This window comes from Equus przewalskii, chromosome 14 (genome assembly GCF_037783145.1).
Source record: "Equus przewalskii isolate Varuska chromosome 14, EquPr2, whole genome shotgun sequence".
NCBI lineage: Eukaryota > Metazoa > Chordata > Mammalia > Perissodactyla > Equidae > Equus > Equus przewalskii.
The window spans coordinates 86,441,267-86,513,355 of NC_091844.1; the positions used below are offsets into that span (position 1 = coordinate 86,441,267).

At 42.6% G+C, this 72,089-nt stretch overlaps 1 long non-coding RNA gene across 1 annotated transcript; it reads right to left on the reverse strand.

The window, feature by feature from the left end:
• Positions 1-7,497: 7,497 nt before the first annotated feature.
• On the reverse strand, positions 7,498-50,168 carry LOC139075654 (uncharacterized). Its single transcript, XR_011526266.1, has 6 exons — positions 49,944-50,168; positions 47,953-48,080; positions 28,213-28,343; positions 23,616-23,677; positions 10,914-11,040; positions 7,498-7,922 (listed from the first exon to the last, which is right to left on the reverse strand). It is a non-coding gene; the product is annotated as an uncharacterized lncRNA (long non-coding RNA).
• Positions 50,169-72,089: the final 21,921 nt, after the last annotated feature.

Here is a 72,089-nt window from a genome sequence, read left to right on the forward strand (position 1 = left end):
GGGCCCACCTTCATGACTTCATTTGAACCTGATTACCTCTCAAAGGCCCACAGCCAGATACCAGCACGTTGAGGGTTAGGGCTCCAATATATGAATGGGCGGGGAGGGCCACAAACATTCAGTGCATAACAATAGCCAATTTGACCATAGATCTCCTCTAAAAAAACAATTCCATAGACATATTTTCTACAATCGTCGGGTCACACAAACCAAAGTTCTGAATTGTCCATGAATAGCTCTACCAATGATCTTATTCTGTATAGGAAGTCAACAAGTCTCCTCTGTACCTTTAATAACCTTCACCGGCATATAGATCCCTTCGACGTTCAAGGTAGAAGGAAAGAGCATGGCGTGGGGCTGTTTTTGCCTGGCTGTCTGCGTAGAAGCTGTACTCCTCACAGCATAAACTTTTATTGTTGATCTTTAGAAAAGCATAACCAAAAGTCTATTTGAAATCCTTTACATTGAAAGTCTTTTTGGAAACTCTGCCTGTGTTATTTGATGTAATAGGTTCCTGGGGCTTGAAATTCCATAAATGGGCTTTGCATTATGTGTCAGAGTATCAAACTTTAACACTTTGGGATTTACTGTTTATTAATATCACGAAACATCAACAGGCAAGAGGTGGAGATGTAATCCTTGTCTCTCTCATCTCAGATTCAGTGTAACTCTCTCACAGACAATGACTCTTGGTCATTAAATGCAGCTCAGAGGTGCCAACCTGTGGGTCACCTGGGGCATGGGGCGGGCTCACGCAGATCTCAGGTGAGGCCTTTAAGAAGTCAAAGACCTTTGTCTTTGCCTACTCCTGTCTCTCTGAATCCACTTCTTTTCTTTCTTCAGACTCCACCTACCTGCTGATTATGCTTAAGCTGCTAGAATGCTTAGTATCTAAGAAAGGCATGACGAAGGAGAGGAGGCATCTGCTCTCTCTCATGGTCCCAATCGCTCTCCAATCCCAGCGTCCCTGAATGACCCACTCTGGGCATTCACCGTCTTCTGCCCAGGGAGATGATTTGGAGGCCCAATTAAATGAATTGTTTGAAGAAAATGGAAGAGAAATGCAAAAACCACATTCAAAAATCTCAATGATTTGGATAAAAACAACAGCAACAAAAAGAAAATTCTAGAGGCTATTTTGGGCTCGCTATATCCTGGGCTATGATTTCTACCATCTATATATCCCTAGGCAAAGTTCTAGGCAGTCATTACTGAGGTCAAGGAAAGTGACTCTGAGGCCCGGAATAGTCCCCAATAACTCACAGACTGTCTGGTTGAAATGTCAATGTTAGCCCCAGACCCATCCATTTGGCTTCCTCTCTACACTCTTGCCCATTTCTGTAGGATCTGCCAAACCCCCCTCTTGACTACCAGGGCTCCACTGAGCGTGAGTTTTAACAGTGCACTAAATTATGCATTCTAACGCAAGAAAGTGGGTACATGAGTTTGAAAAGTATTTTCAAAATCAAATGGCTAAGACTACAAGTGAATAATGGAAATGATGGGCAAATTTACCAGAAATTCAGTTATTCATAACCCATTCTAACTTGACTATTCTGGGCAATAGAGCCTTTGCTGTATTTTCCAGATAGAAATGCAACCATGTGTGGTTCCTATCCAAATGCTCTGCCCCAGCCTTCGGGACAAGCAGAGGGTGATGCTTATTGGAACATTTGATCCTTTCCTGGTTGCACTTTGGATTTTAATTCCACTCTTTGGGCTTAGGGGAGCTGAAACTTCTTATTTTTTTTAATTTAAAAAAAAATTTCCAGCTTTATTGAGGTGTAACTGACAAATGAAATTGTAATATATACAACAAGGTGTAAAGTATACACTTTGGTGATATACACCTACACTGTGAAATGATTTCCACAAGCAAGTTAATTAACACATCCACCTCTTCACATAGTCACCTTTTTTTTTGATGAGAATGCTTAAGATCTATTCTTTCAGCAAATTTCAAGTATATAATAGTCACCAAGCTGTACATTAGATCCTCAGAACTTATTCATCTTGTAACTGAAGATTTGGACCCTTTGACTAACACCTCCCCCATTTCTCCTGGCCTTTGGCAGCCATCGCTCTACCCTCTGTTTCTAAGAGTTTGACTTTTTTTTTGGATTCCACATATAAAATGATACCATGCAGTATTTGTCTTTGTTTAGATGATTTCACATAGCATAATGCTCTCCAGGTTCATTAACATTATTGCAAATAGCAGGATTTCCTTCTTTTTTAGAATACTTCATTACACATACCTATATATATATATACATATATATATGTATATATATAACCTTTTCTTTATGCATTCATCTGTCAATGGACACTTAGCTTGTTTCCATATTTTGGCTATTGTCAATATTGCTGCAATCAACACGGGAGTGCAGACATCTCCTTGAGATAGTGATGTTATGTCCTTTGGATACATACCCAGAAATGGGATTTCAGGATTATATAGTAGTTCTAGTTTTAATTTTCTGTTTTGTTTTGTTTTGTTTTTGTGAGGAAGATTGGCCCTAAGCTAACATCTGTTGCCTATCTTCCTCTTTTTGCTTAAGGAAGATTCTTGCTGACACATTTGTGCCAATCTTACTCTATTTTATGTGGGATGCTGCCACAGCATGGCTTGAGAAATGGTGCTAGGTCTGTGCCTGGGATCTGAACCCGCAAACCCCAGGCCCCTAAAGCAGGTGCATGAACCCAACCACTATGCCACCGGACCAGCCCCCTATTTTTAATTTTTTGAGGATCCTCTATACTGTTTTCCATAATGACTGTACCCATTTACACTCTCACCAACAGTGCACAAGTGTTCTCTTTTGTTCTCATCCTCACTAACACTTATTATCTCTTGTTGTTTTGGTGTTAGTCATTCTAACAGGTGTGAGGTGATCTCTCATTGTGGTTTTGATTTGCATTTCCTGATGATTAGTGATGTTGAACATCTTTTTGTATACCTCTTGGCCATCTGTATGTCTTCTTTGGAAAAATGCCAATTGAGATCCTTTGCCCATTTTTTAATCATGTTATTTGTTTTATTGCTATTGGGCTGTAAGAGTTCCTTACATATTTTGGATATCAATCCCTTATCGGATATATAGTTGGCAAATATTTTCTCCCATTCCATATATTGCCTTTTCATTTTGTTGATTGTTTCCTTTGCTGTGCAGAAGCTTTTTAGTTTGATGTGGTCCCACTTGTTTATTTTTGCTTTTGTAGCCTGTGATTTGATGTCATATCCAAAACAATTATTGCCAAGACCAACATCAAGGGACTTTTTGCCTATGTTTTCGTATAGTAGTTTTATGTTTTCAGGTGTTACATTTTGTCTTTAATCCATTTTGAGTTTATTTCTGTGTATGTTACAAGATAATGATCAAATTTTACACTTTTGCATGTATATACCCAGTTTCTCCAACACCATTTACTGAAGAAACCATCCTCTCCCCATTGTGTATTCTTGTCACCTTTGCCAAAAATTAGTTGACAATATAGGTGTCAATTTTTCTAGGCTGTCTATTCTGTTCCATTGCATGGACTACTCTCACAGAATTTTCTGCTGTAAGAGAAATTACTGAGCAACTACCGTATGTCAGGTCATACTGAGTATTGTAGACAAAAATGAGCCATCCACAGCCCTCCAGGGCATAAGCAATCTCAGTAAGGGAACTACACACAGATCACTCATGGGCAACACATCAAGGGCTTTACAGAGGTGCAGTGTCTGAACTAAAAAGAAAAAACCACTGTAACTGTCATTTGAGGGGGACTGTTGGGTAATTTGTAGTAATAATAACAGTTATTATAATTAAAACTTTCATTTGGAAAATACCCAATGGTAATGGTTTTACAAAGATTTACTTTATTTATTCAGCCAAAACTACAAAGCCTGTTTGTATCAGATAAGGAGTCCAAGCCTCAAAGAGAATGACTCACCCAACATCACCCAGTAAGAGGACCAGATTCTAAACCGAGACTTGTTTAGCTTCACCATCAATCCTTGTCCTACTGAACAATTCTGTATTTCCCAGAACTTCATTTACAGTAAATTAATTTATTTCTTTAGTTAACAAATATGAAACATGTAAAACATACCAGGCTCTGAAACCTACCTCAAAAGGAAAAATATGCACAAGAGGAAAAGTATGTAGGAGGTTCCTCTACTTAAAGAGAACACAGAAGAAACCTAGAAGTCAGTGCAACCCCCAGAGGAGTCATTTGATGATATCTAATAAAGCTGAGAATGAGCCTCTCCTGCGACCCAGAGATCTTGCACCCAGGCGCACTTTAGATCACTTGTATGAACCAGGAGGTAAACGAAAGAATGTCCGATGAAGCATCATTTGGAACAGAAAAAAATTAAAAATTACCTGAAATGCCATCAATAGAGGAATAGGTACATAATTTTTTAGTAATTCATATGATATAACAGTCAAAATAAAACAACTAGATGTATATTTATCAACATACAAGAATCTCACCAAAGTCAAGTGAAGTGAAAATCAAGTTGCAGAATATGTTCATTATGGTACCATTAATGCAAATTTGAAAGTACATAAGGCTATATATTATTATAGACACAGATATGTGTAGAAAAATGTTTACAAAGGCTTGACTACCTGCCATAGTAATCTGAGAGAGCTGACGAATCTTCGAAGATAGGGAAGGAGGGAGGAGGATGAGACTGAGAAGAGAAGCAACTGCCTCAGTTTTAACGTATGAGGGCTTAAATAATCAGAAAGGGAGCACACGGGCTTTGTTTAAACACTGCAAGTGGAGCACGTGCACCCATGCCCACTCATTCCGGAAGCTTTGTTAAAATGACACCAAAGGGAATAAAAGGATGGAAGACATGATCTGTCAAGGACAAGGAGAATTAGAGAAGAGACAATGGCAATACATTTTAGGGAGAAAAGGAAGCTGGGAAACTGATGGACGAGAGGTAATGGATATAGATGACTTGGGTCAGCAGAAATCAAGTTTAGAAGGAGGATGATTCACATGGCGGATCCCCAGGAAAATCTGATTTGGGCATGCACCAGTCCCTGGCCGTGGGAGGGCTGCTGGCACTAAAACAAGGCAGACTGCAAGGCGACCAGAAGTGGCTCCATGCAGTGGTCTCCTCCCAGCAGGCCTGGTCCTCTCCAAACAGAAGAGAGCAAAGATTAAACCATGCAAAGTCTAGACACAGGGATGTAAGGGCAGGGTCAGTATTGAAAAGAGGATGACAAGTAAAAATCAAAATGCTAACCAAAGAGATCTATCCCCGTCTCCTTACAAGCATGAGAAGACTACTTAGATATAATGTGGGCCGCATTATTGCCTCAGTCAGGGTATAATAGTCCTCGTGCAGAAATTGACCCACCTTAAGAAAAAATAACAGAGACCTCATTGTTGATGGTCTCTCAGTGAAATGGCCCCCCTAGAGCAAAGCACAGTCTGAAGTCCATCACCGAACAATCTCAGCTATGCAAAGAGCTTCCAGTTATCATCTTAGTACCTTATACTTAATCATAAATTTTCAGCTAAAGTTCCACCCAACATTTGAAGATAACAAGTCCTTTGCAAAGCATCATAAATTGCCAGGATGCTGGGATCTCTTAAAAACAAGGGAAGCGCGAAGACAGTTGAGGGATGCCTTTAAAGTGTGGGGCAAATAATTTCCAACGCAGAATTGCATACTAACCAAATTATCAAATCAAGTGTGAATCTTAAGCTTACTCCCATGTACCCTTTCTTAAGAAGTTGTCAGAGGATGTGCTTTAGCAAACTAAGAGAGTGAACCAATGAAAAGGACAACACAGGATCAAACAGGTGACCTGGGAGTGTAGAGAGACGAAGGACACGGTGCAGTATGAAGCTCACAGAGATGAGCTGAAGAGCCACCCTAGGGTGCGATTGTGTCCAGGGAGCATCAGGAGGCTGAAAGTATCCCAAAATTAGAAGGGTGATCGAACACCTGATGCAGTTGAATGGATTCAGAGATTGATATTCTGGAAAAGAGTTTGGAGCTGAATTAGTACATAAACAACCAAGCAAAAGAAAGAAAAAAGGAAAATTATTAATTAGGAGGGGGGAATAACATAAAAATATGATCAATACATAACTCAGCTATAAATAAAGTAAACATAATAATATAGACACTAAATATGGATTTAAGTAAAAATTGACATTTGCCATTTTAAGTGCATTGGAGGAGCGAGAAGAAAGGAAGCTAATGAGTGAGAAGGTGGGGAGGAAGAGCTTTGCCTTCCTGTTCCATAGCAGCGGGACACTAGGTAATCCTTAAAATAGAGCGAAAGGGCAACGTCAGCGTGCTGTTTTAGAAATATTGACTGTAACTCCTGAAATAATAAAATTCAAAACATCACTCTTTGGGAGACTAAAATCAGAAGTAGGTGGGCCTGACCACGTTATTTGACTTATTTTGAGTATATATGCATAATCTTGAGAAAGTAAAAATTAACCACTCACCTTGAAAACTAATTTTCTACTTGATTTTAATTAATTAATTACAAATAAATAAAACGAGAGGGCTAGAGTAAGAAAAAGAGTGGAAAAGAATATAGCAAAATATCTATGGGGTTTAATTGTGATCCTAAATATGTAATAAAGCTAAGAGGACACAGGCAGATCAAGAGATGAAAATATTAATTTACACCTACTTCTGCTTTAAATTTCCCCTTTTGATGTTTTCCTGAAATGAGCTTCATCGTATTAGATGCCATAATCACAATCTGGTCGGACCGCTCCATAGTCCACTCTCAAAGATGGAAGGCCTCACCATCCCACAGAAGCACAGGAAGCCGGCTCTTCAGGATAAAGCTGAACAGGAGGTTCTCGAAGGCTAGAAAAAGGAGTTACTCAAAGGAACATTTGTTGGAATTTTGTTTAAAGAAGCAAAATGCTAGGTAATCAAGTGATGGAGATAACCTAGCAGGCATGTTAAGAGCCCTCATAAAAGACTATTTATAGAATCGTAATTCTGAGGGGCTGCCTCCTCTTCTGAGTAGGAAAACTCGCCCCAGCCGGCGTCGGTCACTTACCAAGGACACGGCACCAATTAGCAGCACAGGCTAAAGGAGAGAACCCAGACATTCTGAGTCCTGGTCTGGCTGCTATGAAAAGTTTTAAACTTCTCCTTAGCAGAAACTGTTAAGTGTACGGGCTAAGAAGTGAAATTTAGGTATTAAAAGACAATGGAAAATGAGCAAAATGGTCAGCTGTGAGGCAGAGGAACATGGAGACACATTGTAGCCTTGTTTAAAGGCATTCTAATTAAACAAAGATCTACTCTCTTAGAAATACTGGTGACTGTGTTCTGGAAACCTCATGGCCACACCCATCTCTGCAACCACGTCATTCCCGCTCACGTAGGAGGAAATGTTGGAGAATGTTCTATATCGAATGAATGATCTATAAATACAGCTTGACATTTTTAGGGAATATTTTCTGTAGCTTAGGCTATATTCTTCTTATAAAGAAATACATTAATTTTTTTTTAATTTGGGATAAAAACGTTTTTAATATCATTGATAAATGCCATTCAAATTTATTTAAAAACAAAACTTTTGGCAGGAAAGTTGATCAGAATTTTTTTTCTCCACAGGAGCAAGAGTCAGGGATCTCTCTAACCAAGGCGGCTGCTTACCCTTCCAACCTACCTGTTCATTCCAGACCTGTTTGGCAAAGAAAGGACTTTACGTCCCTAACACTGTATCTGGACACAGACTCCAGCGTTTGTGTCTGTGGCCACCTGCAGGGACCACAAGGTCCTTACTTAGTGGGTTGAGAGGCCTGCTCTGGACTGTGGTTTCAGCTCCCCGCTTGGGTCCTTGTCGCTCCCCATTTTCTGGACCTGGTTCTCCTGGCTTCTTTGGCCTCTCTCTGAGCTCCCAGGTGCACATCCACTGCATCTCCTGTCGGGTTAAATCATGCGTTAGCAGCTTCTTTCAGAGGCCAGCGATTACTTTGCCAGATATAGAGACTGGTACCAAGAGTGCTTACAGATAACAGACCCATGGAAATAAAAGTACTAGGAATTGGTATTTGGGCCTGTTGTGGTTAGGTAACAAATATTCAGCTGGTATTTATAGAAGACTCCGGTAGCACGTCATAAAGCACCTAATGAAATGATTAATTGTAGTCATCTAGAACAAAATGCACATGACGGTCGAGGCTTTGAGAGAAATAGTGATCATTGACACAAGCATATTAGAAATTATGAGGAGTTCAAGTCCTTTCAAGCCAACTGACTACACACCTACAATGGTGCTAGTTAGTCTCGCTTACAAAAAGTAAATGAAAAATCCAAATGCGTAAATATTTTGGGCAAGACATGGACTGAGCACCAGGGACTTTTAACGACTATGCTGAAAGAATCATTGATCCAGTTCAGCTGCAGGGAGGTGTCAGCTGAAAACCCGACACACTTTAATCCTTCAGGTGGCTAGTTCGCTGTACAATGAATTTATGTTGAAGTCTCTTACGGGAAAGTTAAGGCATTAACCAGGAAAGTGAGGGCATTAACTGGGAAAATAGGAGACTCCAAGAGTCAGAAAGGGCATACCTGAGAATATGGAAAACTCAGAATACCTTCACCTTTTCCCCTCTCCTAAGCCTCCCTTGGCAGCCGAAGCATGTCCTCCTACAAACTGGGGGCACTATTTCCTGCCTGGATCGAAGACCCTAGAAACCCCTCACCTGAGAGAGAGTCTTTCTGAGGGAAAGACACTTTATCTTGTGTCCCAACATTACTGGTACTATTCACTTACAAATCTGTACCAAGAGTCAGATCCCTACATACTCTAGATCCACGGTTGCTAGCAACATAAATTGTAGAAGAGAATCTTCCAGATTCTTCCAGAACTAACATAATTGCAAGTTCTTGCTAATTTCTTTTGGTAACAATCGAAGTAGAACTTGCCAGAATATCATCTGAGGAGTTCAGACTATAACCTGGCAAATATCGTCCATTGGCAGAGACTGACTTGCAGCCGGGTTATGTGAATAAAGTTTTATTGGAACACAGCCATGACCATTTGTTTGCATATTGTCCGGGGCTACTTTCATACTACAATGGCAGAGTTGAGTGGTTGTGACAGAGATTACATAGGCTGCAGAGCCCAAAATATTTCCCGTCTAGACATTTACAGAAAGAGTCTGCCAGCCCTGGCTTAGTCTAAGGAGACAAAAGTATAATTGCATACTAGGCTGTGTTTATCACATGGGTGAAATCAGAAAAGTTTTAGTTTCACTGTGCTATCTGGAGCAACTAGAGGTAGCTTTAACTGGTTGACCAGTTGTTTTATAAGTCTGGGCTATAATTCCAGCCCATCTAAAAGAAAGCTGAGAAGTCAGAAATTTTTTGGGAAAAGTACAAGAAGAAAACAAAGATTCAGTGTTGTTGACAAGGATGTGTCATGTGCAACCTGCCCATCCACCGCAGACCTATGCCTTTTTGGAAGGCCTAAATCTGTTTCCTCCACCAGGAAACGTTAACATCCTTCACTAAAGCTGACTTGAAGGCTGCTACTTTTGAGTGCATAACCTGCCAGCAGCAAAGATAAGCCATGAGCTTCTAACACAGCACATTCTGGGGGACCAGCCTGTGATGGGCTAATCACACTGAACTCTCTCTTACTGAAAGGGTAGTGACTTGTCTTCAGTTGAATAGGTACTTCACCTGGAGAGGCATGTGCCTGTCTTTTGATCACTATCCATAGATGCCTGGACCTTCTGTATATCATCAGGGTGCATTGAAATTCCTTTCTCGAGCAGTTCTAACCATTTGCCTTGTAGAAGACTCCAGTTAAATACTGCTTAATCAGTGCATTTGCATTGGAGCTTAGGAACCTTAAGCTTTGGGAGACCAAATCTTTTATAATGGACTATAAGCAAACCCACATTTGTCCCCAAAGAGAAACATTACCTTTATCATCCTGGACAGTAAAGAAACCTTCCCTTCTCTTTGGAGAGAGAACTCTTTCTGTCTTTCAAGGTTGTTCACTATAAAAGCATCCTTGAAAAGACAGACCAACAGGAAGGCAGCCAGTGTCTTTGCTCACAAGCCTTAAAGAAATCTGATAGAGCCATGAAAAATTTCTTCCATCAATGGCAAAGAAAAAGAAAATGGCAGGGGAAGGCATTTCACAATTTTTAAACAAAGCAGAAAATGCATGCAAAACACAGGTGGGAGCTCTCCTCACCGCTGCCGTCCGATAACATTTCTGCCATGAGGGAAACGTTCCTGTACCTGCACCGCCCAGAAAGTAGCCGTTAGCCACGTGGCGCTGGTGGGCACTTCCCATTTAGCTAGTGTGACTGAGGAACTGGATTTTTATATTTAGTTTCAAATAATTTAAATTTTGATAGCCATCTATAATTAGTAACACAGCTTTAGATTCACGTTGATGGTGAAATGGGTTATGTAAGTGGCATCTCAAACTATGGGACTTCAGTTGGAAATATGATATCGTTATTGAGTTTTTCATGAACAGAAAGGACTTCATCACCCTACAGTTTGTGCCAGGAGACTGGACCACCTCACTCTGTTAAAAGGACATGTGAGAGTATTACTTCATCTTTTATGATATTTCTGTGCCAAAATTCACTTGAAACCAAAAGGTAGGCTATATTTAAATTTTCATCAAAATTTCTAGTAAAATTTTTTTTCCCATCCCTTTATTCTTACTTCTATAAATTCTTCCTTCCGACTTAAAGATACATGTTATCTAAAAAGTTCCACTGGGCTCAGATGCCAAATGGTAATGACTGTTTTCCTGGTGTATAGAGAGTTTTAAACCATCCTGGTAGGCCACGTAACATTTCTTCACCCCAAGAATTTACTCCCTGGAGAGAAGTAAAGCAATGAGTCAATGCCCATGAGATCCACTAGCATTACCACATACCCCATTTCCAGCAGGAGTTGCTTTGTTAAACCGGAATGAACTATTGAGGTTGAAAACCTTTTGAGTTTGGAGAGGGTGTCCTCCACAAACGGCATAGCTGTTTCTCCCATAGCCGGGATGCGTGGTTCTAGGAATCAACGCAGAATGGAAATAAAACCTTCATTAACACACTCAATGACACACTCGAAAAAAATTTGATTCCTTACTCTGTGATGCTAGTTTCTGCTTAGTTCTTAGTTCTGCTTAGTTCAAGGTTGTGGTACTCAAGGGAGGAATGCTTCCACAAGGAAAAACAATAATATTTTGAATTAAGTTAGCTGGGCCATTTAGGGCTCCTTATAACACCGGAGGAAACAGGCAAACAGTGAGAGGACCGTGTTGTCTGAATATTTGATTTAAATTATCAGTCCGGTGTCCTTTCAATAGATTTCCTTTCTGCTTATTGAAGTTAGAGTTGTTCTCTGCTGCTTTTAATTAGGGATCGTGACTGATGTAATCTTCTAAAATAAAACTCTGAGCCCTCTCCACTGCCCAATGTTTCTTGTCAAGATGCAAGCAACTAGAAATGACAATAAAAATATCTATGTTTTTACAGCATATTATATCATACATGTCTATTAAAAGCATGTTTTTAAAAATCTGAACTCTACTCTTACTTTTCCATTTTCCATATTTTTTATGCCACATATCCCAGTCCACATTTATCTCTTTCTTCACTAAAATATATGAACTGCTTTTTTCCTGCTTTGCTTCTAAGTCCTTTCCTCTTGCCTGTATCTTTCAAATCAATCCCCTAATCAATTGATTATATAAACAGAGTTTTAAATTCTCCCTGTGTATATTGATTTCTTTTTTTCAGTCTTCAACCTATTGATCAAACCATTTGATCAATTGAATAAAGTAACAGCGTCATCTGGCATATTCCACACTTGGGCACTTTTGCTTGAAGGAGAAGAATGCAGATGTTTGTTTTTATTCTCTAAACGATTACAACCTTAAATGCCGCATTGGATATGCACATCGATAAACCTTATGAAATCGTTCCTATCTCTTTTTTGTGGACTGTCTCCAGGGCTCTGAGGCCCAACGAGCCTGAAAGCTAAATGAAAATAATTTGCTATTTACACAGAGCCTTTCATTTTCTAGGTAGTGGGCCCATCTTTAACCTTTTACCTGCCCCATTATAGCATTTACCATGTTGTACTATATACTTGCCCTTCTATCTCTTTATCCTGGGAGCTCTTTAAGTTGTAGAGCAAATGATTATAAAAGAGAAATGGAGGGAAGGAGCAATGGAAAGAAGAAGGAAGAATTTATCCTAAGAAATGTATGACATCTATCCTGATCAGTTACATTCAAGAGCATGCTCATAAATGCTTTTTAAATATGAGTTTTTAAACTATTTTATTCTAATACATTCATTAATACTATCGTGCCCTTCTTTCAAACAGCACTCCCCTAAAAACATCATTGGATGATTATTAAGAGAATATTGGGTGAAGGGGATTCATATTATTAGCACATGACTCACTCTAGTCCCTCCCTGCTTTATCTAAAGAACGTGGGTCAAAAATTCTCTAGAGAGGCCACTGCTAAAGCCTAAGGAATTCTGTCACCACTTGGGAGGTGAGTTGGTTGGGACCCACAGAGGACCCTTCACTGTGCACCCAAGTGTGGATTCTTCTAGCAGAGGACTAGCCTTGGACCCTAATCTTCCTCCATCCTGTCTGGAGAGTGTTGGGTTGACTCTCAATGCTCAGCATGAAGTGAATGCCTAAGACTCAACAGCCACTATTTCAGATAAACATTGATTTCTTCCTTCCTACATTTACCCAACAAATATTAACTGAGTACCCAGAATATTCCAGGCACTACTGAGTAGTGAATAAAAAACATAAAAGCCCCATAAGATATGGAAGAAGCAGTCAATAAACAAAATAGTAAGTAATATGTACATAATATTAGATGTCAGTCACTTCTATAGAGAAAAATAAAGCGGGGAAGGGAGTCAGGAGATGCGTGGGTTAGTGCGTGTGGTTAGGGGTGTGGGTGAAGTGGAGTGTGAGACAGGTGCCCCTTTCACATTGTGTGCTCTGTGAAAGACCCCCACTCCTTACACATACACAATATGGCACCAGGAGTGGGACCTCACATTTATTCATTCAGCAAAGATGTGTTAAACCCCTGTTACATCCCACAACTGGCCAGGTATGAGGTATAGTAAAAAGAATAAGATCCAAGGTCTGTTCTCAAGGAACTCACAGTTCAATAGGGGAAAAAGAGATGTACACAGATGAGAATGTCATAATATGCACACTGCAGAGTCTGCACAGCCTGCGAGGGAACTACGAGGAGGGGTCCCATCAAAGGCTGCAAGCTCTGCTCCCCTTCAGAGTGAACAGAGATCTATGTGGACTGCATGTAGGGATTCAGGGATTCTGAGTTATTCTAAAGCAGTGTTTTCCAAATGTCAGGCCTTGATGCAGTGGGCCACAACATCTATTGACTGAGTTGTAACCAGAATTCTTTAAAAATGAAATAAAATAGAGTACTTTATTTCAAGCCACAGTGCATCACGTAATTGTGTGTATATGTGTAAAGCTTTTAGTTGCATTTGTCTGCATTGGGTTAAAATGTAAAATTTTTCTTACTCTGGGTTTCTTCAAAATAAGATTATAATCCAATGTTCTAGAGAACATGGTGGCTGACTGGGAACCTAAAACATTGCAATGCGGCCATCAGAACCTCAGAGACCAACTCCCTGTTCTGTGAAACCTGTTGCTGGAGCTTCAGAGCTGATGGAAAGAACAACAGATGTAGCTGGAACAGCCTTGAAAGGCTCCCCCTTCACCCTGTCTTCTCTCTCCTCCTCTATCGTCTTCTCCAGGCTTCCATTACGTCACCAATGTGAGAGTGGACACACAGCACATGGCTTCATTCCCCAGGAGCTTGTCAAGACTGCCCTGGTTGGTGGCCACACCCCAGGGGAGGAGCTCTTTGCCACTAGGGACAATACATTTGGGACAAAGCTTGTCTATCAGAATAACCTTAGGGTTTTTCAGCTAGAAATGGCTTAAAAAGCAAAAAGTGATCTGACACGCAGGGCAATAGCATCAATTAATTTGTTAAATCTATCGTGCTTCCTGAAGTTTGGAGCCCCTATGTACAGTGGAGAAGACACTGGGTATTAGCTAGGACTTCAACCTCTGTGCCCCTTCAACCTCTGTGCCCCTCTTTAGAGATCTTATGGCTTTAAGCAAAGTACTCCAGCTCATTGGGTCACAAGTGTTTCATCTTGCAATGCTGTTAATAATAACTACCTCATAAAATATGAAGACAACATGGTTTTCAAATGGTTGTGATGTTAAGAGAGTAGTGGAGGCTCTGGAGTGAACAAACCCTACGTAATCTCACTGGGGATGTTCTGCGCTGTGTAATTGCCTTTCTTGTGACTAGAGTTTAAGCAGCATGATGTATTTAAGTCACATTCAGGCAATGCATTTCTCCTGCTGTGGTCATTGTCACCAGAAGTCAGCATATGCACGTTTCAGCAAGGACTGGCCCTGTCATCCCAACATGCTATTAGAATACTCCTCCCAGCCTGGGTACTGGCCAAAATACTCTGGGTCTGTTATCCCATTGCAACTTCACGACTCATCCTCCTCCGGCCAGATCCTGTGCTGGGTGCTGAGAAGGACCCATACATTTCCCATGAGGAAATGACCTTCAGTGAATTTCAAGGGACTTGCCCAAGGACACACAGCATGTAGGTGGCAGAACAAGATGCGAATTGTCTCCTGATTGCTAGCCAAGGGCTCCCAGCTGTGGTTCTTAGGTACTCGGACAAAAATAAAGGTCAGAAATCTTTCTGGGGTTCTCTCTTTTGTTGTCATCATTTGGCAAATGTAATAGGTTCTCTTGAAAACGCAGAATACTTGATATTTCCTTGACTTGTGATGCTGTGTTCTTGCCTCATTTCCTTTTCTTAATCGAGTCTCTTTTCTGAAACTCTCTTTCACCTGCTTCTCCCAGAGGACTGCTCCTCCTCTTTGCTTCCTGCAAGGCCTTGGGCATCACTTTCCTCTCCAGGAAGTTTTCCTTTATGCTCCCAAGTTGGACCAGGTGCTCATCCTTTGTGCTCACAGACACTTCTCTCTCCCGTATCATTTACCAAATGGGTTGTTGTATTGCTATTGTACGGTCTCCCCTCCCAACTGCACAGTGATCTTCTCGACGATTGAGGCCAAATCTTATTTCTCTTGGTCTCCTTATTGTCTAACTGCTACTATGAGCACATAGTACACATTGGGTAAAAAAGGTGATCTGAATTTATTGTAAAATTTTGGGGCATGTGTGTCTTAGTCAGGCTGTTATAACATACACCATAGAGTAGCTCCATCCTCATGCACCTAATTATATCTCAAAGTCCACTACTCCAAGTACCACCACTGGGAATTAGGGCTTCAACACTTGAATTTTGGGGGTCGCAAATATTCAGTCCGTAGCAGTGTGTACATGTGTGAATGAGGTTCATTTTTCTGCGGATGGATTTGAATCCCTCCTCTACCAACTCAATCATGAAGGCCTTATGAGACTTGCAAAGAGCCCTGGGCCCAGATCCATGTCTTTGCCTCTCACCGTCTCTTCAACCTTGGAAAGTCAAGTGACCTCCTTTCTTACTGATCCTCAGCTGCTTCTCCACAAGATGTCAGTGGGGGATCTGCTCCACCTGTGTCTGGAGGTTGTAACGGGGTGGAGGGTGCTGATATATGAATGTGAAGTCCCTTTGAAAACTACAATGTCCTATATTCAGGCACTTGGGTGCTGATTGTTGGGGTCTTGGATTAACACCATCGTGGGTATCCAGCTCTGAGTGGTGGCACTGAACACTGAGGAGTATTTCCATCATGGCCTATATTATTATTAATACAATTCTTAGCTTGAAATATTCTCCTTTACTGTCTAAAGTCATTACATGATCTTTGCATTTTACCTAGATTCTCCAATTAAACAAACTCATAAATGAAACAGCGTATGTCTTGGTTTTATTGCTTTTGTGATTTTAGAATAACACTGAATAATTTGGAACTGGAGACAAGTATCTATCTCATGCTATAATATTACACAGAAACAAACTTGACATTTCTAAACTCATATTTAATTTTATATTTAGAAGGAACCTGAAAAAAATTGTGTGCAAATCCCATAATTTCACACAAGAAGAGCCAAGGCCATGACATGTTTATTAAGTGAAGTTACGTAGAAAATGAATGACAGAGTCAGGATCGAAAAACATTTGTTCTCAGTCCCAGGCCAATGCCTTTTTCTCTACCATTCTGTTTTCCTTCAAGTTTTGGTCATGTATGCATATAGAAAATAAGAAGATTTGATTAAAACACATAAACATTAGTAGTTTAAGTCTCTTCATTTTAAAAACGTCTACTATATTACAAGAATAAGCTAGTGCTTAAGAAGCAACATAGGACAGGCTGCATTCACAGTAAGAACTTTCTGGAGCTATCTGAAATTTTAGCATAATTTTGCCATATGTTTTCACTATTTTTCAGGCTACCATGAAGATCACTTAAACTACAACCATCACCTTTCAAAGGGTCTCCTCGTCTTTCAGTAGAGGGCTCTCCTAAAACACAAGACACAGCCTGAAACGTCTCTACTTCAAAATCACCCATAGGTTTGCATCTCTCGCGCTAAAGCCCAGCATCTTTGTACCTGCCCAAGAGGCTCTGTATGATCTGGCCTCAGCTGCCACCCAGCCTCAGTGAACAGTATGCTCCCTTGTCACTAATCAAACTGTTTTCCATTCCTTTACCATGTCTACTTTACTGGCTGCTTTCTAGAAGGTTCCACCACACTTGACTTCTCCCTGCTCATTCTGAGAAATGCTTTTACTAGATCAAGTACTGCTCTTCTACATTCTTCTAGAATCCTCCCGTTTCTTTTTGCTACTTTAGACAGTTGTAAATACATGCTATACCATCTGCCGTGGTTTGCTTAGCGTTTAATTCACTGCTAGCTTCTAAGTGCCAAGAGGTGGGGATCAAGAGTGTTTTCAGATTCCCAGGGCCTAGGAAGGCACGTGACTCACAGCTGGGATTCAAGAATACTTCCTGACTGACTTTCCGCCTAACTCCTTGTCAGCCTCTGCTGACTCTGAGTGATGATTTTCATGGAGTCAGATTCTCAAGCTACCCTCTGCACAGATTTGCTGTCTCTGCTGTGTTGGCTCAGGATCTGACCCCCGTCCACCTCTGCTTTCACCTTAGTTTAACTTCCTGGGTTTATTCATGCATCTATACTCTCCATGCTTCTTCGCCTTACCCTGCCCTGTACTCATCTTTATTTCTCTTATGTCAGGGTCTACTGCGTTTGGGGACCTTGCCTGTGTCTGAGCTAGACCAGGGCACCACTCCTCCTCCTGGGTTACTAGATTTACCTTCTCTCCATTTATCTCTGGTCTGTATCTTGAGATCTAGGTGAGAGACTGACAGCAGCTCAAGGTTTCCTTGACCAAAGAGGGCTAAGTTATAAAAATTCCTAGCTTGAGGATGAGCTGCTGAAGCTTTTAATGGTGAAATCTCCAGCATCGGTGGGTGCATGTTAAAACATTTCAGACATGTATCCTGCATACATCCAACCACTGTCCATCAGATAAGACTGGTCCTGAGTTAGGAGAATGGGGCAAAAGGTGAGGGATATATATCCATCAGCATCTCATTTCCTCTCGAAACAATCTCACAAGGTGGGGATTATTATTTTCATTTGAGAGTTTCTCATGCTTAGGGAGGATATGGGACTTTGCCAAGATTATATTTCTAGTGACAGGCAGAGCTGGGTGCAAACTCATGTCTGCCTCATTCAGATGCATATTTTTCCACCCAGGGGAGGGAGTATGATGAGGACATAGAAACCTCAGGCCCACAGCCGCTATCATGACTGGGTCATGTTCCTGTTCTATAGCAAGGAGGTGTGCCAGCCTCGTCAGCTGGTGATGACATGCAGATCAAACCACAGTGAAACCACGAGAATAGAAAACTAAAAATTCCAACAAAACCAAGTATTGAGGAGGTTGTGGGGCAGTGGCACACCTCTTACTAGCTGGTGAGGGTGCACATTGGCACAGTCACTCTGGAAGTTTTTCTGGAACTCTCTAGAAAGCTGAATGAAGCAACTCTTCATCTAAGAAACTGCCTTAGAAATTCTTGCACATGAGCCATGGAAATATGAACAAAGATGTTCACAGAAGCATTGATAGATTGTTGCATAAATACGTTGTGAGGTCATCACAAAATAGAAATATCGTATACACCAGGATAATTGCATGGACCTCAGCTGTGCACATCCACATGGATGAAACTCAAAAATATGATATTGAGGGAAAATAATGCTGAATCTTAAGTTTCATGATAATATAAATAGTATAATCAATTTAATAAAATACAAAATTAAACAATATATCCTTAGGGAGATAGATAGATGATAGACAATAAGATTATGAAGGAAAGCAAAGAATTTAAAATACAACCGATGATGTATCACCCTCCTCTGAGGGGAAGATGGAGTTTGTGATTGGGGAGTGGGCAAATTTCTTAAGCTCAGGAGTTTATTTTTACTGTTATTCTTAAATACTATGTATTATAAGTAGTTTTTGTACTTGTGATATTCTATATTAAAATTCACAAAACTGCAAACATATTTTGCAATTTCAGAAATGTATACTATCAACAATATTGTATTTTTTTTTATACTGCAGGGGAATATGCTGTCTGGCTTTGCTTTTCACTAATTTATAATGTTCTGACCAGCTCAATAAGCTAATAAACAAGGCAGAGTCTTCAGTTCTATTGAAAATGATGAGAAATCCAATTCCATCACATTAAAGAACTGAGAAGGAAAACCTCCCTGTGCTGAAAATAACAGAACCGTAGATTCAGAGCAAATCTTAGAGCTCATCTATGCCAAGCTGACAAGCAATATTGGGCCAACACACTCTATTTCTTTTCTTTTTGCTTTTAATGTAACTCCAATGATTCGATCTTATTTTATTTCTATATTAAATATGTTCATAGATAGATAAACATATGTTACCTTTATCTTTTTAATCAGTAATCATTTACCCAATGTGTACTATGTGCTCATAGTAGCAGTTAGACAATAAGGAGACCAAGAGAAAGCTTGGAAAGGCAAAGTGCATGAGTAGCTCCAAGGGATGAGCCCCTGTTGAGAAGAATCTTCTGGATCTCAACCTGAACTGACAATATTCTCCTATTGTCTCTGTCACTGGCATGAGCTCCTAAGGCATTTGTGGCACCTCTGCATTCAGAAGACTCCCCATAAAACATCAACCATTCCAGATTCCAGACATCTGATCTTTCTTGACAGCTAGTAATGACGTTCCACATGATAGCAAGCGCGGGCAGGGAAGGCCTAAGGAGGCGGTGTTTACCTGCAGAGGGCAAGGCAGGGTGAGGAAGACAGAGTAAGGTTCCTTGGGACCAACTGGAGCACGGGTGCACATGGAGTTAGGATGCAGGAGGGAAATATGAGAACAGCGAGGGGCAACTTCTGCAGCGGTAGAATGGGACTAAATAAGGAGGCCTTGATTGGAAAGAGTGATAGGTGAGCCGTGACAGAAAATGAGAAGAATGCGAACTGCCAGTAGGCAAAGATGGGTTCTTGTAGAAATTAAAGAAACACTAGTCTACGTGAATGATGAGCAATAAAGACAGAAAAACATAGAATTGGAAGGAATCATACTAACTGAAAATGACCAACTCTAAGGAAAACATCTGTATATCCGGTTCTCCCCTCTAAAGTTGCTCTGAGGATAAAATATAATTTATATAAATAGATGGTACATGCTATAAAACATTACAGCTGTAAAGTATTGTTCTTGAAGTCCCCTTAAATAAACTACTGTGTTTTTTCCCTGTGCATTAAATTAAACCTTTACCTAAGGTGTCGTGGACGTTTGTATTTGCATTGAAACTGTATCTTTTAATCCAACCACTCCTGGCTAAATAGTAAAGGCTCTATTTGCATAAAGTACCACTACTTGGGAAAGAACTCATTTCAACTGAAGGGTGAGTTGGGTTGCATAAATTGGTGTCAGGAAAGTGCCCGGGCATGGAAGAGAGGAGCAATTCTGAGTAAAACTCAGTGTCTACCACTCACTGGTCTCAGCTCCATATTCCATAAACTCACATCTGAATCCTTGGCAAAGGACCTGTGTGTTGAAAACTGAAAGAATTGCATAAAATCTCTATGATTTAAGATTGAGACCTTAAGAAGACAAGGCAGGCCTGCTTGGTAGGTTGTGTGACAGGCAAGGAAAATCAACTCTGGGATGGGGTTCCTGGGGGAGCCAATAGGAGCACAGAGGGTCATGACTGCTTGAGTGCTGGGCCAGGCAAAATCTGGAAGGTGGAGGAAAGGGGAACACAAGCTGTCAGAGAGCATAAGTGTGGAGGCAGTATCAGCTGTTTCATTAGTCACTTGTGGTGCCTTTGGCCAGCATGTATGGTGGTCCCAAACCACAAGAGGCAGAACCGGGGAGGATGGAGGGATGGATGCCCCGTGTAGGCTAAACTGCCCAGGTCTGTGTGCTCAGAGGATCCGTGCTGAGCCTCTCAGGAGGTGTTGAGGGCAATGCTGATGGTGAAGTGGAGTTCCAACCATTCTCAGAAGGTGCAAGAGAAATCTGCTTTCCGACTCCTGTTTTGACTGTCCGGGCTGAAACAGGTATTAAATCCTTAGGCTTATTCAGCACTAAGTTTTTCTGTCTTGATTTTATAAAGATGAGGCCAGTTCTTCATACTGCCCCTTCATCTTTTATCCATTCAGACTAATCACATTAGCACAAGGACAATTCCTCTGGTCATCTCAGTGCTGGTGTGGGCTCCTCTCTAAGCTCAGTTTAAACTCTGTTTTGATCAAGCACCCAGGAGCTCATGGAAGTCAAACAAGTGAGATCCACGCTTCACACACAAAGGAAGTCACTGTTGCTTGGTTTCTTCCTGACTCATCCTTGCTGCTGTCACATCTTCTCATGGGGTATTATTTCTAATTTCTTCCGGGCCCTCTTTGGAGCAGACTAGTAGACACCTCCTTTTCTCACATCTTACTCCCTAACCAGGCTGAAACACTGAGGATTTCCCCACAGCCCAGGCCTCCTCTTCTCTTTGTTCATGCCACTCCATTCACCAGGCCAATGGCGCGTGCTCCTGGGCAGCTGGGTTAGCCTCACCCCTGGCAGGGCCTCCTGCCCACCCTCCCCTCTGCTCTCACCAGGTTCAATGCTTCCCCAGGTATCCCCACCTTACCTGCAGCATAGCATTTTGTTCTTTCATTGAATCTTTCACTCATTCGTCCATTTAAGCACATATTTACTGGGCACCTAACTCTGCTGAGTTGTCTATAAAATAAAGGAAGCAAGCTCAGTCCTTCCTCTCACTACATCACAGTCACCATTCAGCCCGTAAATATTTCCTGAGCACTTCCTCTGTGTTAGGCACTGTCCTCACCTTGAGGGATATAGCAGTGAATAGAACATTCTGCCTTCATTGACTGGTGAAGAGACGTCAATCAAATAATCTCTCATAGAGACACATGCTCTGAAGAAAAATAAATTGTCTGTTTGAGATCTTATTACAAGCAAACTAGGAAGTCAAGAAAGTGTTCTCTCAGAAAATGACACTTGAGGGGCTGGCCCAGTGGTGCAGCGGTTAAGCTTGCATGCTCTGCTTCAGTGGCCCAGGCTGCACCGGTTTAGATCCCCGGTGTGGGCCAATGCACCGCTTGTCGAGCCATGCTGTGGGAGGCATGCCACATATAAAGTAAAGGAAGATGGGCACAGATGTTAGCTCAGGGCTAACCTTCCTCAAAAATAAATAAATTAAATAATTTCAAAAAATTAAAAAAAGAAAATGACACTCAAGCTGCTGTCTGAAGTTGAGGTAGAGTTAATTAGACAAAGCAGTTGGGCAAGAGCTTCCCAAAAAGTAGGAAGAGCACATTCAAAGACCCTGTGGTGAGAAGGATCCAGCACAGTTGCGTAACTGAAAGAGGCCAAGAGCCGCTGGGCAAAGAGGGGAGAAAGTGAAGAATGAGACCCCAAAGTGTGGGCAGGCAACAGAGTCAGCAGGGCCGTATTGGCTGTTAAGGAATTTGCTTTTCATCTTAAGAGCAGTAAAAAGACATTGAAGAGTTTTCTTGCTGTGATACAGAAAATGAATATGAGATACCATGATAACATGCTAGTAACTAGTTATAATAGAAATATAGGTAAGAAATGACAGGAGCTATATTAAGGTGTTGGCAATAGACAAGAACAATTCATGAACACATCTGTGTAAGATTTGTAGTTAAATTTGGAACATTTGTTTATGGTTAGATGTAGGAGAGTAACAAATAGGAATATTTCAAGGATCATTCCTGGATTCCTAGTTTATGAAACTGGGAGATAGTGTCTCTATAGTGAAGATGGGAAAAGCACAAGAGGACCAGGTTCAGAAGTGGTTATAAGTACAGTATTGGATGTACTGAGTTTGAGATGTCCTTGAGATATCCAAGTGTGAACAAGAAGTTGGATATATGGATCTGGAGCTAAAAGGAAGGATCTGGGCTGAGTATATAAATGTGGGAGTCGGTGGTGTGTGGATAGCATTGTAAGTTGTGAGCAGTGGTAAGTTTTACAGAGACAATTACAATGAGCTATTTCTATCTTATCTCTCCCACTAGTCTCTCACCCACTTGAAATAAAGGAATCAAGTCTTATTCATCTTTGAGTACTCAGTTTCTATTGCATTGCCCATCATATACTGAATAATAAATTACTAAAAGAATGAACATAAATAACAATATCAATAAAGCCAAGTATTGTATCAAGCACTTTACAAATGCCTTAATCTTCAAAACAAGCCCGTGTGTAAAATAATGCTCACTTTCCCGTTTTTTCCTGATGAACAAATAGGTTAAGAGAAGGTAGGCAACTTGCCCAAGAATAATATCTAGGAAATGGCCAAATTGGAACCCAAAATAAGGTCTGTCCAGTGGTGGACTCCATGCTACAACTCTACACACTATCTTTTCTGTCTTAAACGATGAGTTAGGAAACCAAAGAAAAAACTAGGGACATGTTTTCCAAGGACTGAACCACCCTTGTTAACACTCAGTAAAGAAAGTCAAAGTTGAATTCTTCTCATAATTGAATCAGACCACGAGGTGCTCATGTTGGCCGCAGTCTATTAAACAGATAGTTCATTTGCTCTCAATGGAGTAATCAGCAAGTGCTGATTTCATCCTCAAGAGCTTCAGGGAAAATCAACCAGTTTCATGGATATTAAAAAAAAAAACAACTAGTTTTATGGGTTTTTCCTTTAAAGTTCATCTGTCACTGAAGAACTTTAATGCAGCTTTGGCTTGGAGATAGTTGGAATGTAACAGAAATGGGGGTGGCGGCACTGATGGAAGAAGCCATCACCTTTTTTCCTCATCCTGATCATAATTTTGTTCCACGTAGATCGTCAATAAATTGCTGATTTGATTTCGTCTCTCTCTCATCACTTCTACTAATGCACACTTTTATTTAGTTATCTATAAGGTACATTCATTAACAAATGGAAAAGTCAGAGAGAACACAAGGAAAAGTCTTTGAATCAAGTTCTGGATTTCAACCCAACTCACTTCTCACCAACTGAGTGTCCTGGATGAATTTCTTTAAACTTCCTTCTTCCCTAATCCTTTATCTGCAATAAGAAAATAAATAAAATAAAACAAAAAACCTGAGCTTACAGAGGAATAGATAAAACATATGTAAATCAGTCAAGACAGCACTTGAAATATTATGGTAATGCAATAACTGATAGCTGTTTTTATTATGATGTTCAAGGATTAGGCTTCTTGGAAAATTGCTGTAGTGCAGTATATTATTTTTCTCCCCTAAAACCTTCAGAGTGAAGATATTTCAAGCAGATGTTATTATTGCTCCTCTAATAAGAATCTGGATAAAAGACAAATGTAAAAAATGATTGTTCCTTATAAGTAAAAACGGTAGATTGAACACACCCATATCTATTTTTGCCTCTTCTCTTTCCTTCTTTAAAACTACACTGAAAAGTTTTTCTTTTAAAGAGAAAGCCTTTTTATTTAATTTTTTTCCTTTTTATTTTTTGAGGAAGATTAGCCCTGAGCTAACATCTGAGCCCATCTTCCTCTACTTTACGTGTGGGACGCCTGTCACAGCATGGCTTGATAAGTGCTGCATAGGTCCACACCCAGGATCCGAACCAGCAAAGCCCAGGCTGCCAAAGCAGAGTACGGAAACTTAACTGCTACGCCACTGGGCCAACCTGAAAAGATTTTTTAAAAGACATAAATTCACAAAAATGGGGAGAATAGGAAAGGAAACAACTCCACATTTTGGTAACCAGAGAGCAAATTGATGAGGAATAACTGACTGAACAGATCCAAGAAAGCCAAACCCTCACAAGTCAGTGGAAAAAGACAACAACCAACTTCACGTCCACCAGGAATCCTCAGAAGGCACAATAACCCACAGCACCGTGCACTTCCCTCCCCACACCGCTGAGCAACTGCCCTTCGTCCCCATGGAGGACGGGGAATTTTACTCTCTGAAGATGGTAAAAGACAGAATCATCTACATGAAGAATATTCTGTGGAGATCAGCCTCCTGCACCTGCGGTCTTGAGGCTCCCAGCTCGCTCTCACGACCGTGATGCCATGACAGCTAGACTTCCCTCTCCGTGCACAAGATTCTAAGTCTTATAAAAAAAAATCTGGTCGGTCTAAGAAGAGAAACCTAGAAACACTGACATCGGGGGCTCTCCAAGAAATGCTTGGGCAGTTGACAAACTCTGGCCAAGCACCCAGTGTTTGCACCCAGGTTCTTAATACTCTTTTAAAATACATGCAGATAACCAAGGATTTTTGAAGAAATAGTCTAAGATGAAAGAGATGAAAACTCATAGAAAACACAATTTAGACAAAACAGAGATTTTGCAGAAAGAAAAATAAAAACAAACTACATTATATCTTCCAAAAAAGTAAGAGAAGCGTTCAGAGAACAAAAATAGAGTTCTTCAAAAATAAAAATATGATCTCAGAAATGAAAAACTTGATAGAAGAGTTGGAAGATAAAGGTGAACAGAAAAGTAGAAAAAAAGATTAATGAGTTGAACAATAGGCAAGAAGAGAAAATCGGAACATAAATCCAAGAGGTACAGCACTGTGAAAATAACAGTTCCAGAAAGCAAGAACAAAGAATATGGCGGGGAGATTTCCTCCTCATTAACAAAATTATTCAAAATTCAAAAGAATTTCTCAGAAGTGAAAGACATGAGCTTCCAAAGTGAAACGGCCCATCATTACCCAGTTCAGGCGGTGAAACCAGGTCCACCTGGCCGGAAACGTATGATTGGCCCATGATTCTCCCGTCCCTCCCCACCCGTGCCTTATTGGCTGTGGGCAGAGAATCATCCTTTCCCTCTGACTTTGGGCTTGGCTGTGTGACTTGATTGAACACTGGAATATAACTGAATTTAACATATTCCACATCCGGCCAGAGGTTTTGGGTGTGCTAGTGTCATTTGGATTGACCCCTTTCACTCCCACCTTTTTCCCTGCACAAGACCACTGCTTCAGCCAGCTCCTGTTCCTTCAACCTGGGTCTCAAAATGAGAAACACAGCACCTGACTTTGACCCATAAATATACACAGAGCCACAAGTGTTTGACCTACAGACCCAGGAGTGAGAAAAGCCACTGGTATTTGGATGCCATTTGTTATGCAATGTTGTTGCAACAGAAACGGTCTAAAATACCTACTAAGAAGCATCATCATGAAACTTCAGAACACTAGGAGCAAAGAGAAGATTCTAAAGGAGTTCATAGAGAAAAAGGGGTTTGTGTACAAAGAATAAAAAATCAGAATGAGTTCAGATTCCTCAAAAGGAATCCGAAACCTGAAAAAATAATGAATAATGCCTTCAAATTTCTGATGGGAAATTGCTTCCAACTTAGATTTTATACAATCAAATGCATTTTCAAACATGCTAAGTCTCAAAAAGTTTACCTCTCATACTTACTTCCTCAGGAAATTGCTGACGAAAGCAAAAGAAGAAAAAAGAAGACAGAAAAGAGGAAATCCAACATGAGACCAAAAATGGTTCTCTAGGATGACAGTGAAGGGGCATCCCAAGATAACAACTGTTGACATGTACGGAGGACAGCCTGGCCAGGTGCCAGCTGTGACACTCAGGACAGACTCACCAAGGTGTTGTCCCTACACCTTTTGTAGTCCCTACACCATTAAACCATGCCCTTAACCTGAGGACACAGCTAGAAAATATGCTTCAATATAAGATGCAGAATGCAGGAATCCTACTCAAGAGGGGGAAATTCCAAGGATGGCTGTGACAGGGAGTCCAGGACGAGAGCTGTTCAGCTGTCCCAGAAAGCAGCCAACCCTGAAAGGAAGAGAATGGAGGTCTCCGGAGAGTCTCCAAGAAGGAAATATGAACTGAAAAATCACTTGATGGGACTGACCTTGCAGGAAATGGGATAAAGAGGAAGATGTGGAAAGAATGATCAAAGAGGATGAAAATCTAAAGAAATGATAAAACTATTATTAACTTGAGGAAAAACATAAAGGAAATTTAATCATAATGCACTACAATACTCACCTATGAATAATAGCTAATGATAATACTAGGCTATTTGCATAGCCTAATAAGAAGAACACTGAACACTGATTTAACAAAAATTTTCAAAATTATGATTTGGGAGGATTGGAGAGAGAAAAGCAGGGAGTGATAGTATAAGAGAATTAAATTCTCATATGCCATAATAGGACTCAGAGAGATAATATCTAAAATTGACTAATCAGATAGTAGGCACATAAATGTTTTTTAAAGGTCCAGAAAAAGCTAAAAAATTTGGAAAAGGTTGCCTCTGAGGATGAGATGAGGTGAAAAGAAGAGCAGTGAAACAAGAAATAGTAATTTTAACAAAAAACTTTTAATAATAATCTGTAAAATGTTACTTAATCATGAAACTTTTCTTTAAAGTCTAAAAGATCCTAGTTCTATAATTCAAAGGCACATATGTCGTGGTACGAGGAATCCATATTAAGTCTAGAAATTGTATTTAGGTTGTGGATGCTGAGTTAGGTTTGTTTGTTTTGTTTTTTAATTCGTCAGCTATCTCACAGCTAAGTCAACAGTGACATTGGTACTGGAATTTATTCCTCATTCCCCACGGCACAGGTTGGGTCCTGTCATGTTGTTACAGCGAAGACTTGGCTGAAATGAATGGCTAATACAGGTCCCCAGCCTGAGAGCAGGCATATTCAGGGTTGGTTTTGGAACAGTTAGCAAGGACACAAGGTCATATTTTTCACCTGTAGATTGAGCCCTGCAGTTTCATGGGGCCTCAGAAATTCCCACTAATCCAAAGCAGTTGCCTTGCTAACGTATCTTGGGTTCTTTATTAATTCTCTCATGCAACAAGCATTTACTTAGCACCTGCTACTTTTCAGGCGCTCTATTATACATTGGGAATTTCAAAAGGAGAAATGATTTGATTGCACAGAAAGGGGCATTTTTTAGGGAATAGTTCTCTATGAGAGTAGGAGGAAATATCTTCAAATTGACATCATACATTCAATTAACAAAATGCTTTTACATTTACTATTCCATCTGATTCTCACCAAAAGAGACAGTACAGTATATATTTGCTACCCGCCTTTGACAGACGACAGAACTAAATCTTGGGAAGATAAAGTAACTGTTAAGTTCACAGAACTCACATAGGATAGACCTGAGGCTCTGAATTCATCTTTTCTGAGGCCAAGTGCAGGAGTCTTTAAATGACACCACACTGCCTTTGAAAATGACTCACCCACTCTCCTCACTCTGCTTGGCCGCACAATTGACGTGGAAATGTGAGTCCAGCTGTTGAGTGACTACAACACCAGCTTCCATGATTCCCATTAGCTATGCCTATTGGTACTGTCAATGACCTCCCAAGATTAACCATGAGTGGTGGGACTGGCTCTTAAATGCTGTTATGGTCTACTGTGATCAGCTCCCTAGCCATCTTTCCCTAAGTTAGGGTTATGATGACAGTACTGAGTTTCACTGGAAGCTACCCCATTCTTCCCCAAGGAACTTAGCATGACTGAAAGGGCAAATCTATGACCCAAACTGATCAATTGATGGTGTGATTAGATGTGTGCCACTCTATGGATGGTTGGGGGTACTCACTTCAATATTTCCTTAAAGTTTTAAATTTAGATCCATTGAATTGGGCAGCTCTCCATGCCAGGCCTGTAAGACTTGCTGAATTCAAAGATGAACACATCTTAGTCCTTATCTTGGCTCTCAGAGTTCATGATCTAGAACAAAGTACACACAGGTGACTTCAACACAATCTAACGGCTGCTATGATGCAAGGGATTTCGTGCATACATAAAGATTGACAGCATGGAGACCACAGAGTAAACAGCATGGAATGTTCATTTTACCGAGTTATTCCTGTTTGTTTGAAATCTGCCACTGGAGACTTTCACATTCATTTTTAGTGTCCACCATTCTAAGCACATACACTTTCCCTTCATAGCACTTATTATAAATTCCATTTAAATATTCATTTGAGTTTATTTATTTACTGTCTTTCTTTTACACTAAATAGAAAGCTACAGAAGAGCAAGAAGTGTGCCCGTTTTATTATCCACTGTGCTTAACTCAAAGGCTTGCTCAGTGCCTGGCACATAAATTCGATGTGCAATAAATATTTGTTGAATGAATGAATGAATGGTTAAAAGTGACTCTGTGTGTTTATTCTTTCTTGTGAAAAAGTACCTTGTCAAGCCTCAGGACTCTGAATCTAATTATTAGGATTACGAATACGATATGGTGATTCATATGGCTACAAACTTTGCAAGCCTCCAAACTTCAATTTCAATTAATCAAAAGTCTAATTCCTTCTCTGAATGGGGAGCTCACTGTATACATAGTTAGCTATGTGCCCATTGACCTTATACCTCTGTGCTGCTGAAATCCTTCTGGACTGATGTCAAATCACAAAATTTAGTGAAAAAGGTAAAATGGCAACTCCGAGAAGGTTACTTTTCTTACTGCCCCTGTAAATAGTCTGCTTTTATCATTTATTTAATTCTCATCAGTGTTTCAGCAGAATGTGTTGCTTCCCCAAATCCAAGGGAAGCTTTTATCTAATGAGCCCAAAGTCCCCTTGCCTGTCCACTCAACAGTCTGCAGAAATCACTAGGAAGATTACATTGAACTGACCTCTGCTAACTACCAATTTTCACAAAATAACAAAGGAGTGAAACAACGCCTCCGGAAGCTCTTGCGAACCTGATCAGATGCCACCTGCATATCTCAGAGTGAAATCTAGGTTGCTGAGAGGTACACAATCCCTCTTTGAGGGAAGTGTGGTGGGAATTCCTCTGGGCCCTGTTCCTGGAAGGGCTCCCCATCAGCGATGCTGCTGCACCGAGACTGAACTGACAGGAAAAGAGTGATGGCCACTGGTGATGAGATGGACTGCCCACCGCTGCTCCGAAGCTCCTGCCCCAGAGAAATTCTGATCCTTCCCCACATGGACTGTTGATCCATCTGTCTGGGGCCTTGGCCTGGTCCTAGGAGGGCTGCAACAGGAATGGGTTGAAGCTACGGCTCCCTCCACATACAGGGAAAAACCAGAAGGGAAAGATGCTTTCTTTCTAAAGAAAGGTGTTTTTGAGGGGACGGGGTGCCTAATTCAGACTCTGAGACATCACCTATTTAATGTAAGCATCTGGACTTTCAGTTCACCTAAATTCAACAAATACCTGAGATGCCAACTATGAAGAAGCAAACTCCTGGAAGGGGGGGACACAGACCCCAATAATAGCAGCTCTGGCTCCCAGGAGCACCAGTACAGCAGCAGATATCAGACAACAGATAACCACAAAACCCAGAGAGCTCTGCTAAACAGAAAAATGTGCTACGCTGATGACACAGAGGGACAAATGGCAGACCAGGGTCTGAACCAGGGAGGGGTGGTCAGAGAAAGCAGCACCAAGAAAGCTCTAGTCATTTCGTATTCATACCAAAACAGTTGCTAAGCACCTTTCTGTGCCCAGACTGAGTTAGTGCAGAGAATGAGAAAGGAAAAAAGGGACAGCAGTTGCTGCTCCTAGTGGGGGCATTAGTAGTCAAATGCTGAGTAGAAAGGGAAGGACAAATTTCTAAGCACTGAAAGAGAAGGTGGTAGCAAAAGGGTGCAGGTGCTGGCTCCTAGAAAAGTCATAAGGAATGTAATGAGACTGTCTCCTGCTCTCCCAGACACACCAAATTCCCAGGGCTCTCACCCCAAAGATAAGTTTCCGTTTCTACACAACCGAAAGGAAAGGACACAACCAGCCAAAAGTGTGAAAGAGTCTCTGGCCATTCCTGACTTTGTAGGCCTGCCCACAGAGAGAAGCTGTCCAGGGGCTGCTCGGCCCCTGTTCTCTGCCGCCTGGCCCTGTGCAACCTCCAGCGTCAGCTCCTGCAGCACCGGAATGCTGAGCACCAGGAGCTCACGCGCCCCATCCCATCTGATCTTCACTCTACGCTCTTGGAAGCTGTTTGCAAACCCATCTTTCCAAGGAGGAAATTGAGACTCAGGGTCACTCAGTAAAAGTTCCAATGTCACACACATGCTTAGTGGCAGAATTGGAATCCAAATCCAGGATTACGTGATTCCAAATCTCAAGTTTCCCTAATTCGTTTCCTTCCCACGAAGACCATGCAGCTTACACCGACTAGCACATCAGTTTTTGAAATTGTATTGGTCCTAAGAATTGTTAAAAAGCATTCTCTCTCCTTTTCAGTCACTGGATTTTGGTTCTTTTATATTATTAATTTTCAAACTCTGGAATAAACAACGATGAAAATAAGGATTAAAAAATATTCCCTCTCAGTTGCTCTGCTGGACAATAGTATAATTATTTATAAATCCAAATCTATTATTATAATTATAATTATTTATAAATCCAAGTTAGACGTCATTTTGAACACGGTGAAATTGAGTACTTGAAGTCAATGAAAGTTGAGAACTTCAGATTAATGAAACAGACCACAGGGTAAAAGAGAGCATTTCATAGGAAATCAGGCTTCCCTGCAGTTGCGCATGGACAGTCTGAAGCGCAGGTAGACCCTGGCGGCTGTGAGAATGCTTGGCTTGTATAGCTCGCTTTGCGCAGAGACTTTCTTTTCTTTACAATTGGCTCTTATGCAGGCAAAAGAGCTACAACTAACTGGCAATTCCTAGTCAAACAAAAAAGAAAACATTTCAGTCTTCTGCAGAAATACCAGCATAATTAACGCTAATTTAAAAAAAATTGGCATGAGGGTGGAAAATCTACAACTCCCTTTTTGATGCAATGGTATATAACATATTCCATGAGATTAAGCATTCCAGTTTAGGGCAATGAAATAGCATTTGGCAAATTATCACTCTCTGTGGACAAAATAATACCTTAGCATATGGAAAACGGGAACTCATCCCAGAGGTGAAAAAACAACTTCACGTTTAGCTCGCTTGGCAGACAGTGCTTCCGGGGGACCAGCCAAGGGTTTCAGGGTGAGGTCGCAAACTCACCTGCAAATATATTATATTGGGCTCACACAGTTATTGTCGTCGTGGTTTTGTATTTGAGTTAGCTGCCAACTCTTGAAATTAGGCTCCTCTTGAAACATCAAAAAGTCTGGCAACACTGCTCTGACATCTCCCCGTGGTAGTAATTGACTGCTCTTTAGAAGGAACCTGCTCTCTCTGGTTGTCCTCAATCTCTGCTCTTCTCTGTTGCCTTACACTTGGTCTGTTTCTTCATTTGTCCCACCTATGTGGCCCTGGGAAATGTCACTGTTGGTTACCCCTGGTGTAGGGTCTAGTGGCTGAGTATGAGGCTGCCCCGTGAGGGTGTTCTGAGGCAGTAGCAGTCAGCAGTACTTCATACTACTAAAGTAGTATGAATCCCCCTGAGAAGATGGGTCCCTAAGCAGGTGCTGCAGGTCCCAAAGTACTGCGTGTAGGAAACAGCAATTATGAGATAAACCGGATGGGCAAAGGATGCTGATGAACAGGTAGGAGGCAAAAGCTCATGAAGTTTAGATGACACAAATATCCCTGAGCACCTACCACGTGACCAGCACTGTACTAGGTGTGTCCTGAGAAGGAATTATCTACGTTCTGCTTGAACACCTCCTGCAACAAGCAACCCTCATTACCTATTAAAGCTCCCTTTTCCATTTATAGACATTTAATATTGTAAAAGAAGAAAAATGTACACTGTTCCTAAGTATGTACATAAGATAATGCTGAGTCTAAACATATTACCTAATTTGAATATTCACAGTCATTATATAAGATAAATGCTTTTTTTCTTCCACTTATACAGAAAAACTAGGGAGGTTTGGAGAGGTTAAGTGACGTGGCCAAGAGCACAGCAAGTAAGTGTGAGAATGAGCACTCCTGAATTGTCTCGCTCCAAAGCCTGTATGGTATTGGTGTGAAACACACGGCCCTGTAATTACCTCAGAGATTAACTAGGTAACTGGTGTGTTAATTCCTAGCAGACCAATTCACATTAGCATGACAACAACCAGAAGTACTTTACTGGGTTACTCGCAGAGGTGCTGACATGGAAAGAGGGCTCCCACTTCCCTTGGCTTTAACGTAAAGGAACGTCTTTCTAGTAATGGGGTTTCGGGAACCAGGAAACGCTTGGCAGCGTAAGGCCTGCAGCAGGAGAGCTAGTCACACCCCATAGAAATTGCTCTCTGACCACTAACTGTGCATGTGTCCGTGGACGAAGACCTCCCCGCTCCAGGCCCAGATTTCCTTTCATGTTAAATGAAGAAATTGTACTTCATTGTTCCCGGGAAGACTCGTAGCTCAGCGTCTACGAAACTGCAAGATTCTGACAGTGAGATTTCGCCTTCTTGAAGCCCTCCTGAAAATGACAACCGAGCTATCCAGGTGATTGGATGAATAAACGAATAAAAGAGTCAACCAGTGAATATTGGGTGGGGAGTTCAATTCATAGAGCTCAGATTTGTAAAAAGTTCCACCACATTGCACGTAAGCTCCAAGTCGTCTGAGAGCAATCATGTGGCCATAAAACCACCTTCCCACCCTGTCTCCACGGCACTTAAGACCCTTCCTCTGAGGAAGAGGTAGTGCTAGTAATCAGGAAAGTGCTGCCCTGACTTGGAGTCAGCGTTGTGTGTCGGGAACAGGATGAGCACTGCAGTCAGAGGCAGTCTTGGGCTGGGTACCAGTCTTGCACTTACAACTTCATGATGCAGCACAGTTTTCAACCCCTCTAAGCCTTAGTTTTTGTCATGTAATAATTCCAAATTTTCAGAATTACTGTGATAATTAGAGACAATGTATTAAGGTATCTGATTGTGTCTTGTAAATAAGGGAGACTTAATATGTTACACAGTAGAATGTACCATCTTGAGTAATGTTGAATGAAATTCAGAAAAATCATCATATTTGAATGAAAAAATGAAGGACAATCACAGAAGTCAAATAACATTATTTAATGAGATTATATATATGATATGATTCTATTTCAGGCACCCACTAAGTATTAAGGGAGACTGCTTATGTGATTGTATGATGTTTCCATTTTCCTAATAATTACTCTTACCTTAGTAGAATACAAACTTAATCTTTGTTTTTCTCAACAGGTATCCGGTTAATCAAAATCCTCATCCTTCTCCAAAACAAGACGAAGATTTTAGAAAGCTTTATCTACCCTCTGTCTTCCATGTTGCCATAGTCTAATCTTTTTATTTAATCATAACATCTCCAAAATAAATTTAAGCTGACTTATTTACATATTTCAATATACTTTCACTTTCCTTCTCACCATTGTTTTGTGCTCCACTCGTTCTGCATTTGTATTTTTTCTTGTCGAAATATATCCTTTAATGGTTATTTCACCAAACTTTTGTGAGTGGATAGGAAACAATCTTGGTCTTTGGATGTTTTAAACTGCTTTCATCCCACTCCCAGCTGAGAGTTTGGGTAACTATAGGATTTTAGCTTGGCTTTTCTTTTTCTGCCACTACCATGAAAGTATTATGCAATTTTCTTCTCTCAGCTATTGTTGCTGATGAAAATTCTGCTTTTCCTTTGAGGATGATCTAGCTTATGTCTCTCATGTTTTTCAAAGTTCTCTCTCTTAATTATGATGTTTTTATGTCTACCATGATGGACTAGGCATGGATTTGTTTTTTTATTTATCGTACTTGGGACGAATGGTAGTCTTTGACATCTGAGGGATCTTATTCCAATTCAGGACAATTCATAGCTTTTATTAACACTATCCCTCTAAAAATGCTCTATTCTTTCCTTCTATTAACTGTGTGTTAGACCTCCTCATTCTGACACTTCTCTAAACTGACCTTTCATGTTTTCTATCTCTTTATCTCCCAATGCTGTTTTGGTTACTTTCCTTAGATTTATCTTTCAATTCACTAAATCTTTCTTCAACTGTGTTGAATCTGCTGTTTATCTCATCCTTTGAATATTTTAGTTTTAAATTTATTCTAACAACCCAGTTTTTAATTTTGAAATTTCTGTTACTTTTCAAATGTGCATTTTTATAATATCTTCTCCTTTTTATGAATTATTTTCCTTCCTTTACCCTTTTAACTTTTTTAACAAACAAAATTTAAAAAAAATAGATCATGCTACTTGTTTATAGCATATTATATTTACTTATTTGTGTCTCTCTTGGGAGCTCTATTGCAGTGAATTAAAGACGGCCACAAATTCTTTTGAATCCTACCATTAAGAGATGGAGTCTAGTCCCTCTTCCTTTGAATTCAAACTGGCCTTGTGAAGTGATTTGACTAATAGACTATGTCAGAAATGATAGTGGGCTAGTTTCAAATCTGCCCCTTAAGACTCCTGGCAGCTTTTAACTTTGTTTTTGTGGAAGCTAGCTGCCTTGATTTAAATATGCTCTAGTGAGACTTCATGGCCTCACTGCAGAAGACCTTGGGGAGAGTGGTCCTGGAAGGTGAGAGGCCACCTGGATGTCCAGTCTCTACAGATGTCCTGGATGAATGCAGCCTTGTGCGTGAATTCAGCTGTAGCAGAAGAGCAAAGAACCACCCAGCTGTGCCCAGTCAACCCATAGAATTGTGACAGATAATAAATCATTATTATCTTACATGACTGAGTTTTAGGGTAGTTTGTCACACAGTAACAGATCACTGAGACACCTGTGAACCCGGGGCTTCACCACCTACTCACTGCTACGGCCTTGAGTTCTCATCGCTTTCCCTTTCTGCCAAAGTATTTCTTAAACTGATATACAGCATATTGTTCATCCTGTATTTCTGTGTGATTGGAGCGTGTTCCTACTGGGGACTAGTCAGTGTATAATGTCCAGACTTGCTTGATTCTCAGTTTTGAAGAAGTTCAAACACTTATCACACTTAGAAAACAATCTAAACACTATGCCTTGGCTTATAAATCCTAAGTCTATGGTGTGACTCCTGCCTGATTTTTGAACCTCATTACTTCCCATTCCTGTACATTCGCACCTCTTAAACCTTTTAGCTACTCCATATGCCATGGTCTTTTTTTCATAAGCCCACTATGCATACTCTTCCCTACCAACATGGTCTCCACCCAGCAAATACCACGCCAGTTCCTTTTTAGCTCTCAGCTTAATTGCCATTTTCTTCATAAAACTTGCACAATCCTTCCTATAAATAGATCCCTGCTTTTATTGTCTTCCTCAGGGACCTACTAGATTCCTTCAGAGCACTTGGTATTTTTAATCATTTCCATTTGTTGTCATTACTTTCCTCACTAGATGGCAAGGCCCTTGGCAGTAGGCATTTTGTTCATCCCTGTATTCCCAGTGTCCAGCAGGTGGAGAGTAGGCACTTGACAAAGAGTTGTTAAATTTACTGAAGATGCACAACAATTAACTGTAATTCGAGGCAGAAGGACACAAGCATTAGAAACGTCATAAAAGAGTAATTCATGGGAGCTCATAGAAAACTGGTAGGTGGACGATCAGGAAGACCTGTCAGAGAAAGCAGACTTTGGTTTGGACTTCAAAGACAAAGAAGAATGGAAATCGTGGAGCGTGGAGCCTGGAGGAGAACCCTAAGGCATGTAGAGTATGGCAGTGTGTGAGGTCTCACCACAGCTAGGACACAGTTACTGAGAGTACAGGGAAGCACATGTAAAAATATTAGGACAGGATGGCAGAGGAAGCCAAAGTGCAGATTTGAGCTAGAGAGAAAAGGTCCAGTCCAAGTGGAGCCTCGCGTCTCAACACCTGTTTCGCGTAGCTCCCCAATGAGAAATCCACCTCGATTCCTGCCCCCAAAGTATGAAGAAAATATGCATATATATGCTCACTGGTCATTTCTATCATTTTTGATATCAGTTGGTGGCGTCTTAGCAGGCAACAGAGGTACTATGCTTGATGGAGGTAAGCACACACAGAGAAACGCACACACGCACACACTGCACAAACCCAGCCCACAACTACTTATCCACATAGTCATTTATGAGACTTTTACAGAGTAAGCAGTAGAGGAGATGGCAGAGTCTATACAAATGATTTGCACAGAAATAATTGGGACAAGAGCTGGTACTTGGGAAGCCAAATGTGTTATTTAACTAGGCTCTGCCACCTGGGAACTGCCTGATGAACCCCATTTCCAACCAATACCCAGGCTGCACATCCAGTACTCTGCCGGGGTTGTAGAGGTCTTTCAACTTTAATTTCCCTTCCAAAATATCGGTGCTCCTATTAAAAATCAATTTTTGTAGAAAAATTGTATGTTTTACTATTTCCCCTCCCTTTTCTTATAGTCTCTTACCTAACTTTTGTTTAAAGGATTGCTAGCCATTTATTAAGGACTATTTCAGATATTTTAAAAAGTACAAAACTTATTATCATGAAAACCTGTGTTTCCTATACTCAGCCTATGAAATAAAACATTACAGATGGAGCAGAAGGTTGTTGTCGTTTAACTGTCCCTGACTGTTTTTCTCTCCGTAACTTTCTGCCACAGGTCAGCACATTACTGAATTTAATGTTTACCGTTGACGTGCGTTCCAGTGAATTTCGACTACATATATGCCTGCAAATACAAGCACATCTGCATTTTATGAGCTGAACTGCACCCTCTCCAAAATCTATTATTGAAGCCCCAACCCCCAGTACATCAGAATGTGACTGTATTTGGAGATAGGGCCCTTAAAGAGGTCACTAAGTTAAAATGAGGCCATGGGGGTGGGGACCTCATACAATGTGACTGATGTCCTTATAAGCAGAGGAAGAGACACAGGAGTGTCCTCACACAGAGAAAAGGCCATGTGAGGACAAGGAGAAGGCGGCCTTCTGCAAGGAAAGGAGAGAGGCCTCAGAAGGAGCCAACCGGGCCGAATCCTTGACCTCAGACTCTCATCTTCCAGGACTGTGAGAAAATGCATTTTGCTGTTAAGCCACTCAGTCTGTGGTATTTCATTACAGCAGCCCTAGCAGACGAATACGGCCCACAAATTATATATAGCATTATACGCATACTTTCAGTAGGTGAAAGTTTAAACAAAAGCATGATATTTACATAGACGCCCTCAAAATAAACATTTTTAATTTAAAGGGGAGACGGTAACTTCACGGTGGAGAAGCCTGGCAGAACCCCCTCACCCGAATGATCAAGGTTAATAGCACCAGCAGTAAGTCGTATCTGCATCGTGTACCCAGAGGTGGTGCTCCACAAAGATGTCACCTCTGTGGTCTCCCTCCCAACAAAGCGAGGTATCAGTCTCACCACGAGGAAACAGCCGGCAAAGCTAAACCGAGAAACTTCCTACAGAACACCTGACCAGAACTCTCCAAGAGCGTCCGTGAACGTCAAGACAGACAAGGAAGGACTGGGAAACTGTCACAGAGTGGAGGGGCCCAAGGAGACATGGCAGCTGAATATGACGGGGGATCCTGCATCGGCTCTCAGAACAGAGAAATGACGTTAGTGAAAAACTGGTGAGCGACAAATGAAGCCCGGAGTTTAGCGAATGCTGTGGCATCAATGCCAGTCTCCTAGCGCAGCCGTGGGGCCGTGGTAATGTGACACGCTGTCGGGGAAGCCGGGTGGAGGACACAGGGGAACGCTCTGTGCTATCTTTGAGACACTTCTGTAAGCGTATAATTCTCTCCATATAGAGAGTCAAAAAACCTCAAACAAATCTACTTCGTTGGCTCTTGCCAGCTCAGCTGGGAGTTTCCGGAGACCTGCAGACACCAGCCCACAGGCTTTGCAGGCCCAGCCCGGTGGGCCGCATTCTCTGCTCCTGCCTCACCGATTCGGTAATCTAGGGGATGTCTTCGTTATGAAATGGGGCCTCCAACACTGGCCTCACGGGGTTATCATGTGGATTACATAAGTGAGTGTGTTTTGAGCCGGTTCAACACATGGAAAGCTTCTAAAAAGGTCCATTTCCTTCTCCACTCACGTCCTCTTGTATTACATTCAAGCGAGTAAATAATTGATCATATTTCACCGTTAAGACAAGAGGCCTATTACATGACACAAACCTCATTAGAACTCTGGTAAATGATGTCAATAAAACAAAAGGAAGCGACAAGGGAAGAACCACGGAACGTAAGTACACTGGAGGGCTTCGCGCTGCCCCTCGGCATCCTGCTCTGGGCCCAGGGCCTGCCTTCGTGGCCTGACCCACCAGGGCCCCTGCCCTCAGGCTTTGGGTGGGCTCTTTGTGAGGCACTGGCAGAAAACCAAAGAGTCCAGGAGAGAGAAATCGGGGTGCTTTCCGCGCCCTCCCTCTGGGCCCACCCTGGTCAGGCAGCCTTCTCTCAGTGGCACGTCGGAGCGGCTCTCAGCTGGGTTCCAGAATCCCTCTGTCCCTTCCCTGTGGGCTGTGGTGGGTTCCTCGTGTCACTAGGCTGGCTTTTTCTCTGTACCTCACTGCTCTCTTTCACCTCCACAGACACAATCAGCAAAACAGTCAATTTACCCTGGATTAGTGCTGTTTTCAGCATCTTCCCCTCTGATTATTTTTTCTGCTCCTGGTGGACTTGACAATGGAGTGGAATGCAGGTTAAAAATAATATTCCTCAACTAGAACTGATTGGCATCAGCCTCAAACCGTTGCAATTTTCTTATCCCTCTGTTGACAACAGTGAAAAGGCAGTGGAGTGGTGGCTGCGGAAAGCGTGGCCTCGGGGAGGATAGGAACTTTGAGATATTGGGTCTTCATCCAACTAATGTATTGTCTGAATGAGGCAACCATAAAGAACGAGTTGGTCATTCCACTCTGGGGTCCTGATGCTCCCTACTGCTCAAGTCCTTGGGTAGCATCTTTAAAATAGTTGCTCATCCTGTTAGAAGCTGGTTCTTCTAGAGGAAGAAGAGGCATTTATCTCTCTCCCAGCTATTCCACAAATGTCTGTGCTTTATGCATTTATTGAGATTTTATGTCAGGAACACTAGATAGAATCCACCACCCAGGAAAGTAGAGATTAATGTATTCCTTTGATTCTAAGAAACACCTTTTTTTAACATCTTTGAACTGGGACTACATTTTATAACACAAATTATAAATGTATAATAAATATGAAATAATCTATCTAGTCATCATGCAAAGTGATAAAATATATTCTAACAATAGTTCTGATTGCCTTCACATATGAATTTTGCCCACTTTAAAAGGGAATTATTCCACCAATTATTATTTCAGTTCTAGTATTTCCGTTGATAGAAATAGACTCAATTTTAACTTAAATTTGAATCCTTAAATGTCACTTAAAATGCCATTAAAATATCACACCTAGTTTTAATACGGGCATTAAAAGTCCTTGTATACGTGGAAGATTGCATGCCATATACTAGGCGATGCAATCAAACATGGTAGACGTGGACAAATGTCTCAGAGTAAATCATAGAGTTTTCAGTGCTAGGAGAACTTGACCCAATGCTCAGGCACCAGATATCCATGTTTGAAAAGATTCCCCACAGGTATTTAACTTCTGCATTGGAAGGAGTGTGAATATGTTTGTCTTGAAAATTTCTAATGTTTTTCACCGAAGTTCTTGATGGGATTTTTTTGGAATTTCCTGAGACATCATTAATGGATTAATTATTGGTAAACTTTTATACATGCCCCATTAGTGTTGAGATAGAATAAATGTACTCTGTTTATGAAATATTTATGTCTCCATCTTTTATCTATATTTTTATTCATATCAGATGTTTTTATTCATATTCATATCAGATTTATATCCATTTATAAACTACTCCAGCTGGTGTGTCAAAATATATATTCAATTACATATATACATATACATATACATGATTCAAAGATTAATATGAATTAAAAAGTCAAGCTCCTTAATTGTGTTAATCAAATCTCCTGTAACTGTACTGAATTATTAACTACTTTGTTAGTTTCTGAGCTATATTGTATCTCTAGTAATTTGCTTTCTGTATTTTAAAGCCATATTGGTAGTCATATAAAGTTATCTATTTTAACTTCCAAATAAATAGTATTTTTTGTTCCATTTCATGATTTTTGCATTGAATTCTCTTTTGGCTACACTCCTTACACTGGTTATATTTTTATGAGCATTTGCCCCGCATATCTTTCTGTATTCTCTAATTTTCAGCCTTTTGGAAATTTTGTTCTAGATATTTCTCTGACTCTTCTAGATATTTCATCCACTTTAGTAATGACTTTAATCCTTTCATACTTATCGTGGTTCTGATATATTAGGACTCATTCCTGACAACTTTGTGTTTTCTACTTACCATACTTATTTTTATTTTTTTAAACTATATATTCTTTGATCTGATTAAGTTTTCTTTTTTCCATCTTTTTCTTCTTCTGCATTTTGAATGTAATGCTCTTTATTTCTATTTTCTTAGTTGTTACTTTTAAATGCTTTCCATGGGTATTCTAACTGATACTTTTCTAAATCTATTTAGTGACATTTATCCCCTCACCGCTACTACCACCAACGTAGCAGCATCAGTATTTAAAACTCCAGTATAATTTATGTCCCTCAAATTTTCTCTTCCTACACATTTAAGCCTGTCTATTAATGTATTTCCTCCAAACTTTTACATACACACACACATACTTACTTATTTATTTCCAAGCTCTCTGATAGGAATCTGCTTGTCGTGAGTGCCTATTCTTGTTTTATATCCTCCACTTCTTCTTTTGTGAATCTCTTTATTTCTCCAATGATCTTAAATGTATTTGTTTTCAAGCACTTAGTTTTCTCTTTTGTTTGAGTTCTTTCATTTGTTGAGTGCATTTTCTCTCTTTAATGATGTGATGTTGGTTTTCCTCATACTGTTCCTATGAATTTGGGCCTTAGGAGAGAAATTTCGGCTCCTGCTCATTCTACTATCTTTAGGCCAGAAGTCTTCTCTAGCTGACTTTTAAGAGAAGCTGTTTAACTGTCAGCAACACATAACCTCACTAAGAGGAAACTCCAAAGTGTAAGTGCAAAAGAAATGTAGGTAAAATCCTGGGATTCTTCATTTTGCTTCAAAATTAAATTTTCAACACAAAAGTGTTAAAGAAATGAAGATCATGAGTGTGGCTTATGAAAATTCATCATGATGTAAGGTACAACTTGCTGCAGGTAAAGAATTCTGAAGCATCTTACCGCAAATAGGAAGAAAATTTAGGTTCACATCTTGATTATGATGCTGTAGAAGAAAGTAGTGTGGAATGTTATAAATACGATACTGTTGGTTGAACATGTACACATGTGTGTTTGTATGTATTATGAACTATTCCTTCATTCTGTCAAGCTATTATGAAATCCACAATGACTTACAATTAGTAGTTTTTTCTAACCCACAAAATGCGGTATCATACTAATTTTACAGATGTGGATTCTGAAGCACAAAGAGGTTAATTAATTTGCCCAAGGTCACACAGGAGGAACCAGAATTTAAATTGAAATGCCTGACTACAAAGTCCTTTTTGTGGAAGATTATTGGACTTTTGTGTAGAAGGCTAACATACTCAATTTCTTTCCAGAGAAGTGAAAACATCTTGGGATATGAAAACTAATTTTCACTTCACTTTCCTGATCACCCCAAGATTGGGCTGACCATTTGTCCTAAAGCTTCCATAATACCCAATTTTCTACTTCTGAGAAACTTTTTGTAAAAAACAAAAGTTAAATCATTGTTGCTTTTTCGTTTTTTTTGTCTATGGTGTTGTTCTACCATCTTATTAGGGGCTAGGGCTGAGTTAAATTTTGTATCTCCAATGTCTAGTACAGTGCCTGATACATGATAGAATAGCAACAGATAGCTGCAGAATGAATAGATACCACAATTAACACAATGCAAAACACACATACTAACAAAATACACACACTGGAAATGAAATAACAGGATTATGGGGGCCTTTTTTTCCTCTAGTTTCCAAAAATTTTAGGGTGAAATTTCAGCACTTTGCCGGGTGGGAGTTAGGGAAGCAAAAATGCAAAGACAGCTGGAATCAGCAGACCTGGGTCCTTGAACTGGATCTTCTGCCAACTCTGCGAATTTAACATTTTGCGGCTTCAGTAAAATGCAAAGTGAAGAGATTGGATTAGAGGCTCTCTGAGGCCCCTTCCAGCTATGACTACAAGTAATATTAAAAATCAGATCCCTTTTAGGGCTGGCCCTGTGGCCGAGTGGTTAAGTTCGCGCGCTCCGCTGCAGGCGGCCCAGTGTTTCGTTGGTTCAAATCCTGGGCGCGGACATGGCACTGCTCATCAAACCACGCTGAGGCAGCGTCCCACATGCTACAACTAGAAGGACCCACAACGAAGACTATACAACTATGTACTGGGGGGCTTTGGGGAGAAAAAGGAAAAAATAAAATCTTAAAAAAAAAAAATCAGATCCCTTTTTACTGGTAAAATTGTCAAGCGTACTTCCACTATCTGATAGGGAGAAAACGCTGCCAGAAGACGTGCAATCACCAAGTTCATGGTTACCTACTCTGCTCCCTTCATGAGCATTAATAAAACTATAGATGAAACTGAAACCACTGTTGAGCCTAAACATGTTGATAGAATACCACAAAAATAGCCATCCAAGCGTGTCCAAGTGTGCAGTTAGCACGAGCGTGGCCAGTAATTTGACCCTCAAGGACCCAGGCAGATGTGGAGCTGACTGTATTCACAACACACTGGTTCCTGCACTGAAGGGACAAGCTCTGAAGCCGTGATCATTTCTGGACACATCCAGTGAAGGGACCCTTTGAGGTCATTCAATCTATTTGTTGGCTTCCAGATGCTATTTCAGGCGATTATAACTTTCCTATTTAAGTGTTTACAGGAGTCTCTTTTGCTCTGCCTAACTCAGTTAATCGTTACTTTATAGAACATAATATGCCTCTTAGGGGTTAACATACTATAGGAAAGATTCTTAAGTACTCAGATTTCAGACATTTTTTAATGACTGGAAAGATTAAAGAGGGAAAATGAAGTCACATAGGAGAACAAAGAACACTCAAAGAAAGCTCAGCCTGTCCCTATAGAGAAAATTTATCCAGACGTTTGAAATGAGATCCACTGTCGCTGGAGTGGTTTATAAAACTCAGGTTGGAATCTCATGTGTGTGAATGTTACTTTGCCTGGAAGGTAAAAGCTATATAACAGGAAAATCTTGCTTAACCAGAAATGTAGCTCGTTGGAAACCTCAACAAAGCTACGAGGGGATGGTGCTCCAGTTTAGAGGAAAGTCATAAAATAACCACATATTCAATATGGTTTAGCTCCTGGTTTAGAAAAGATGTTTGTCTTCTCCCCCAGCTCCAAGTTGTGCCAGTTTCTCTCATCACTTTGAATCTCTCCTGCTGATTTTCTAAAATGTTAACCATCAGACCTTATTGTCTGAATACATATGAAATTTCCAGAGCCCTTTTTACCTTCAGAACTGTGATTGTTTGGAAACTTAATTGTGGTTAAACAGAAAGATTAAAATATAAATTATTTCAATATGGTAATGATAATATGAATATTATAGTAGATTGTTTACGTGCAAAAAATCCTCCCCAAATTCTACATATGTGCATATAACTTTAGAATATAATTACTTCCATAAATTGTCAACTGTAAAGGAAGAAAATTAATTACCTCTTTATACCTTTAATTATTCTATACCCGGCATGAAAGTTTGTAAAGATACAGCAATAAATTTTGTCATATGTATAACTGTATGCTACGCTGTCTTAGAAACACTGACCACAGCCTAGCAAAAGTGAGAAATAAAAAGACTCCCACGTGGACCCAAGGTTCTTTAGGAGGTTGTAAATATTCAGATTTCTAATTCACGATGCTTAACGTCCTAGGCTCCACATGTCAGCAGGAAGCGGAGGCACTAGTCTGCTTTGTCCACCAGCATCTCTGACACTGGTCTCCTCCTTCACTATGTGTTTTTAGTAGAAGTTTCTTCTTCCAATAAAGGGGTGAACATAGGCTTCTCCTCAGCCAGCAGCTCACCCCAGGAAGAAATGTGTTGATGGCAAGGAGAGCAGTCGGTGCCATCTCTCCCGAGATGCCTTTATCGAAGTTAAACGCCTCCAACCAGCCTTGCCTTGGGTGTCAACAAGCTCAGGAGCCGGCCGTGCCTGCCCGTGCTGCATCATGGACCCAGGTGCGTGGACCTCAGCTTTCTCTTGAATCTCACTTCTGTCCGTAGTGACACTTGTAAAGGAATTTTCTCCCAGCGTGAACTAATTATTCTTCCTATTTCCGCTACAGGCTTATCTCCCACAGATAAGCAGTTTTTCTATTGATGGGAGCATGTTCTAAAAGACTCGAAAATGGCTTTTATTATTTCCTGTGGAGCATATGGTGAACCTGTGTAGGTTGTGGGCCTGGTAGAATCATCAAGTTTGACATTCCACACTTAATATATCTAAACTTTCTATTTTTAAAATTAAGAACTGTCGTTTCTCAGGTCATCTCTCTACTCTCCCTTCGTTTCTTTTGTCGAGATGAGGACTATTTACGTTTCTTCTGTGTAGCATTTTTCATAAAGAAACACTGTTTTGATCACTTCACCAGAGTTTTATCGACATGTTCAAGCCCAGATGCTCAGCAGATGGCCAGGCTCACTCACTAGCTAAGTGACATTTTTCTGGAACCATATTTCTAGAGCAAGATTCAAATTTATGTACAAGGAGAAGTTCAATATTCATTCATCAAAGAAATATTTATTAAGTGTCTACCATGTGCTGGGAAAAGTAAAATGACAAACTTCTACGTTAAGAACTACTGGCATCCCTTGGAAATAATTGATACTGAAAATGTCAAAAATAATCTTATCTTTGCAGAACATTTTAGCATTTCATGTGCTTTCCCAACTATCATTTCATTTGAAAAGGGATATTTTCCTTGATCCAAAGAGAGACTAAATAACTTGCTCTACTGTTAAATTACAGTTTAAATATAAATCTTCAGTCTTCGAATTTGCATCTTTCTACAATATTACAGAGAAACATTATTAAACACATATTGTCTGCTCTTGTCCTGTAGTGTTTTCATACATTCTTTCTCCCCTGAAACTGGATAGTAACCAACTGAAGAATGGACTTCTGTCTCTTATCTCCAGTTCAATTGTCCCTGTCACCCTTCTCCCATACCACACTGTGCTGACCAGGTGTTCCGCACACCAGCTTCTTGACAAGGAAGGAGATAGGGTGGGAAAGTCAATAATTGGATTCAGGAACATCTAGGATTGGATTCCACTTCTTCAGTGACTTCTCATTTCTGAGTCTTGATTTTCTCAAAACATAAAATGAAGAGAAGAACAGCCCTCAGAGGGCCGTCTCCGGGAGTGCATTAGATTTGATCTAGGTTTACCGAGTGCTGGGTACTCTGTGAGCACTCCATGAGCATCAGCTGGTTGAGTCCCCGTGTCTACAGAGCTCTAGCTCTCCTTCTAACTGACATCAGGAGTGCCCTGCCCAACACACTCCAGGCACCGGGGGAGGGCAGCAAGCCCTGCATGCAGCTGTGGCATGCAAAGTCTGGGTTCTTCACTCAGATTACACTAGTCCCAGATAAAACAAAATGAATTAGGGGGCCACCCGGTGGCATAGTGGTTAAGTTCATGCACTCTACTTTGGCGGCCCAGGGTTCATGGGTTCAGATCCCACATGCAGACCTACACAAGGCTCCTCAAGCCATGTTGTGAGGGCGCCTTACATACAAAGTAGAGGAGGATTGGCAACAGATGTTAGCTCAGGGCCAATCTTCCTCACCAAAAAATGTAAATAAATAAAAAATAAAGTGAATTAAAATGAATGCTATTTGAATCAACTGACTAGCTCCTCAAGATGCTCCTGACTTTTGTAGGAAAAGGATTGTGCTACTATTAGATTTCTGTGAAGTGTATCAGTAATAGCAAGAAGAGATTATCATATAATACTTGTCAAGTAGTAGTTGAAGTGGTGCCCCCATGGAAAAGTGATTTTAGATGTGTTTTGGATTCTTCCAGAGAATATAAAGTAGATCAATGATAAAAACTAGACACAGGCATTTTAGCTTGATGTAAAGATTGTCAAATACATGCATCCGATAATGGATCACACTGTACTGTTTTCAGAAGTGATGAGATCCCCATACACAGAGACTACACAAGGGATGCATGGATGACTTTCTCTCAAGGATGCTGCAGAGGCGATTCCTAAAACCAGTGCTAAGATCCAGTTACTACAAATATTTTAAATAAGTGCATATGCATTCATCATCTCCAAAGCTATTATCACAAAAAAATGAGAATTTGCATTGATGTAATTTTTACCTTTGTTATCATTATTATTATTGTTTTGTTTGAATAGTAATCCTAGAAATGGCAGTTCCAGCTCTCTGGACTTAGTAGAGACAGAGGAGAGAGGAGAGACGCTCAGGTGTGTGCAGTTGTGGGAGAGTCTGTGAGCTCCCGCACCCGCCCGGATTCCTGGCTGGGAACAGGCACCTGAACTTCCTTCTCTGGGAAAATGCAGAGGATATTTCATTGGTCCAAACCAAGCTGAAATGAAGTAGGGAACAAGAAACAGAGCTTTCTTGTTTTCTTTATTATATCCACTTAATCATATTCAACCAGATATTTTCCATGGACAAAAGTTTCCAGAGAAACTTTTATCTTTCTTTCCACATTCCCCACCTAAGTGATTTTTAAATTGAGTTATGAAACAAACTGATCCTAGCAGTCTTTTCTAGGTGGGACAGGCATTGAGATTCCCAAGGTAAACAAACAGGAATACTTGGCTACTCAAAGGAGGGGAGGGAAAGTTGGGTAAATTCTGTCCTCAGGGCTTGCCTCCTTGCCTTTTACTCCCAGACCCTCTACTCCCACCTTCCCCCAGGCCGCCAACTCTGAACTACCCAAAGTCCTCCAAAGCAACAGACCGACTGAGCTGAGGCTGCCTAGCCAGCAGTCCCCTCTCCTCTCTCCTTCACCCTCACTGCCTCCTTTGCATCCAAGCGTCTCTCATAGCAACTCTACAACTTCACCAATGGCCCTGACCTCTCAGTCCTTATCTTCTTGGGCCTCTCTGCCCTTGTCCCAGTCGATCATTTCCACCTCCTACAACTCTTCGCTTTGGCTTTTCCTGTAGGATTTCATTGATTCTTCGCTTCCTCTAGCATTTCCATAGGAGTATGAGAAGGTTTTATCCACAGCCTTCTCTTTTATCCCATACCCTCAAATCACGAATACTTTACATCAACAAAATTTGAATATTTATACTTTTGCCATTCCCACTACTCTCACTTACCCACTCGCCCACTCATCGTCTCCAGTAGCGTGCCCCTAAAACTCCTCACTCTCAAGCCCACCAGCTTTCATTTAAACTCTTCCCTCTGTTTGGAACGACCTTCTTCCTATCTCGGCTTGACTACACGACAAGCTCTCACTTACTCTGTGTCTTCTCCTCTATGACGCTTTCCTACTGCACATCCGCAAGGCAGCCTGAAGCATCTCATGCATACTTCCAATCAGTTTATTCATCACTTCGGGTATCTGTCAGTTCTGATAGATGTGAGCTCCTGGAGGACAAGAGATGGATTTTACCGATCACAGCACCCTTTGCATCAGCACTGTGCCTGGCAATTTGGGGTCTGAGAAATACGTCAGAAAGGAGTCAGGGGAAACCTCAGACTTACAGCTCATGTAGCGTTTGGCTAGTAGCTTTTGTTAAAGCTCTTGCCAAATGCTTCTTACTATCTGCATGCAAAAACGCAGGGGACAAAAGAGGGTGTAGACTACCAATAACAAGGAAAATAAACGACAAAAATTCTGCAAAGATATCTGTAATCTGAATGACCTTTCTTCCAACTTTAAGACCAATAGAACTGGATAAAGAGAGAAAAAAATGTGCAGTCATGTCTCATGAAACAGACGAACCATACCCTTCTGAAAAAACAAGACATTTCATTCATCCTTGAAATTTTGCTTTCTGGATCACACACTTAAACCAAGGAAAAAACTTTGTAGCCACTTCTCAACTGAATCTATATGCTGTTTTTCAACAGCCCAAACATTGAACAATCATGGACATAAGCCATCAGTAGCGTAGATGTTCACTCAGCTGCTATGACGGAAGTGAAGAAGCAAGAAGAGTGGTGGTGGCATATTGCATCTGAGAAGACACAATACCAACATGCAAAACAGACTTTACATGTGTATTTGATTAGAAAAAAGGGAAAGAGGAAAAACAACAGGACATGGAAAGGTTAACTTAGTAGAGAGATTATTTTTCTCTTTATTCATTGTGTATTTTTTTTAATAAGGAAATGGAATTTTTTTTTTTTAAGATTTTATTTTTTTCCTTTTTCTCCCCAAAGCCCCCTGGTACACAGTTGTATATTCTTCCTTGTGGTTCCTTCTAGTTGTGGCATGTGGGACACTGCCTCAGCGTGGTTCGATGAGCAGTGCCATGTCTGCGCCCAGGATTCAAACCAACGAAACACTGGGCCGCCTGCAGCGGAGCGTGCGAACTTAACCACTCGGCCACGGGGCCAGCCCCTCATTGTGTATTTTTTAACAATTTTTCTTAATGAACTTCATAGTACTTTCCAACCTGGGAAAATGCATTTAAAAATTTTTATGAATAAACAGAAAGCTATTTTAAAATTTTTATGAATAAACAGAAAGCTATTTTATAAATTTTGTGAATAAACTGAAAGCTGCTGAAAAGACAAAAAAAATGAGGATGCTAATATTCGAATATGAAACTCAAAAACCAAAATTTTTTCAATACGAGTATGACTCTGAGATAAATGAAACCTTCCTCCTGCCCCAAGTGCTCATTCTACTTCCTGCAAAGAAGGGTCCCCTGCCCATAGCTGCCTGTCTTCCCGAGAAGATAAGATTTACTACGGGGTGGGGGCGGGGGCGGGAAGGAGAAGTGTGAAGCGATATTGATTGCAATTAACTTTGCCACTGATTGGTGTGTGACGCCAGGTGAGCCCTGCTATTTAGTAAATGGGGTGAGACTCGCAAAGATTAATGGAGGTTGTCAATAGGGTGGTGGGCTCAGGCCCAGAGGGTCACATAACTCCGTTTTTCCCACTTTGAAAGTGAAATGATCAGGGAAACAGGGAGAGACATTATGAGAATGAAGAGAATGATCAATGCCGCTGATCATATTCCCATCCCTAATCACCGCGGCTGAGCCCAGAAAAAACAAAGCTCCTTTTATTGATGTTCTAAAGTGCACAGCCTGGATGCCTTTTGCAATTAAATATAATTGCAAGATTCTGTTTGCTTCCTGCCTGATGCTCTTATTTCTGGCTCCTGTTGATGGAGGCACGGGCTGCACTCCTTCACTGTCGTCCCTTCACGAAATGCTTTTGTGTGGATTTCATGGAGCTGAGGACGTAACTGCCCCAATCACGAGGGAGCGGTACCTGTGAAGGGCGCTCCCGGAGCCCCCTAAGTTACGTTGTGCGTGAGCGAGCGAGCGTGGTGAGGAATGCAGGTTAGTCACACCAGGATCGATCGGATGGAAATCATTTCTCCTGGGAATCAGAGCAGTATCGGGAGCTGGCAGATAACTTTGTGTGCTTCTCCTCAACGTTTCTTCATCGCTTAGGAACAAACATCTCCCTATTGATTAGCTCATGTGGAAGGCTACCCAGGTAAACGTCACAATTCTTTGAGCTGAGTACAGAATAGAGGAATCAGAATGGTAATAGCAGTGATGAAATAACAAGTACAGATTCCAAATGTGGAACCCGCGCAGAATAATGCAGCAGCAGAATATCTCAGGAAATAAAGCTTTTGGCAGTTTGATGAATTCAGCTTAACTCTAGTCCCATCATCCAGGCCTCCCACAACAGGGCTTTGTAGCAGGGAACACAAGTTCCCCTAAATCAATATGTTTTCTCAGGGACTATGGTGCGATCATAAATCATCATTTGCATGACATATTTGTGCTAATAAATCTACCTTGAAGAGAGGGAGAGAAAGGAAAGTGGTTAACAATAAACCACAGCTCTAACCATAGGGAGAATAACATAAAACCTGAGTTTCTACGGACACACAAATTTGTGTGGCTGCAGTCACACTAAGTGTGTTTTCTCCCCTGGGTGGCTGCGGGCTCAGGTCAGCACGGAATAGTCTGGTGGAATGTAACTTCCCTTTGCTGTGAGAGAGCAGTTATAAGTTCATTTGTCTTGGATTCTTCTCAATTGCTTTTCCTAAAAGGACGAAAATGGAGCAAGTTTATTCAGTGGTTTGGATAGAAAAGGAAGAGAAGGATGACTGGACAAACTAAAAATTTCCTCTTGAACCTCCAATGAAGGCTCAATAAACAGGAACCTTCCTAACAAGTCTGCATTCAGTTAAGAAGAAGCCAAACGGACTGATGACTTGGCGATGACATTAACAGCATCTTCATAGTTCAGTAAGCTTATCTGCTGTTTTGTAGAATAGTTTCATTCTAGGGGCCGGCCCAAGGACGCAGCGGTTAAGTGCACACGTTCCACTTTGGCAGCCCAGGGTTCGCCGGTTCAGATCCTGGGTGTGGACATGGCACCGCTTGGCAAGCCATGCTGTGGTAGGCATCCCAAATATAGAGGAAGATGGGCATGGATGTTAGCTTAGGGCCAGTCTTCCTCAGCAAAAAGAGGAGGATTGGCAGCAGTTAGTTCAGGGCTAATCTTCCTCAAAAAAAAGAATAGTTTCATTCTTTCTTTCAAAATTTTTCACATCAAGGGCCTGGCCCCACGGCCAAGTGGTTAAATTTGCATGCTCCGCTTCAATGGCCTGAGGTTCCCTGGTTCGGATCCTGAGCACGCACCTAGGCACGGCTCATCAAGCCGTGCTGGGGCAGCATCCCACATAGAAGAGCTAGAATGACATACAGTTGGGATATACAACTATGTGCTGGAGCTTTGGGAGAAAAATAAATTTTTTTTCACATCAAATGTAGGGAATTGTTGGAAAGATAGTGGAAAAGTATGGGCTATGTGGCCAGACAGACTTGAGTTGGAATTCTTATTCCATTATTTATTATTTATGACCACTTCATAGGGTTATTGTGAGGATAAATTGAGATAATGTTTAATTGAAAAAACTACACAAAACTATGACAATAAATAGCTCAGAACCAGACACATACTCTGTGTTCAGTAATGTTCATTTTTCTTTCTGTTTTTAAGAAAGTAAGGTTCATTTTTCTTTTCATTTTAAATCAGAAATCTTAGAGCTGGAAGGGACCTGAGAATTCACCTATTCCATCACCCTGCATTTTGCACGCGGTGAAGAGACTTACTCAAAGAATGTCGAGATCGCTCAAGGTGGCATAGCTAGGTAACAGCACGGAAGGAGCAGGACAAAGATAAAGAACTCAGAGTTCCAAAGGAAGCTTGTGCATAGGTGAACGCCTGAAAATTGAAGCAATGAAAGCACACGAAAAGAACGAAAAATCACCAGAACTCCTACAACCACAGATAAACACTGTCCATGCTTTGATATGGAAAATTCTGGGTCATCTTGCACAGGCCTCTCATAGTGTATATGGGGAAGAAATGGCCTTCTTCACATGCAATAAAGAACCAAACAAAGGTCCTTTTTCCTCTTGGATGATGAGTGTTCTGTCTTATATCTCGTCCTTTCCTGACAAGGCATCTCTTAAAAATCATTACCTTTTTTCACATGTGAAAGCAAAAGCAGCTGTTTCTACCATCTTTTCCTTCCAGCCAGACAGAGAGCAAAGGCCACTATGGGCCAAATGCTCCGCTAGCCAGACTCTGCTCAATTTGGAATTAATAAAATTTTCAACTGAACTATTATTTTATTACATGGTGGAAAATATGCATTGATTCAATTGCCCAAATGTTTAAATTGTTTGGCCTCATGAAAAGCCAAGTTTGAAATAAGAATTTTTTGGCAAGAAGGAGTCTCCTGATAAAAAGCATGTGTTGAAAAGAAAACAAAAATATAGTGGGAGGACTTGCTTTCACTCTGGGTTGGTGGACTAATAATTTATCTTGATCTATATTATAAATCAAGCCCCTCTGTTGCAATGTTTACCTAAAGAATAATTTGGCCTGATTTTAGACAATTATAGGATTAGATCACACCGTTGCACATAGTCATGTCCTTGTATGTGTGTGCACGTGTGTATTCACGGAAGTATGTGCATACGGTCAATGAGTCTGTACGTATGTATCTATAAAGATAGATATAATCATGTATACGAGAATGTTGTGTGTGTGTGTGACGAGAGGGAGGCAGAGCTTGAAGTTTGATTCTGAGCCCAAAGATGGCACTGAGAGCTGGTCTGAGGAAGTGTGTGTAGCTAATACAAACCAAGGTGGATGGTGATTCCTTAAACCTTTATCACATGCCACACACTGTGCTCCGCCCTTTACATTCAGTATCCTTAATCTGCCCCAAATCCTAATTGGTTGCCCTCATTCACTTCATTTTACAAGTAGGGAAACTAGTTTAAAGAGGATATTTAACACAATGTTACGCAGCTAGAAATTAAACCCTGGTCCACGTAAATTCAAATATTGTCTTTTTGTTTCACTTTTCATTCGTTTTTCCCCTTCACTGCTCTACCCCTTCAAGGGTGGGAAGAATACAATGGAGGAGGGAAGGGAGCACCTTCAAACAGGTAAAGAATAAGGAAAAGCATTTAGTCCAAAGGGATCAAGGAGTGAAGAGAATGTACTGAACCCTAACAGGGGGTGTTCGAAGAAGTCTGTATCTACAGGCACTTCTGGAATAATCGATAATCTCAAGAGAGCTTTGGAAGGAAAGTCACTCTGACCTTTCCTTTCTGCCCAGCAGTTGTATATTTGACACCCAGGGAGAATCATCTTCTAACACCCCTGTCCTCAACATGACAAAATTATTTTTAGCATTAGTCATCTAACGATCAGTAATAATCATTATTCTCTTGCTTCATTCTTTGCTTTTAAAAAGAACAACAATGTAAATAGAAGAATAAATTTTAATTTTAAAGATGTATTAATTCAGTAAACAATTTTGTGTATGAACTAAAATCTGCATTTACCAAACAAAAACATTCCACCTCACGGTTTGCACAGCATCTCACTGTTTTAAATGTTATACCCAAATAGGAACCCCAAATGCTCGCGTGTAGGATAGAACTGAAGGAACTCAAGTTCCTTTTGTTCCTTTTTCCAATCACTATGACAGATGTAAATTTAAAACTGAATCTACACTTACTACAGGAATACAGAGTAATCTAGTGCGGGAGACACCAACTGCACCGGGCATGAGCCTACCTGATTCCAATCCATTCTGAACCTGTTCAGACAGAAAGCTGTAGCTGAGTCCACATGTATAGCGACAGAACCAAGAGCAATCCAATCGGAACCAAGGCTCCAATCCAGGCAGAAAGCCCACAGCTGTCATGCTTCCTCACTCCCGACTCAGCTTTATTATTTTATTTTATTTTTATGGTCTTATTTTTCCTACCATCTACAAAAACACAAGGGGGAGAAAGTATTATTTTTGCATTTGACAACACTTAACCATTCTCCATCTTTGACAAGATGTCAGGTCTGGGAACAGGGACAGCAGAGGGGGAAATAAGAGATTCCTGTCAGTTTCTGAATAAGGAAAAAGTTTTTAAAAATTAGACTGATGGATGGCATTGGTAGTTACATAACAATGTGAATATACTTAATTCCGCTGAATTGTACACTTGAAAATAGTCAAAATGGTAAATTTTATGTTGTGTACATTTTACCACAATTTTTTCTTAACAAATAAAAATAAGAAAGCTTAGACCAACAGTGGGACAAAGTATAAACTGGAGGGAAGAAACAAACCACCGTGGGGAAGACCAGAATATCTTTCATAAGATTTTCTAGAAAAACTGTAGTTGTTTCTTTACTTTTAAAAACAGACAAATATGACTTCAACAGTCAAGCATTACTTTGGGCAACCAAAATCATTATTAAACGCCTTCAATGTGACGTTGGATTTTTGACTCATGCCTGACTTTCTATGATTTACTGGTCCTTCCGAGGAAAGCAAGGAAGTCAGTTAGAATTTATTTGCTGAAAAATAAATGCCTATCAGTTACAGAAAATGTTTTTACTCTAATTGCTATTCGTAGAGCCCCTCTCTTCAGCTGGAGTGGGCATCATCCCAGTTTTGACAAAAAAGACATACCCATGCATGTTTCATGGGTCCTTTTGGGGCGGCTCCATCCCATATTGCCAATGTGGACTCCACATTTGGAGTGGTGTTTCCTACGCTGTTTTATGCTCATTATTTTTCATTTCTACATTGTCTGTATTTGCCAAAAGGCTTCTTTGCTTAATTAGGGAAACAGGTTTGGGGAATAAAATTGCATGAACCAACAGAAAATAATTGCATCTCAGATGCAGGGTTTTAGAAAAATTGTCTGCTCATCCCTCTCTTTGGCTCCTTACCTCCAGGAGCCCCCTGCCAATATGGGTCCACTGGGAAGAATATTTTAAAAGACAGCAGGTAATTAAGATGTTTTTGGCTTTGAGTAAAAGTTCCACATGATTTTCCGTAGTACAATAGGTTTGAAAGCATTCCCCTGTGGTCTAAGGATCGTCCACAACTATCAAGTAAACTCAAAAATCAAGTTAAAATTACAAAAACATACACACACAAAATAGCATTTTAAAGTGGGAAACAATCAACAATTTAGTTTAATCCCCTGTTTTACAGATGAGCAAACTGAGGCATGGAGAGGCTAACTGACTTGCCGCAGAACCGGTCGGTGGCAGACTCGAGAATAAAATCCAGATGCCTTGCATCCTGAGTTCAGCTATTGTTCGAGTTCATTGAAGAAGAAGAAAATCTGCTTGTATTTCATCTCACAATTGTAAAAAAGATACATATTCAAAATTTTCTCAAACTTGTTTAAGAAAAAAACATTTAAATTATGATCATAATTATAGTTATAAAATCACTACAAGTATCAATATAATAGTATTAATACAATATTAAGCTAGTTCAAAAAAAAATAAAAAGGGACTTAAAATTGGGGGGAGAAAGGGAAAAGGAGAAACAATGCAGGATGTGGAATCATCTCATTCACTCATTATTTATTCAATGAACATGAGCCTTCGGGCTGTTGACAATGAGATAAGGATGAATAAAACAGTTCTAAGCCCATGTTTTAGCCAAGGGGACATAACACACATCAAAAATGTCTGAGATAGTGACACCCACCACAATGGCGGTGTCCACAAAGTGCTGCAGAGACAGAGAGAGCAGATTCTGTCCTGGAAAGGAACTGTTTCTGCTGGTTTCTCAGCAGTTTGGATCTTTGGATCCCTGACTCAAAGGTGCAATGGGCACCCACACTTGGGAGATGAATAAAAATATAGTCTCTGCCCTCAAGGAGTTGGCAGTCAGGTTGGGGAGGGAGGGACTTGAGGAAGAAGTTTCTATCACTGTCTCCTCAGCAGAGGTGGCCGGCGTGCCAGGTGGCCTCAGGGAGGGTTCAAGAACTGCTTCCCAGTGAGGAGGGGCCTCCAGTGGCTCTTGAAGAACACGAAGGAGGGAGGCAGTGCATATAAGCTTCTTCTAGAGGATGGATGAAAGAGCAATGGAAACAAAAAGGCTTTCTGAAGCTCTGAGACACGACGTAAGAGGCAAGGAGCCCCGGGAAACCAGGGCAAGGACTCGGTAAGGGAGAGCTTCTTGAGGACAATGTGGAGCCACCGAGGTTTTGGGCAGACAAATAAGGTTTATATCTCCACACCATCACTTTGATGAGCTGGAGAATTCTGGGAAGGACAAGGCAGCTTCTGAGACTGCAAGTTGGGGGACCATTGACACTGAAAAACTTCAAGCATGATATGGTAAAACCATGAAAACCATGAAGAAGAACAGTGGCAATAGAAGTGGAAAGGAAAGGAGAGATTTTAATTATAAAAAAAAAAATGGTAGTGTTGGTAGGATATAAAGGAGGAAAGATTTAAGAAGCTCTGCTATATTCTCACTTGAGTGATTAGATGGATGTTAGTGTTATCAACTGAGACGATAAAAAGTAGATTTGGAGATAAGATATAAGCTTTTGTGATTAAATCAAGCTACAGGGAAATATTTATGATTTAATGTGACAAATTTAAAAAGCTTTGCAATGTAAAAGGTTCTGTTCAATTACTATAAGGAATCATTATTATTATCAACAGTAGTAAGGTTAATAATTAACTTTAATAACTATTAAATTAAATAAAACATTTTACTGACCATCTCCTTTAAGTGCCAATAGCGCAGGAGAGTGGTGTGCTCCTAGTTCAAGAGTGTCTTCAAAGAACGTCAGCAATGATTGAATGAGAAGAGTCAAAATCCTGAATCCCAAGTTCTTTCCACTTCTACATGTTTTAATATCATGTGTTTTCGTGTAAATCTGCGGATTTGTAAGTTGATCATACCTGTGTGATATGACTCATGGAAGTCCCTTTAAACACCTAGTCCCACTCCCCATTTTTCATGACCAGGCTTTCTGGGTCACAGCATCAGGAGTGGGCAAAGATGGTCCTGGCTGCCCCACCAGCTCTCAAGGATCTCCAGACTCCAAATTCAACATCCTGATAGGCTCTTGGATGTCACTAGGGCTTGTTTCCTGCCAGCTCCCTGATAGTGACTGCTACACACTCTTCTCCTCCTCTCTTTTTCTGGCTCCTGGCAATGAGTTTCAGCCAGGCTTCAACCATTCTGGGATATCCGCTGTGCTCCTAGGAAACTACTCCCAAAGCTACTGGCCCTGCCAGTGCCAGCTCCCCCAGCACCTGCTAAGGCTCCTGCCTCGCAGCTCCTCTCCCAGCCCACCTGTGTACTCTCTGGCGAGACCAGAGAATCAGTGCCCAGGGTTGCTGATATTTTGCAGAGGAGCATGTTTCCCATGTAACTTCTTCTCTAACCTCATCCAGGTTCATGAGAACAAGTGAGCTGAACTTTGACTTGGGTCAAGATTACACGCCTGCCTCCCCCTTCACCTAGAATGAGCTTTTTCCCACATGCATCCTCAGTCTTCAAGCAGCCACACAGTCGGGCAGCCTGGCCCCTGGTTCTCTTACTTAGTTGAATTCTGAATCGGCTTAGACTCAGGCTGGGACTCCCAAGGGTCTTTACTTCCTGACCACCATCCAAAATCACGAGCCCCTCTCTCATCTTGTCCCTTTCTGTACTCGATGTTTTCCCATGTCCCTGAGCACCCTATGACATTTCTCTACACATTTCAAGATGAGCTTGTTATTTGCCTTCTCCTCTTGGAGGAGGACAGGGTTTGTGTACGTTTTGCTCACCACGTTATCACCAAGGCATACAAGGGTACCTCAGGTAGCAGATGCTCCATAGACACTTATTGAATGAATGCACTGGCGATGATGGAATTGATCCCTACAGGTGATAAATATCTGAAATTAATATATTGTGTCTTCAAGTTCCTGGTTGACTTTCAAGTACATTGTCTCGTTGACCCTATAAGAACCCTGTTAGGTAGGCAGATTATCTTAATCCCGCCGTGGTCATGAGAATTAGAAATGTTCCCTGACTTAATCCAGGTTCACAGCTCTGGGTAGGGACTTGGCAGAGCCACAACTTCAACCGAGGTCTTCTGGTTTCTGTCCAGGATTTCCTTGGTTCCAACAATCCTGCTCTAAATCACTTTGCGAAGGTCACACAGCTAAGATCGTTGTCACAACTCCGGTGCCCTGCCTTCTCGCGGGCCTGGGTTCCATTACCCCAGACTGCTTCTCGAGAGTACTCAGAACAGCTCAATCCAAAACTACTAGAGATAAATAAAATTTTCCAGAAAATGCTCTAACCAAATCGTCAAGAAACACGAGGTGAAAGGAGGTATTATTTGAAATAAAGAGTTTTTTTCTCATGGCATCCCAGATGTATGTGTATCACCATCTTAAATATCATTTATTACTAACAGGTAATATTCGAATTTATGGGTGGGGAAGCTGGCACCACATACAGGCTGTTAAGGTGTGTTTCTGTTTATTTGTTTTAATGTCCCAAATAAATCCTCGATCGTAGAATTTGACTTGCCTGAGTGACTCTGCTTCTGACCTGGGGCAGCGTCTCCAGCCTGCTCTTGCCAAGTATCTTCCACAACCAGATCTCCATCAGAGGGGGTGTGGGTGGCAAGTTAAAAAAATCTTAACACTGTTGATTTTTTTCCTTTGCTGACTTCATGTAAATTGCCTCTATCCTCTGGAAGTGGAGGGGTAAATCTTTTGAAAGAGCTAAGATAAGAGTACTCAATACAGATTATTTTGCATTTTTTATTTATAAGGTGACAGCCTGGGATGAAAGGCTGTGTATTTCCTCTCTGGACCTCTCTCGTCCTAGGACACCCTCACATGCAAGATGCTACATCTCAATCGGATTCTCTTCCTAAAACTCGTCAATAAATTTTTTTAAAGTCATGTTATATAGGCTTGTGTGGCCTTTTTATAGTTTGCAGTAAAAGATTTTAGTTGTCTCTTCAATCTTCTTCCTGATCTTTTCATTTCTAATTTCAAGGTTTAAAAGTTGCTTTTGAGAGCCAAAAGAAAACACCGTCCAGCTGAGGATGAAACAAAAGGAGAGATGCGGTACTGTAAATATAATTGATTGCCAGATTAAGTCTGACGGAGCTGTGTCCTCTCGAATCCGCATCCTACAGCCTTGCTGACTGCTGACTCTCCCGGGCCTGGCCCAGGCTGCCAGTGCTCCTGTTTCTATGGGGCTCTGTCACAGGAGCCGTCTCAGGGAGCCCTGCCAGCGCCTCTTCGCTCCTGCACACAGCCGTTGGGAGGAGTCTGCCCAGAGGAAAGAGCAGGACTGACTTTATAAGCCGCTCGGGAGGTGTGTCATTCTGCCTGCAGCTTTCAGATCGCAAGCTGGTCCACAGGGAGGAACAAACAGCCTTCATGCAGACGGCTTTCTGATGGCCGTGACTGCAGACCCCTCAACCCGCCTGCCTTGGACAGTGCTCTGCAGAGACAGAACCCCAAAGAGGCAATTCAGGAAGTGGAGACAGGAGGTCCTGCCAGCCTTCTCAACCGCGCATCATGATGACCTGCACACTTTACCAGCTCAGCAGAACCGCTGCTTCTGGTGACCAGGACAGAGCCCCTGCCTCATTTATCTTTGATTGTCTGGGCCCCCCGAGGTGGACACCCGGTGGACACTTCACGCTGCTGCTTGTTAAACTCTTTATGAATAAATGAACTGCCCGCTTTACAGATGTGGAAGTGGGATGCAGAGTCGCTACACAATTTACAAACAGTACCAGAAGAGAATGCAATGGTGATGTCCGAATAGGGCTGGCCACTGCAAAAACTGCATCCTAGGATTCCTGTTGCTATGTGCATGGAGAGTCAGAGAACTTTGAAAAGTTCTTAGCAAGCCTGAAGACAATTGTTTCCTGGATAAAGAAATTGAGTCTGGGGTTGAATGTCTGAGATTGCACGGCTAGTTTACAGGGAAATCAGCAGCAGAGCCCAGATATCCAACTCCCAGCTCAGTGCCCTTCCTAGTGCACATCACTGATTCTAGAAGGTGGCAGCCTCCCCCGTGTCCCGGGGAACTATACCTTAGATATCTTCATCTTCACCATACACCAGAGCCTGTATGCAGCAGGTGCTCAATAAATGCTCAGCAAATAAATAAGTGAATACATGGATAGGTGGATGGATGGATGAATAAATGATGACTATAAATGTAAATGAAACCGGGTCCTAAACCTCATGGAATTTTATGATTCACCCAGAACGCTTCTCAAACAAAATAGTACATTAGCCAAACTGTTTGCCTCTCCTCCGTCACAGTCCACCTGACACAACCAGGCAGCCAGAGTAAAGATTTCTCTCCCTCGTGCACCTGTGCCTGGCCCTCAGCTTGCCCACACCACATGTTATCACCAAAGAAGCAGAAGCACTGGGGAAAGAGCTGCAACAGTAATGGATGGTAGGATTGTGCCGGCCTCTTCGGGGTACGTGTGCGGAAGCAGCCACAGCCTTCCTTCTGCTTCTGTCTGCTACACGAACGTACGCAAGGGGTGGAATGTTATGGGCTCCAGAATGCCTCCAGTTAAACCCTTATCAGCCATCGCTTGAGTGCCTTCAGACTCTGACAGAAACGAATGTCAGGACTACAGCAGCCCATCTCCCTCTGCTTCACACCTTTGAAAGTCTTCTGGAATCTTCCTCTCTTCTACTTTCCCTGCCAGTGCCTCTGTCAAGCTGACATCTTCTCTATAGAGAACATGGCGACAGCTGTAACCAGGCTTTGAAAATGTGTTCCCCTCTCTGCTCCGTCCATCTTCAACACTGCTTCTAGAAGGGTTTTTCCAGAACACTATTTGATTCCATCACTCTTCTACATAAAATCCTTCTGCGGCTGCCCACCGCCGACAGGAGCACACAAACACTTTAGAACACGTGCACAGAGTGTGAATTGCAAGAAATGCCCCAGTTCTTTTTTTTATTATTATTATTCAAGAGGCAATATATCAAAGACTAAAATAGAGACCGTGGAGCCAGACTGCCTGACTTCAAATCTCAACTCTGCTGCTTGGAAGCCATGTGGCCTGGGGAAGCCATTTGACCTCTCCTGGAGAATGAGGCATCACAGCACTTCCTCATGGGTTACTGTGAGGATGAAGTGGGTCAGTGCGCTCAAAGCGCATGGGGCAATGCGCTGCGCGGATCCGGCACAGTATTGGAGTCAGCGGTGGCAGCCAGTGTAATCACAGCAATGAAAATTTCATCCACTCTGCGTCCCCTCTACCAAGCTAACAGATTTCCATTTCAGTGGTTGCCAGGGCTCCCTGCCATGGTCCAGGGCTTTGTAAGGATCCTGGGATCGCGCATCTAACAGAGTGATGGTTCCTGGAGTTGGGGCCACAGGGCGCTGTTGACGTGCTCCCAGATCCGTCCTGCCCACCTGGACGAGACCCACCTGTGAGCCTCCCCTGCCCACTCCCAGCCTCTTCTCTCCCTGGTCTCTCTTCCATCTCTCTTCCACACTACCCCTCCACTCCAAGGTTTAGCCTCCTCCCTGGGAGCTGAGAGGGACGAGGCTCACCTCCCTCCTCTCACAGGCCAGCAGGATTCTTGCCTTGGAGTTAATACTCCATGTTGCCCACAGCCTTTTTGACTCAGACCTATCAGTCCTTGTGGGGAACTTCAGTGCTAAGGAGGGAAAGAAAAGGTTTGCTATTTCAGATTGTTTTTAGGAAACAAAATACAGAACAAAACAAAATACAAGCTGGTGTCTCAATAAGCTCCCTGACCTTGTGGTGACGTCTGCATTCCAGCCCTGCTACTTCCTCCAGTGTGCACCCACTGCACCACTTCACTGGGCCTCCTGAACACTAGCCACAGCACCGTCACACCTGTGATGCTCTCCACCTCCCTTCTCTGACCAGTGAACTCCTGGCCGTCCTTCAAAACCCTTAGCAAATGCCCCATCCTCTGGAAAGAGTGCTCAAATTTCTTCCCACAGAATGACTTCCTTCCTTCATTCCCCTAGACTAAGTCCCGAGAATACGGGGAGCCAAAGCAAGAGGATGTTCCCACAGGTTGCAGGACTCCCTGTCTCCAAACAAGACCAGTGAGCACCTGAGAAGAGCGCCAGCACGTCTGCAGCAGGCGGAGCTTCCCAGACTCCTTCTCACCCAGCACTGACCAGAGTGAGGGCCAGGTCTTTCTGTCCCCTTTGTTCTTAGTTTCTACCTGACAAAATCAAATCAAGTCCTTGGCTTTGTGGTGCAACTACAATTGCTGAGGAATCTTCTCTTTTCGTTACTGCAGATAGCCAATTCTAAACATTCCATTTTCACCTCAGTGAAATTTGGAGTCTGAGAGATGTGGCTTCCCCTGCTGGTGTCGCTGATGGATCGAGTGGCCTGGAGTGACTCGCTATTCCTGAGGAGCCTTTGCACACCACCCGCAAGGCCAAAGGAGGCTCCCATGGATGCCTGATGTGGTCCAGAGGGAGGCAGAGAGGAAGCCCTGGCCAGACATTATCGCCCCTCCTCTCCCTCTGGGTGAACACAGTGACGCCATCATCTCTCATCCCCAGCTGCTCCGTCCTTGCTGGTGTTCAGGACTGGGGCGGTTTTGTCACTTGACAGCCCTAATAAAGAAGGCCAGGTCCAGGCAGGGTTGATGGGGGATTTTTGTCCTGTGAGGAGGCCCGGATGTCCCTTCCCAAACAGGCTTGTTCTGGCTGCACACGAGCTGCCTCAGCTTGAAAGATACTTGATAACACGGTGGCATTTTCTTCCCCGGGGCTCTCGGTCCAGCTGCTGAGCAGCCAGACTTCAGGAAAACAATAACAGGGTAAAACAAAAGGATCTATTTCCTTGAATATTTGCTCCCAAGAGTCTAGTAAATCAATTACACTTCTGCTAATAGACTGAGCACGATCGCTCCATCTTTTCACACAGCATGTAACCGTTTACACAAGGTTCTAGCCCCATTTTCTCATTTAATTCCCACAATGACCCCGTGAGTCAGGCAGGGGAAAGTGTTCGTCCCCATTTCAGGGAGGAAGAAACTGAGGCACCAAGGGTTAGGTGACTCATTCAAGGTGACACATGTGTTAATGGAATTGCTGGCAGGATAAAAGTAAGTTTTCTAACAGTTCTTGACTTTTTAATTACATCACACGGAAATGAAAATAAGTGTCTTCTCTGTCTAAATAAAATTATATTCTGAAACTGCGTTTTAATGGTAATAGTCACGTATTATTAGTGCCTCCTACAAAGCAGGTACATTGTCTATGTTGTGTCTATTCCTCGGAACATTCTATGAAGTGGGTGTTGGAATCTGCAGGACACTGAGTCTCAGAAAAGCAAAGCAACTGCTGAAAGCCACACAGCCAACAAGCGAGGGAAACTGGGCTTCCAGGGGACCGCAGCCTCATGGGCTGTGCCGGGTACCCGGGGGCGGTGCCTGGAAACACGAGGGCAGTTATGCTGAGAGCAACAAGCCAGACACAAAAGGACAAATACTGGACGATTCCACTTATGTGAGGTTCCCAGAGTCGTCAAATTCATAGACAGAAAGCAGAATGGTGGCTGTCGGGAGCTGTGGGGAGGGAAATGGTGAATTTTTGCTTAATGAATATAAACTTTCTTTTTTTCTTTTTTTTTTTTTTTTTTTTGAGGAAGATTAGCCCTGATCTAACTGCTGCCAATCCTCCTCTTTTTGCTGAGGAAGACTGGCCCTGAGCTAACATCCATGCCCATCTTCCTCTACTTTATATGTGGGACGCATACCACAGCATGGCGTGCCAAGTGATGCCATGTCTGCACCCGGCATCCAAACCAGTGAACCCCGCCCAGGCCACCGAAGTGGAACATGCGCACTTAACCACTGCACCCCCGGGCCGGCCCAATGAATATAAAGTTTCAGTTTTGCAAGATGGAAAAAGTTCAGGAGATGGATGGTGTGATGGTTGGACAACAATATGCATATACTTAATGCCACTTGAAAATGATTAAATGGTAAATTTTACGTTGTATATATTTTACCACAGTTAAAAAAAAAAAAATGTTGAAAGCTTAAAGGGTTTCAGACCAACTCTCCTGTTCCCTGAGTGTTCACACTGTCTTCACTGCTGGAAAACCCTTTCCCCTGTCACCACATTTCCAGTCTTGCCCCTTCTTGGACACCCCTCTGAAACGTGATCGCCTTTATAAAACTTTCTTGATCCCAGGGAAAAAAAAGCCCTCTCTCCCTGACTTGAGTTACTCAATGCCACATTCCTGTACCTGCCACCTTCTCACAGCCCTCATTGTCTAACGCCACCTTCTGAGGGGGAGTCCAACTCTGGTATAGAGCATCGCCCTGTGGCACCCAGCACTGGACCTCACACGTGGAAGGCGCTGGAATTTCAACGTGTGAGGGAATACACGAGCAAATCTAACTTCATCGCTGCGTCTCTTTCATACACTGAGACTTCAGAAGTCCCGACAGGAATTGTCCAGTCCAGAGGAGATTCCACAGGACCAAGACCTGAGGTGGAGGCAGCTGCTACATCAAAGGCGGGTCCGAGAGTCGCAAACACCCATTCTCCGAGCACCTCTGTCGGGAAGAGCGGCCGGCATACTGTACTTACCTCATCGCAGCCTCACAACTGCCTCCTGAAGCTTTGCTGCTCTTCCTAGACCCCAGCTGTGTCAGGCTTACGGATATCACACATCTTGTCCAAAGTTCAAGGACAAGTAAAGGGCAGAGGCAGGATTCGAACCAAATTGATGTGGCCACCCTGCGTATGTCTGTAACTGCTCTCTGGTTTCCTCTCCTGCTTCGTGGACATCGCCAACAAAACAAAATCCACCTGTTGCCATATGGCTGGCATCCGCCTCACCCCGACGGCCTTCTTTGAAATGTGAGGTCAGCCTTGGGGCAGAAGACATGTGGAGTGTGTTAGAGAACGTCTGACTCCAAGGTCACGGGCACCTCCCAGGAAGGCGCGCTGACATCTCCTCTCCGTGGCAGGGAGCTGGCTGAGAGAGCTGCTTCTTCAGTCAATTAATTTCAGGCTCTCATTTTGTGAAAATGGTAGCTACTTTTTATCATGTTCCTTGAAATTTTAATAGAATTATCTTAAAATGCCAAATATTTCAGAATGACCTGTCCTTGTGCCAAAAATTTCTAAAGCTTACGTGGACCAAATGTTCTGTCTTAAGCCTGGCGGCCAAAGTTGGGAGTCAAGGCTAAAGGAGTTCATGGTGTTTGCAGAGCAATCTAAAACTCTGTTCTGGGGCAGAGGGCACCCTGAGCAGAGCGTTGATGGAGTTGGCATATTGAGAAGTCCCCCAGAGCCAGCAATGGACAGCCCTGTGTGACCGGCAAACTGGGGGAGCAACAGACTACTGGCCGAAAGCCAAGGCTCTGCTTTTCTGCACCCCTGAAGGACCGAGGTCTTCGGAGAGGGACAGTTCAACAGGACAGGCTTGCCTTGCTCTGACTCAACCATCCGAGTATGGGAACTACTATCTGAAAATGTCCATGACATGGGACCTGCCACCGGACAGGTTTTCATCACAGGAGCCTGCAGTTAAACTCAGAAAAGAATGTGACTTCAGCCATGAGCGGAAGGCAGTTGCCAGGGTTACTCCAAGAGCGAAGGAAAGAGGTCCCAAGAGGACCTTCACCTGGCAGGGAGGCGGGCTCCGATCACTTTCCTCCTCTGACACTGGATCAAACTCAGTGGGTCTGTCGGAAAACCATCAGCACCTTCAGTGTCTGGACTGTCACTAGTTCAGAATTCTGATCTGAGCCACTCATCTGAGTCCTCTTTTAGATGCCATGGAAATGCATTCATGAGTTCATCCCACAGATATTAATTGAGCACCTGATATGTGTCGGGCCCTGTTCCAGGCTCTGGGTTTACGGGAATTAGCAGAGCACACAGAAACCCAGGGAGCCGTGGTATTTACAAACCTGTGAGAGAGAGTGTGACCAAGTCAGACTGAAAGTCAGTTAGGGGTAGAGAGTGCTGGGGAAAACGAGGCAGGCAAAGAGAACAGAGAGCGCAGCGAGGGAAGGTCGCAGCTTTAAATAAGGTGGTCCAAGGTCTCAATCAGGAAGTGGAATTTGACCAGGCCTGAACACGGGGCTAGACAGGAGTCACCCGTGGATGAGCCCCAGGCAGAAGGCTGGAGAGGACGGACCCTGGGGTGTCCGTGTGGCCAGCACTGCAATGAGCACACAGCCGGAGGCCAGTGAGGGCAGAGCCACAAAGCAGGCCACCACCGTGAGTCGAATCGTGAGGGCAGAGACGTCACAGGGCACAAAGGGCCGGGGGCCTGGGGCATTGTGTGGACTTGGGCTTCATTTAAGGAGGGGAAGGGGGTTCAAAGAGTGACTCAATGTGACCTGGGTTTTTGCAGATAACTTTAGCTGCCTGCCAAGTGGGGCTTAGTCAGGAGGCTGCAGGGACCATCCAGGCGGGAGGCAATGTCAAGTTGGACCAGATGAGGTGGTTGAAATTTCAAAACATATATTGAGAGTACAGCCAGTGGGACTTGCCAACAGACTACGTGTGAAAATGCAGAATCAAACGTCACATTGTGACTTGAGCAGCTCTGTGGAGGGGGCCGCAGCTCCTGAGATGGGAAAGCCCATAGAACACCCAAGTCCAAGGGCGGAAGGTGAGGAATTTAGTTCTGGACACGCTAAGTATGAGATGCTTCTTGGAAATTCAGCGGGAGATACCAAGTCTGCAAATGAACACACAAACCTGGATTCCGGGAGAGATTGGAGCCGGAGGTGTAATTTGGGTGTTGTCAATGGATAGATGGTGTTTAAACGGATGGAGACAGATGAGATCCCCAAGGGGCAGGCCAAGAAATAGAAAAAGTCCAAAGCTGAGCCCTGGGCCACTTCAATGCTGAGTGGACGAGGGAGGAGAGAAACCAGCACAGGACCCCGAGAAAAAGGGAACGAACGCTGACTTCGATACAAAACCAAAAGAGCATGGTGCCCTGGGAGCCAGGGGAAGACAGCCTTCCCGGGAGCAGGGAGCCACCCGCTGGGTATTTATTCTACTGAGAGGTCAGAGCTCTGGAGCTAACCGTGGGATTCAGTGATGAGGAGGCCAATGTGACTTTGGAGTGGTCTCCGGGGGATGGGAGGGGGCCAGGGAGAAGAACTAGAAGTGGCAAATACAGACCACTCTTCCAAGGAGCTTTGCCGTCAACTCCCATACAAATAAATGGGATGGGAGGTCAAGAAGTGGGGTGAAGAACGTGGTTCACTTGCTGTTGTCACTGTTGTCTATTGATTATTTGTTGGAGAAGGGAGGAGGAGCAGCATGTTTACTGGTGGATAAGTGCTCCACTAGAGAGAGGAGAGCTGATGGTACAGAGAGGAGAGGGGAGAATGTCTGAAGTGATGTCCCGGGGTAGCGATGCAGGATGGGCTCCTGTGCGAGTGGCAGGTTGATCTGAGCTAGATGGAGTGTGGACAGTTCATCCGGGACAAGAGGGGAAGACAGATCCAAGCCCAGCAGGGGGAGAGACTCGGCCATGGGAGTTTGTGAAAATGTTTTCCTGGTTGCCTCTCTTTTCTTAGAGAACTAGGAGCAAGGTCCTCAGCTGCCACTGAGGATCTGGGAGGAGGGGTGACATTCGGAGGAGACAGAAGGTGTGAAATGGTTGTAGAAGAAGGGAAGTGACTGGTCTAGGCAGATGCTGGATCTCTGTGAGTGCCCACTTGAGGTTAAAGGTCATAAATTTAAAGTGGGGCCAGTCCAAACTGCTGTGCATCTTGACTGCAGCCACATTCAGCTGCCCAGGGAAAAGAGAATCCAAGGAAAAAATGTGAAATCTCTGAGGCTCATTAAAACAAGAATAGGCTGAAAAGGTTGAAGAAGGATAGAGCTTTTAAAAGCATTTATATTGATTTAGAGTTTAGCCATTCACGCACACTCAAGTGTGAGTTCATTTATACACACAACTGACTTATTGATATCTGTGGCCGCCTCATAATTCTTGGCTCACAATTGACCCCGGAAAAAGTCTCTCAAATGTCCAATTGCTCAGATGGAGCTGGTGGACCAAATAGCAACTCAACTGCATGAAGACTCTGGTTACTCCTCCAGGTCTGGCCTTCCAGCGCGGGGCTGCCTCAGACAATCCATCTGGTGTCTCTGAGTTTCAGCGCTTTATCTGAAAATGAGAATGCTAGTTTAAGATGACCAACCATCTCCATCTGCCCAGACGTCCTGGTGTCAGCACTGGAAGTCCCTGAGAAAGCCCTCAGCCAGGCCAGGCTGGGAGGGCAGTCACCCTTCTCCAGGAGTTCTGAACGAGAGCAAAACTGGACCAGCGAGCAGGTAGGGACCCACAAATCCCCAAAGGCTTTACTCTGCTGATAACCTGGTTATGGTGAGCCAGGCCGGGCTGCTCCGCAATGGTTCCTCCCAGAACACCTTGAAAGACACTGCGGAGGGGTGCCATCTCCTCCAGGTGGCTCCCAGGAGCCACTCCAGGTGGAGTGTTCAGGACGTTCAGTGAAAAATTGAACACAATGAAGTGAGTTTTTCCTAAAGTGAAGTGCAGCCCATTTAAATGGCAATCCTTTACTCTGAGACTATGGCCTTCCGTTTTCTGCTTTGAAAGCTTCTTTCTTTTATGAAAAGGCAATAGTTAATTTCTTAACTCCCTTGTTTGGCGAAAGAGGACGTTGTCGCCTTTCTGTAGTGCCCCAAGGTCTCTAGGCGATTGTAGACGGTGAGATCCAGCAGGCTGCACGCGCGGCCCGAGGCCCAGCCGGCTGAGCTCCAATCTCCTCTGCTTCCCCTCCAGCCCCCACTTCGGCCTCACTCTCCCTTCAAGGCCCAGAGTCTTGGATCTGCTTCCTTGAGGAGCCTTCTGTGACCCGGGCATTCCGACAGCCCCGGGACCCTTGCCCTCACACACTTGCCTTTTCAACTTTCAGGCGGGTGGGACAGGTCGCTTTGCATAAAAATGCTCCTGTCTTTGAAATTCCCTTTTCTCACACATCCCACGGGCACGCTCAGCTCACTGGCATTCAGAGGATGCCTTCAAAGCCGCCCCTCTGTATTTGGTTTTTGTGGTTTTTGTGATTTTTTTCAGGTGCGTTAGAAAAGTGTGTTAAGTTAATCAAAAATATGTTAATTTTCTGCATTTAAATAACTTTAAGGTTAGCCTAAGGTGAGGAGCTCTCAGAATTCAACTGTAACTCTGGAGGAGGCCCAGTCCTCTCTCCTCCCCAACCTTCAGGGAAAGGAGAAAAGCAAAGAAAATCCTCCAGCCCTGGAGTGTTTGCTAGATGCCAGGACTGCGAGCATTTCAATGCTAAATCTTTCGCTTGACCTTCAGGTTCAAGGTGAGAGCAAGGCCTCTCAGGTCTCACTGTGGACATGAAGCTCAGGAAGCTGAAACAGCTTGCTCAAGGTCATGCAGCCAGTAAATGGCTGAGGTTTGAAGCCAATAAAATAAAGCCATACTCCTTGAGGGAGGGGCTGTCCTGTGACCCGAGACACATATTTGTCTTCAGGAGTTTCCTGTCCCCTGAGCATTTGGGGATATTTCAGGTCCTTTTTTCCTCTTAAAGCCGTGGGATTTCCAAGCTCTCTGAGGGTAGCAAGGGGTCAGAGAACAGCTTTGCCTTTTTAAATTGTGCTTTGGATTTTGCTGTGTCCCATAAGACAGCATTTCGCACCCAGCCGGCATCTACAGAATGGCCAGGTCTGGGTCTAGCACCCTGCTAAATGGAATGAAGTCTGCAAAGAAGGGCCTTGAGGGGGTTTAAGATAAATTATTTTATAGGCATCATAGCCTACTAACTCTAGAATATTGTCCAAAACAGAAAATCTCACTGATGGAAAGCGCACCTAGACGGGGTCCAGCCACCTGTCTATAAAGCAGATTAGCCTGAATAGATCCCAAGGAAGGAATCGAGCCTGCGTTTTTTCTTTTTCCTTAACCCTCATTTCAATGCACTTCCAGTACAATCTGGTTTCTGAACCTCTAATAGTGCAGAGGCAGCTACAGAGGCCACCATTTATAAAGGCCTACTGTGAGCTCCATGCTGAGCACTCCTCCAGGAGCCTCATGAGCATCGCCTTACATGATCCATGCTCTAACCCTAAGAGAAAGGAATGAATATGTCACACATTTTACAGATGAGAAGACAGGCTCAGAAAGGCTCCCAGAGGTTCCCAGTCCCACAGTTGGAAGAGCAGAGAGGCTTCGAGCCCAGGTCTTCCTGGCCCCAAAGGCCCTGCTACATGGGCACTGAGGCTACTTCTCTCCATTAAAGTGCCTCTTTCTCAGGTCCTGACAGCGGAAGTCCACACCACAGGCAGATCCCTGCTACCAGCTCCTCCTGGCCCTCCTCTCCCTCCTGCTGCGTGCTCCAGGAGCCCCTGATGGCTGTTGCTGCAGACTGTCTTCTCTCATGCCCTGCCCTCTTCCTGGGCCTCCCTCCCTTCGTTCAGCTTCTGCATGACACCCAGACCCGTCTGCAGCTCTTACTGCTGCCTACGTGTCCGAGCAGCACTTCTCACAGGCCCTCGCATCGCTTCTGCAGCGTCCTTGGCCGTGGTTTATTTCTTCCTGGAGCTTCATCCCAACTCTAGCCCCAAGGATAAGCACTGCTTAGGAAATCTCCCAAAGGGCACAGGAGAGACGATGAGAGAAACAAATGGGGGTAGGAGATGGGGTCCTGTTAAAAGACGTTTCAGAGAGATTTATCCCCACTGATGGCCAGAAAGCACGATATGCAGTCCCACCCGTCTGCACAAGCACAAGTTAGGGTAGTTGTGGATGGAAGTCTAGTGGGGCTGTAGGAGAGGGGCTGGACAGCAGTGTGGGGTCTAGACACACTGGGGCTCCCACCCTGTCCTCACGAGGGGTCCTGGGGGCAGGAATATGGTTTCGAACAAGCAGGCCAGGGGAAGCTGATGCAGGCAGTGGTCCATCACACCTTCTGAAAGACTCAGACTCAGGCCCCAAGACTCCTGCCAATGACTGGACGGAACAGGTCCCCAGAGTAGGTGGTTCTTGGGCTGGTTTGCTAAGGAAGAGCTGCCAGGGGCGGGGAGGAGATTTTGGCGAGCTCTTTTAGGAGCCCTGGACTGAGAGTTGGGTCCTGGATGCCCACTTTTCTCATCACTGCAGTGGATTCAACAACACCCCCTTTGCCAGTCTGTCCTGAGCGCGAGAGAACATTTGCAAAAGGCTTGCAAGAGACCCGACGCAGAGAAAGCCCTCCACAAACCTGCATCGAAGGAATGAAAAATATCCAGAGCTCCACAGATAGTACCACTAAGAGTCAAATTTAAAATAATTAATTGTTTGTTTCATTGCTAGTAATATGAGGTGACGTTCAAGTGCATGTTTGTCTGTATTTGAGAAATAAAATAGAAAATTCTCTTAAAGGAAAGAAACAAAGTTTTGTGTTATATTGACAATGATAGAAACGTAAAGCCGCACTTTGCCGAAATGGCGCACATTCGAGAAGCCAGCAAAAGGCACGAATTCACATAAAGAATGAGCTTCTTTGGGTGTGTTCACATACCAAGAGTCTAACTGCTAAAGGAGTCTTACCCTGTCAGGGAGGAAAAAGAAAAATCCTTCATCTTGTTTTGGCTTGTGCAACCAGAGAGGTTGGGATTTGGGGAAGAAAGCCTGTATTTATGCGTGACCTTAACTTGATTTACTGTAACTGACAAGCCGCCCAGACCTAGGAGCTCTGTCTGCCGGGTTCCCCACCTCGCCTCTCCTGCTCTGCAAGGACTAGAAAGTATCACCTGTCAGATGGAGTGCATGTGATCTAACTGCTCCCTCTGACTCCCCCTGAGCAGGTGGGGAATGACCCGTGTGGCTTCAGAGCACTTCCTGGGTGCCCGGCAAGCAGCGTGGGGTGTCAGGGGAGGTGGTGCGAGGTGAGGCCAGATGGACCAGAGATAAACTGCAGCTTGGCTAGTTCACTTGTGAGAAGTTGAAAAATGCATGCATGTTACAGCTGTCTCGGTGGTAATGTGTGTTTTCAAGTCGCGGTCAGCTTAGCCATTGTCCATCTGGGGAAAGGAAT